Here is a 72,089-nt window from a genome sequence, read left to right as displayed (position 1 = left end):
GCAGATTAAACAGCATGATCATTATACAGGTGCACCTTGTGCTTGGGAATATATGTCTCAAGTTGGGGGAATATATGTCTCAAGTTGGGGGAGCATGCAATTGGCATGTTGAATGCAGTGTCCACCAGAGCTGTTTCCAGAGAATTTCATGTTAATTTCTCTACTGCATCTTTTTAGAGAAATTGGCAGTACGTCCAACCAGCCTCACAACCATGTGTAACCACGCTAGCCTAGGACCTCCACATCCGGTTTCTTCACCTGCAGGATCATCTGAGATCAGCCACCCGGCCAGCTGATGAAACTGAGGAGTATTTGTGTCTGTTATAAAGCCCGTTTGTTGGGGAAAACTCATTCTGATTCTGCTGGACCTGGCTCCCCAGTGGGTGGGCCTATGCCCTCCCAGGCCCACCCATGGCTTTGCCTCTTCCCAGTCATGTGGAATCCATTGATTAGGACCTAATGAATTGATTTCAATTGACTGATTTCCTTAAATGAACTGTAACTCAGTAAAATCGTCTAAATGGTTGCATGTTGCGTTTATATTTTTGTAGAGTATATATATTTTAGACTACAGAGCCAAATGGCGGGACATGATGAGAGTTGATATTATTACTGTTACTATTTATTAATACTATTTATTTAAGCTGCTATACAAAGTCACTTTCCTAGTCTTAATTCATTTTGATTAATCGTTCATACTGCTATTACTACTACTACTTATTTTTGGACTTTGAGAAGGCAGTCTATGGGGGTACCACAGGGTTCAATTCTCAGGCCGACTCTCTTCTCTGTATATATCAATGATGTCGCTCTTGCTGCGGGTGATTCCCGGATCCACCTCTACGCAGACGACGCCATTCTGTATACTCTGGCCCTTCCTTGCACACTGTGCTAACTAACCCCCAACGAGCTAGAATGCCATACAACACTCCTTCCGTGGCCTCCAACTGCTCTTAAACGCTAGTAAAAAACCAAATGCACGCTTTGCAACCGTTCCCTGCCCGCACCCGCCCAACATCACCACCCTGGACGGTTCCAACCTAGAATATGTGGACAACTATAAATACCTAGGTGTCTAGTTAGACTGTAAACTCTCCTTCCAGACTCATATTAAACATCTCCAATCCAAAATCAAATCTAGAATCGGCTTTCTATTTCGCAACAAAGCCTCCTTCACTCACGCCGCCAAACTTACCCTAGTAAAACTGACTATCCTACCGATCCTTGACTTCGGGTGATGTCATCAACAAAATAGTTTCCAATACTCTACTCAGCAAACTGGATGCAGTTTATCACAGTGCCATCCGTTTTGTTACCAAATCACCTTATACTACCCACCACTGCGACCTGTATGCTCTAGTCGGCTGGCCCTCGCTACATATTCATCGCCAGACCCACTGGCTCCAGGTCATCTATAAGTCTATGCTAGGTAAAGCTCCGCCTCATCTCAGTTCACTGGTCACGATAACACCCACCCGTAGCACACGTTCCTGCAGGTATATGTCATTGATCATCCCCAAAGCCAACACCTCATTTGGCCGCCTTTCCTTCCAGTTCTCTGCCGCCAATGACTGGAACGAACTGCAAAAATCACTAAAGTTGGAGACTTATTTCCCTCACCAACTTTAAACATAAGCTATCTGAGCAGCTAAACGATTGCTGCAGCTGTACATAGTCCATCTGTAAATAATCCATCTGTAAATAGCCCACCCAATCTACCTACCTCATGCCCATATTGTTTTGATTTACTTTTCCGTTCTTTTGCACACCAGTATTTCTACTTGCACATCATCATCTGCTCATTTATCACTCCAGTGTTAGCCTGCTAAATTGTAATTATTCGCTCCTATGGCCTATTTATTGCCAACCTCATGCCTTTTGCACACACTGTATATAGACTATTTTTTTCCTACTGTCATTGACTTGTTTATTGTGTTTTTGGCTTGTTTATCCCATGTGTAACTGTGTTGTTGTCGGTCACACTGCTTTGCTTTATCTTGGCCAGGTCGCAGTTGTAAATGCGAACTTGTTCTCAACTAGCCTACCTGGTTAAATAAAAGGTGAAATAAAAATACAAATTTGATTCTTGATATTACTGCATTGAGAAGAATTAGCAAGCAAGCATTTCACTGTACCGTGTGCACTTGACCAATAAACTTTGATTTTAGTAAGTCTGTCATCTTAAGTTACTTATTTTGTGAAATCATGGACCAAGTAGAACCTCCTGATACAACTACCAAGCCGATAGACTATCTGAATGGGAGATGAGCTACTTAACTTTTATTTCGGCAAACATTACAAATGGGAACATTATTGCACAAACAATAGATGGCTTGATGAGCAACTCAGGTCATGCTTCACAGCCTCAAAATAGTTATTTAGGTAGGATTGTCTCCCCATTCATTACATCTCAATTGACCAATATTGCAACCGGACACCGACACAATGCCGGTTATGGGAGCAGGGGGAAGCCAATCTGGGGAGCATATCAATCTGCGGCACACTAATACTGGATAAGCATCTCTGGTAAAGGTTTAAATGGAATACACTAATGGATATTGCACAACTTTAGGATGATCTTGATAATACCTAGAAACAGTGCAGCTTTTTAAAGAGCATTTCAATGCTCAGAGGGATAATTCTCAAGTACACTAAAATCTACAGTCCGGGGCCATAAAACATTAAAAAGATTACTGTGTAAAAACAGCTGGTCTTCATTTTGCTATAAAAAATATATTTAAAAAAAGTCCACTAGACAGGTTATACCAGCACAAGATGGGCTGAAAAGCCATTGCTTGTGGTCAAAATTACACTAAATGGTGGAATAAGGAGAGTGAGTATTAGTTATTATTACTCTACAATCCATCACATAGGAGAAGCATGAGGATTAACACACCTACATGGATAGGACAACATTTAAAATGTTTCTAACAGAAGAACTATAAAAAGCAAATGGATGACCATGATAGCACTGAAAGAGAGAACTTTGGGGAAATGATCAGACCAACAAAAAAAAAACAAGACGACTGACTCCAAAACATGACAAGACTGACTCCAAAACATTACACTGTTGATATTGTGCATTTGACATTTACTGTACTTCTCACAGCATTTGTCAATAACAAAAATCTGAAAAGAGCATTCCTGAAAATGTTGGTGTAGGTGCCACATTCGAAAAAACTGATTACAGGGGTTTGGTATCAGAGCTCTAACTGGTGTCTCCAAGTGTGGCACACACCTCTCCAAACTGAGCACAGATCCTAAGTAATTTCAAAGTACTTTGACTGAAGGAAACATAAAATATGTTGTTTTTTTAGCTCTCCCATCTTTGCCGTTGAGGAACTGAAGCAACCACACAGTTTTTGTTTAGAACACAGCCCTGCATCCACACAATTACTGTTGTTGTTTAAGCAACGCAAAAATGTTCCATTATAAATCTCAATCTGGGTCAGGTGGGCATCATTTGAAAGCCTGTTATATTGCCAACATGTCTAAATAAGTTATAACATACGACCTTACAGTGTTAGGCTTTCATAGGGCAATTCAGACAAACAGATAGGAATTTGGGTGTGCATAGAATGGAGTCATGAGTGCATTCAAGTGTGTGTTGCACGGCTAATTTTCTTCACAATACGACAAACATAGGCTCATTCCTATCAGGACAACCCAGGGTATAGCGCATATCATCCTTTTAACTGTACATCAAACGGAGCGATCATAAATGTTCATTCTGTAAATTACATGAATTTTCATATGGAAATGTGCAGAATTGTACTCACGGGTGTGTGGCTTGCTTGCATGACATCAAAACTATTTATTATAATCCTCAACTCATCTTTCAGAGCACATCAACTCCGCTCGATATACAGCATTCCCCTCACCCTCGTAAAAAAAAAAAATGCAAAAGAATTCCAATTAGCGGGAGGGATGGGGACATTTTTGTGCGTGTTGTACACACGATTAGAAGGGCCGTCAGTTGAAACCCATACAGTGCTGTAAAGCGGACAGCCGTAGCGTTGACGTCATATATACCATGAACAAAATTAAATGAATCATGCAACAATTAAGATTTTACTGAGTTACAGTTCATAAGGAAATCAGTCAATTGAAATAATTCATTAGGCCCTAATCTATGGATTTCACATGACTGGGAATACAGACATGCATCTGTTGGTCACATGTCTTTTTTTCTTCTTTTTTTTAAGTAGAGGCATAGATCAGAAAAACAGTTAGTATCTGGTGTAATCACCATTTGCCTCATGCAGCGCGACATCTCCTTCGTATAGAGTTGATCAGGCTGTTGATTGTGGTCTGTGGAATGTTGTCCCACTCCTCTTCAATGGCTGTGCGAAGTTGTTGGATAGTGGCAAGAACTGGAACACGCTGTCGTACACGTCAATCCAAAGCATGCCAATCATGCTCAAATGGCATATGTCTGGTGAGTATGCAGGCCATGGAAGAAGTGGGATATTTTCAGCTTCCAGGAATTGTGTACAGATCTTTGCTTTATCATGCTGAAACATAAATTGGTTTACGATAGAGAAATTAGCATTAAATTCTCTGGCAACAGCTCTGGTGAACATTCCTGCAGTCAGCATACCAACTGCATGTTCCCGCAAAACTTGAGACATCTGTGGCATTGTGTGATAAATCTGCACATTTTAGAATGGGGCTTTTGTTGTCCTTTGCACAAGGTGCACCTGTGCAATCATCATGCTGTTAAATCAGCTTCTTGATATGCTACACCTGTCAGGTGGATGGATTATATGGCAAAGGAGAAATGCTCACTAACAGGGATGTAAACAAATTTGTGCACAAAAATTGAGAAAAAGATTTGAGCATATGAAAAACTTCTGGAATGTTTTATTTCAGCCCAAGAAACCAACATTTACATGTTGCGTTTATATTTTTGTTTAGTGTGTGTGTTCATATTAGTTGGCGGGGGTCTTCAAAATTGTGTTTTGATGTATTTCTAATACTTAAAAAAGAAATTCTGGTAGATGTTTTCAAAGACCCCTTTTTCCATCTTTCTGAACAGAAATCAAAACATTCCCCTACTCATAATTTTTAGGATGGAAAATTAATATATGCCTTAATTTCTCAAAAATATATACTCTTAGCTTTCATTTGACATCCAATTTGATATGCTCCCATCACGTTGGTGCTCATGAGTCTTTTTACATGAAATGAGAATTGGATATTGGTGTGCATGGATTATGCTATGGCTGTAAGGAGCCGTTACTTTACACACAAAAAAGCCAGCCAACACTTTGAACATACAGTGCCTTCAGAAAGTATTCACACCCCTCGACTTTATCCACATTTTGTTGTGTTACAACCTGAATTTTAAAAAGGATTCAATTGAGATTGTGGGTCACGGTCCAACACACAATATCCCATCATGGCAAAGTGGAAGTGTTAAATATTTTTCCAAATTACTTCAATTAAAAGCTGAAATGTCTTGAGTCAATAAGTATTCAACCCCTTTGCTATGGAAAGTATAAATCAGTTCAGGAGTAAAAATGCACTTAGTAGATACAGTTGAAGTCATCAGAAGTTTACATACACCTTAGCAAAATACATTTAAACTTTCACAATTTCTGACATTTAATCCGAGTAAAAATTCCCTGTCTTAGGTGAGTTAGGATCACCACTTTATTTTAATGTGAATTGTCAGAATAATAGGAGAATGATTTATTTCAGCTTTTATTTCTTTCATTACATATCTAATTGGTCAGAAGTTTACATACACTCAATTAGTATTTGGTAGCATTGCCTTTAAATTGTTTAACTTAGGTCAAACATTTTGGGTAGCCGTCCACAAGCTTCCCACAATCAGTTGAGTGAATTTTGGCCCATTCCTCCAGGCAGAGCTGATGTAACCGAGTCAGGTTTGTAGGCCTCCTTGCTCGCACAAGCTTTTTCAGTTCTGCCCACAAATGTTCTACAGGATTGAGGTCATGGCTTTGTGATGGCCACTCCAATACCATGACTTAGTTGTCCTTAAGCCATGTAGACAACTTTGGAAGTATGCTTGGGGTCATTGTCCATTGGGAAGACCCATTTGGGACCAAGCATTAACTTCCTGGCTGATGTCTTGAGATGTTGCTTCAATATTGGTTGGGATGGTGTTCTTCAGTTTGCAAGCCTCCCCTTTTCCTCCAAACATAACGATTGTCATTATGGCCAAACAGTTCCATTTTTGTTTCATCAGACCAGAGGACATTTCTCCAAAAAGTACAATCTTTGTCCCCATGTGCAGTTGCAAACCGCAGTCTGGCTTTTTTATGGCGGTTTTGAAGCAGTGGCTTCTTCCTTGCTGAGCGACCTCTCAGGTTATGTTGATATAGGACTCATTTTACTGTGGGTATAGATACTTTTGTACCCGTTTCCTCCAGCATCTTCACAAGGTGAAGGGGCGGCAGTGTAGCCTAATGGTTAGAGTGTTGGACTAGTAACCGGAAGGTTGCGAGTTCAAATCCCCGAGCTGACAAGGTACAAATCTGTCGTTCTGCCCCTGAACAGGCAGTTAACCCACTGTTCCTAGGCAGTCATTGAAAATACAAATTTGTTCTCAACTGACTTGCCTAGTTAAATAAAGGTTATAAAAATATATTTTTTTAAAAAGAAGAAAAAAAAAGGTCCTTTGCTGCTGTTCTAGAATTGATTCGCACTTTTCGCACCAAAGTACGTTCATCTCTAGGAGACAGAAAGCGTCTCCTTCCTGAGGGGTATGGCGGCTGCGTGGTCCCATGGTGTTTATACTTGCGTTTATACTTGCGTTTATACTTGCTATTGTTTGTACAGATGAACATGGTATCTTCAAGCATATGGAAATTGCGCCCAAGGAGTAACCAGACTTGTGGAGGTCTACAATTTTTTTTCTGAGGTCTTGGCTGATTTCTTTTGATTTTCCCATGATGTCAAGCAAAGAGGCACTGAGTTTGAAGGTAGGCCTTGAAATAGATCCACAGGTACACCTCCAATTGACTCAAATTATGTCAATTAGCCTATCAGAAGCTTCTAAAGCCATGACATTTTGTGGAATTTTTCAAGCTGTTTAAAGGCACTGTCAACTTAGTGTGTGTAAACGTCTGACCCACTGGAATTGTGATACAGTGAATTATAAGTGAAATAATCTGTCTGTAAACAATTGTTGGAAAAATTACGTCTGTCATGCAGAGTGGATGTCCTATCCGACTTGCCAAAACTAAAGTTCATTATCAAGAAATTTGTGGTGTGGTTAAAAAACGAGTTTTAATAACTCCAACCTAAGTGTTTGTAAACTTCCGACTTCAGCTGTACATGGACTGTGTGCAATAAGTGGTTAACAATTTAACAGAGAATTTTTGTCTCCGTACCCCACACATACAGATAATTGTAAGGTCCCTCCAATTTCAAACACAAAGACCAGGGAGACTTTCCAATGCCTCGCAAAGATGGGCACCTATTGGCAGATGGGGGGGGAAGCAGACGTTGAATGTCCCTTTAAGCATGAAGTTATTAATTACACTTTGGATCATGTATCAATATATCCAGTCACCACAAAGATACAGGCATCATTCCGAACTCAGTTGCAGGAATGGAAGGAAACCACTCAGGGATTTCACCATGAGCCCAATGGTGACTTTAAAACAGATAGAGTTGAACGGCTGTTTGGGGCAAATCTAACACTGCAACAACTTAATATGTTCAAGCATGATGGTGGCTGCATCATGTTATGGGTATGCGTGTCATAGGCAAGGACTATTTTTTAAACAAAAATAAATGGAATATCGCTAAGCACACTCAAAATCCTAGAGAAAAACCTGGTTCAGTCTGCTTTCCAACAGACACTGGGAGATGAATTCACATTTCAACAGAGTTCCTGTCTAGCAATGGTTAACAATCAACTTGACAGAGCTGGAAGATTTTTTTTTTTTTTTAAGTATAATGTGCAAATACTGTACCAATCCAGAAAGACTCAGCTGTAATCGCTGCCAAATGTAATTCTAACAGGTATTGGCTCTGGGGTGTGAATACTTGTGTACATGAGATATCTGTAAACATTTTCACTTTGTCAAGATAAGGTATTGTATAGATGGTAACATTTTGTTTTAGCCATTTTAAATTCAGGCTGTAATAGAACGTGGAATAAGTAAAGGGGCATGAGTACTTTCTGAAAGCACTATATATCCATGGCAAACTGAGTCGATTTGAAATGGCATTGTACAACAGACCAGTCAACTCAACAAAGGTAGCCTACTTCAACACACAAGTGACAACCAAAAATTGCCATTATTGCATTTTTAGTGAGCTACACTTCAGTTATTACACTCAAACTGGGAGCATCATTTACCAATTTAGTAGCCATGGCCAAGTACACACAAAACGAATGTTAAGGTTTACGTGCGAATTACATTGCGGCAGGCTCCATCACTGGAGTTCTCACGTTATAGTATAAAGTGTGCATTGGAAACCGGTATGGTTACACTTAAACATAGGCATAATAAGATGCAGTCAACATATCCTTGTTACTATGTTGTTTCATATTCATCAGCCCAAAGCAAAGTGTGAGTCTTCTGAAATCTAAGTAACGTTAAACGAGCACGCATTATAGTAGATCTAGTCATCAATCATTACTCAGCAACTGTGCATGAAAACAAATGTTCTAGCTACAATGAAGGTAAACGCTATCCTACCCAATGTTAACTAGCTAGTCAGTTTAATAGATAACACAGCCAGCCAGCTAGTTTCGGGGGTTTTCCAAATCATGATTAGCTGGCTAACAGAACTAGCTGGCTAATTGAATCAGTGTAAAAACTAACATCACCACCTGATAAGGCTAGCAAACTAGCTATCATGCAACAGCATGGCAGTTTTCCAGAATTATACATCACTGTAAACTTCTTGTTTTGTTATCAAGACAGCTCACAAGCAACAGTGGTTAAGATTTTAGACACGAACATTTACACATCTAGCTAACTGACGTTAGCCATGTCCTCGTTGCTTTGTAGCTTACCTAGCTAGCTGCCACTCACTCTTGAGTCGAATTCGGAGAAAGGGGGACTTTCAGAGGCCAGCGTTCCCATAACCCATAAATCCAGCTGCACGCTTACTAGACAAACACATTTAACAAAATAGCAACTTACCCACTTGATTGTTTCGCCGACACGACCAGCTTGGTGTATACAATCTGGATCTAGAGTTTGACATTAGCAGTAGCTAGCTTTACCAGTATTGGGGCGTCCCGGTTTAGATGTGGTTTGTTACTGGTGGAGAGAAACATGAGGACTCGCCACCCTCCTTCACCTCGTCGCCTTCTCGGATAAGCGATTGTTCGCTAGAGGGCGCAATAACACCTCCCTCCCTCCCTCCCTCCTGCCTGCCCTCCCCCCCTCCTGCCCTCCGTCCCTCCCACTAAAACAAAACAAACGTGTCTATACTTTGTTTTATAAAGCAATGCATGTTGAAAACAAGCTGATAGGGCTCATGGTAATTTTCTATTGTTTAAAAAAATATATACTTTGGAAAAAGGACTATGGTCAATGATGCTTGTTTGGCATTCCACTGAATATTCTTGATGTGATAAGAATAATCTCTCTCTAGCTCCCTCAATCTCCCACTTTTAAGGAAAATGGGTTTCATACTAGATGCCTTCTGACGCTTATGGGGCAGGGACCTGAAAGTCCTCTGAGTTGGTCCATTGCTTTTCAACCGATACATGGGTCTTTAGATCTGTGGATGCCATAATGCACTTATTAAAATCAGTCAAACATAGGCCGACAGTGCATTCGGGAAAGTATTCAGACCCCTTGACTTTTCCCACATTTTGTTACGTTACAGCCTTATTCTAAAGTTGATCAAATTGCCCCCCCTCCCTCCAATCTACACACAATATCCTATAATGACAACGCAAAAACAATTTTGACATTTTTGAAAATTAACTAAAAATATCATTAAATTATTACTCAGTACATTGTTAAAGCACCTTCGGCAGCGATTACAGCCTCGAGTCTTCTCAAACTCTGTCAGGTTGGATGGGGAGCGTCACTGCACATCTATTTTCAGGTCTATCCAGAGATGTTCGATCAGGTTCAAGTCTGGGCTCTGGACATTGAGACTTGTCCCGAATCCACTCCTGCAGTGTCTTGCCTGTGTGCTTAGGGTCATTGTCCTGTTGGAAGGTGAACCTTCTCCCCAGTCTGAGGTCCTGAGCGCTCTGGAGCAGGTTTTCATCAAGGATCTCTGTAATTTACGCAGTTGATCTTTCACTAGATCCTGACTAGTCTCCTTGCCGCTGAAAAACATCCCCACCACCATGCTACACCATGGATGGTGCCAGGTTGCCTCCAGATGTGACGTTTGGCATTCAGGCCAAATAATTCAATCTTGGTTTCATCAGACCATAGAATCTTGTTTCTCATGGTCTGAGAGTCCTTTAGGTGCCTTTTGGCAAACTCAAAGTGGGCTGTCATGTGCCTTTTACTCAGGAGTGGCTTCAGTCTGGCCACTCTACCATAAAGACCTGATTCTCCCCCGATTGCTCAGTTTGGCCGGGTGGCCAGCTCTAGGAAGAGTCTTGGTGGTTACAAATTTCTTGCATTTAAGAATGATTGAGGCCACTGTGTTCTTGGGGACCTTCAATGCTGCGGAAATGTTTTGGTACCCTTCCACAGATCTGTGCCTCAACACAATCCTGTCTTGGAGCTCTACGGACAGTTCCTTCGACCTCATGGCTTGATTTTTTTGCTCTGACATGCATTATCAACTATGGGATCTTATATAGACAGGTGTGTGCCTTTCCAAATCATGTCCAATCAATTGAATTTACCACAGGTGGACTCTCCAATCACGTTGAAGAAACATCTCAAGGATGATCAATGGAAACAGGGTGTACCTGAGGTCAATTTGAAGTCTCATAGAAAAGGATCTGAATACTTATGTAAATAAGGTATTTCTATGACCAAACCCATGTTCAGATGTAAGTGGTATATTTTCTTAAAACACTAAAATGATAACAATTGCAATGCCCCCTATCTTATGTTCAGAACCTTTGATTGTGTATTCATTGGGGTTTCATGCAACTTTCACCCCTACATCTGCACAACAACAAAAAATCGGAATGGTGACATTTGCGTGATCGGTTTTCTATCGCTCATTTGCACGTCACGGCAATAATATCATGTCACCGTGTGGGACTGTGGGTCAGTTAACCTTGTCGGAATGGGCGCCCTGATTCTAATTTGTGAGCTAGGCAGGCTACTGCCTGGGAAGGTCTCCCTAACAGAAGTACGAGATGGGGAGGGGGCGGGGGTAGGTTGACCTCCGGTCTCCCCACTGGAAGCCCGAGGTAGGGGGAGCGGGGGAATCTATCAAATAGCGCACCTCTAACTTTGTACAGTACTAATGCAATTAGTCAAATCAGTCACATTACGAAATGCTACCAAATAAATCACAATTCATTCATAATCCTGTGAAAATATAGTTTCACAGACATATTTTAGATTTTTTTTTCTGGTTTGTGTGAAATCATTAAGAATGAGGTGAATTGGTTTAGTCTTGACTCTTGGTTAACAGTGTTGGGGGATGGGTAATTGATTGATGCTCAGTGCCAAATCAACACAAATTTGTTTCTATTCGTCTTTGTTACTTCTTTTTGATATGAGTCTTACTTTTGTCTATATTTTTATATTTATATAGTTTTAAATGTTATGATTATTTATTTGTGTTGTTCCAAATGTCTGAATAAAAATTACAGTTAGTGCAGAATGGTACAGTTAGTGCAGAATGGTACAGTTAGTGCAGAATGGTACAGTTAGTGCAGAATGGTACAGTTAGTGCAGGGGGGTTCACCCAGGGAGCCATGAAAGTACCGCCACTGTCCCTGAGTAAAGTTCAGTGAAATGAAAGGTGGTATTTAATTTTTTTTTTTAAACCTTTAATAACAAATCTAATAATTTCAAAATGTTGATATAAATTTAGTAAAAACCAATCCTGATTTGTTTTAAACAAATCTAAAATCTTTCAAAAGTTGGCTCTGTCTCATCAGCGTAAAAATCAAAACAAACGTATTATTTTACTACTCAATCCAGCAATCACCTTTAATGACCTGACATTGTTCCACATAATGGAAACATACTATAATGTTAGACTACATGAACTTTCCTACTCAAATTAACTGGTGTTACTTCAACAATCAAACCAAGAATCAATAACCATCAGAATCTATTCTTACAATGTCTTACTCACTCACAACTTTCAATTTAACTCTCCTATTTCTTTTTCCCCCAGTGGGCAAAAATATAACCCCTCTCATTTCAACGTTTTTCCTTACCTCTATCGTAAGATTAAAACCCAACTTTATAACTTCCTCTTCTCTTTGCTCTCCACACTTATGAAATGTATCCTATTTCTTTAAAAATAACACGCGCAGCGCCAAAATTATGACATGCGTCAGTCAATCTATGAGAATGAAAAACATTTTGGTAATCACTTTCTATCGCCATTCTCTCCCCGCTATCATTCAGAATTTCTTTAACTTAGGTAACTGTCTTCTCTATTGATACAGTCATTTAAATATGACTCAATTCTCAATACATTATTCCAGCAGATAATTTAGTGAACAGACATCGTCTTGCATCAGAATTCACTTCGTTATTATTTTAAGTTGAATTAGTCTATCAATTTAACCTAAACAATCTATTGAAAACGTTCAATTTATCCCTTCTATGTACAATAAGTGCTTGTAATTTATAAATGGTTTACCCAATAAAATACCCTCAAATTAAAGCTGACTTTGTATATAATTTCAAATGAACAAAAGTTGATTCTCATCTTCAAACAGATCAGTCTTCTCTTTTCAGAAGTAGGCATTTGCTTTCCAAACCGTAGACCTACGTTTTTTTCTCGCAATTGTATTTGCATATGCCAGCAGCATACCACCCTTCAGTAGATCTAGCTGGTCTGTCATAATATAATAGAGACAGTAAATCTAGCTGGTCTGTCATAATATAATAGAGACATTAGATGTAGCTGGTCTGTCATAATATAATAGAGACAGTAGATTTAGCTGGTCTGTCATAATATAATAGAGACACAGAGACAGTAGATCTAGCTGTTCTGTCATAATATAATGGAGACAGTAGATCTTGCTGGTCTGTCATAATATAATAGAGCCAGTAGATCTAGCTGGTCTGTCAAAATACAATAGAGACAGTAGATCTAGCTGGTCTGTCATAATACAATATAGACAGTAGATCTAGCTGGTATGTCATAATATAATAGAGACAGTATATCCATCTGGTCTGTCATAATATAATAGAGACAGTAGATCTAGCTGGTCTGTCATAATATAATGGAGACAGTAGATCTAGCTTGTCTGTCATAATATAATAGAGACAGTAAATCTAGCTGGTCTGTCATAATATAAAAGAGACAGTAGATCTAGTACTCCGAGCATACGCTGACCAGCTGGCAAATGCTTCACTGACATGTTCAACCTGTTCCTGACTGAGTCTATAATAACAACATGTTCCAAGCAGACCACCATATTCCCTGTGCCCAAGATCACTAAGGTAACCTGCCTAAATGACAACCGAGCCGTAGCACTCACGTCTGTAGCCATGAAGTGCTTTGAAAGGCAGGTCATGGCTCACATCATCCCAGAAACCCTAGACCCACTTCAATTTGCATACCGCCCCAACAGATCCATAGATGATGCAATCTCTATTGCACTCCACACTACTCTTTCACACCTGGATAAAAGGAACATCTTCGTGAGAATGCTATTCATTGACTACAGCTCAGCATTCATCACCATAGTGACCTCAAAGCTCACCACTAAGATAAGGACCCTGTGACTAAACATTTCCCTCTGAAACTGGATCCTAGACTTCCTGATGGGCCATCCCCCAGGTGGTAAGGGTAGGTAACAACACATCTGCCACGCTGATCCTCAACATGGGTGCCCCTCAGGGGTGCGTGCTCAGTCTACTCCTCATGACTGCATGGCCAGGTTGAGAGCTTAAAGTTCCTTGGTGTCCACATCACCAACAAACTAACATGGTCCAATCACACCAAGACAGTTGTGAAGAGGGCACTACTATGCCTATTCCTATTCCCCCTCAGGAGACTAAAGATTTGGCATGGGTCCTCAGATCCTCAAAAGGTTCTACAGCTGCACCATCGAGAGCATCCTGACTGGTTGCATCACTGCTTGGTATGGCAACTGCTCAGCCTCCGACTTCAAGGCACTACAGAGGGTAATGCGTAAATTCCAGTATGTCACTGGGGCAAAGCTACCTGCCATCCAGGACCTCTACACCAGGCGGTGTCAGAGGAAGGCCCTAAAAATTGGCAAAGACTCCAGCCACTCTAGTCATAGACTCTTCTCTCTGCTACCGCATGGCAAGCAGTACCGGAGTGCCAAATCTAGGTCCAAAAAAAGTCTTAACAGCTTCTACCCCCAATCCATAAGACTTCTGAACAGCTAGTCAAATGGCTACACAGATACATATTACCTCAATTACCTTGACTAACCTGTACCCCCACACATTGACTCTGTGCCAGTACATTTAGCATATATTTTAGTTGTTAATCAAATGTATTTGGCGTCGATCAAATGGGTGGGCAGGCAAGATCTCATTCAGATTACAAAACATGGGTTGGAGCAAGCAGGCATTGGCAGGCAAGCCGAAGAAGGACGAGCAGGATACTATTCCCCATTGTTTCAGTTGATGACCAACTAGCTTTACAAGTTTGATCTAATATCTAATTATCTAATATTCCCTCATTAGATTTTCTCTCGCTCTGGCTAATATTCATTTTTGATCTTGTTGATGTGCATACGCAACTGAGGTAGAGATAGCCTACCTTTTCATGGTTGTTTGAGCAATAGGACTGTGAAGTTCAAAAATGTAAGAGGACTTCTGTGGTATTTACATATTTGCAGAAATCCATTCATGTGTATCTTGTGGCTTTTGGCAAATGTGTTCTAACGATCTAAAGCTCCTGCTACTTTCAATTTCTCTTTTCTCGTCCTCCTGGTTTTGACCCCTGCCTATCCTGACTCCAAGCCGCCTGCCTGACCACACTGCCTGTCCTGGACCCTGAGCCTGCCTGCCGTCCTATACCTTTGCTCCACCTCTGGATTACCGACCTCTACCTGCCTTGACCTGTCGTTTCCCTGCCCCTGTTACAATAAACATTGTTACTTCACACAGTCGGCACTTGGGTCTTACTTTGGTACCTGATATGTTCTCTGTAAGCATTCAAAAAGGGTGCACATGTAAGACTTTTTTGATCTATATAGCATGTTTTTTAAATAAAAATGTAATTTCTCTATAATAAAACAAACTATAAATAAGAGAATAGATGATAGTAATTGGTAAAAAAGGGTGTAGTTATTTTACAGAACACGTTTTTTCAGGGCTACAGGCGGAATGTGAATGAGGAAACAACTCTAGGCCATAATTGCCACACTGTACTTTCCTGGCAGTAATTTGTGAGTTTAAGGTCTAGATTCAATCTGTTCTGCCCTAACCTGCGATAACCAACAACTGCATAGCAGTGTCATAGATTTTATTTTGCAGATGTCAGAGGTGTATCTGCATTGGAGCTGTTAAATCAGCAAGTAGCCTTGCTACAAGTTCGAACTGGAATGTGTGTTGTAATCTACTCCTCATTGAGGCTGATATGAGTCCAGATTATTATTTCATTTTGTGACACCAATTTGACAGCTTCCACACGGTCACCTCCAACATCGCCTAAAAAAAACCCAATGAAACTGCTATTCAGTTGTCAGTTATTGCTGGTTAGCGGTACAACTGTTTGAATCTAGGCCTGTACTCAAAGGGGGCAACATGCAAAAATATTTAGGATCTCAATGTGGTTTCAGAGCATTTCGTATTATTATGTACATAAAACTGACACAACATTTTGTATGATATGTTCCATTTCGTATAGTATGTATTAATGTTCAGGGATAATGTAATTAGCATGCTGACTGCAGGAATGTCTACCAGAGTTGTTGCCTTGGAATTTAAGGTCATTTAGAGAATTTAGCACTATGTCCAACTGACCACAGAACCTCAGACCATATGTAACCACGCCAGTCCAGGACCTCCACATCTCCACAGCCCAGGAACTCCACATCTGTCTTTTTCACCTGCAAGATTGTCTGAGACCAGCCAACCTAACAGCTGATGAAACTGTGGGTTTGGACAACTGAAGAACTTCTGCACAAGCTGTGAATAATGCACGGCCCAATTCGCAAGTATCTAGACGCAGTTCCTGGAGACTGAAAATGTAAAAGTTCTTCCATGGTCTGCAGACTCACCAGACATGTCACCCATTGACCATGTTTTAGATACTATGGATTGACGGGTACAATAGCGTGTTCCACTTCCCGCGAATATCCATCAACTTCACACAGCCACTGAAGAGGAGTGGAACAACATTCCACAGGCCACAATCAACAGCATGATCAAATCTATGTGAAGGAGACGTGTTATGCTGCATGAGGCAAATGGTGGGCACACCAGATACATACTGGTTTTCTGATCCAGGGCAATACACTTGTGACCAAGAAATAGTAGTCCCAGTCATGTGAAACACAAAGATTAGGGCCTAATTAAAGTATTTCAATTGACTGATTTCCTTATATGAACTATAACTGTAAAATCCTTGAAATAGTTGGATTTACATTTTTGTTCAGTGTATGTAACAATACCAAATTGAACATATCATACTAATTTGAGTGACCCAGATTTATATTAACTATTTACATCTGGTCTATGAGACAAGTCTGAGTAACTAGTTCCAGAGCCTTTTTGATTTTTGCGAACTTATTCAACATTAAGGTTTGCCTTTACAAAACAAATGGTTTAGTTGATCATTCAAGTTCAGTTTCCTGAGACCTGCAACTTAAAATACTGTGTTGGCTTAAGATACATATTTCCCAGTATGCCTGTAAAGAAGTACCTCATTTTATTACATGTACTTGTCAAGGACTTGTTTACAATTCAAACGTACATTTGATGCATTTAACCAGATACAGCAAAACATCTGGCTATATTTTCATAATTAGTGAGATTTGTCTGACTTGTCTGACTCAGAAGAAGGTTTTGGTCAACTCAAAATGTGAATTGCATGCAACACTTTGCCCAAAAAGTTGGGTGAAGTAAAAAAAGTTGTGGAATAATTTTTTGTTAGGCCACCTTGAATGTTTTTACAGTGTAAACAACAATTAGCTTGCTGTCCAGCTAGATCTTAGAATCATACTGCTGAGGCATTCCCCCCCACAAATACACTACGATTGTGAGTGCTACATCTTCCTTCTCATTATGTCTGGAGACAGGTCTGATCACCATGGCAGCAAACATCATAGTCCATCAACAGGTGGCAGCACCTTCTATGTAAGCATGTCACTATAAGGTCTACACCGGTTGTATTCGTTGCATGTGACAAATAACATTTGATTTGAACACTGGCCACTGACTCCTTTCAGGATTTGAATTCCTGTGAGTATCCATGGGACGTCATATCCCATCTGCTCCTAAGCTCAAGGTATTCTGTCTTAAAATATCGGCACCACTTATAAGAGTTGTCTTGTTGTTGCTCTCTCTGTTGATGAGGTGTTTCTGTGTGCAGGTTGCTATGGTTTCTGGTGCTGTCCTTGCTTTGCCTGCTCCACCACGGGAGTGTTTGGAGAGAGTACCTGTCTGCCATTAGTGGACATCATTGGCCCTGCTTGCATGCTTGCCTTTGGGGTGCCCATCATTGTGCCACCCGCAAGTCTGTCCATGCGGGTTGCTGTACGCCACAAATATGGCATTCAGGTGTAATGTTTCCCATTACAAATAGACATTACATGAAAGTTGTTCTTGCAGATACACATTTTGTGATAGGAGTATTATGTGTGTTCTGTTTACGTGTGTGTGATAGTGTTAAACAAGTGTGTCTGTGTAGGTCCACAGGGAAGCCTCTTTGAGGACATCTTGGTGTCCTGCTTCTATGCCTGTTGCTTGTGGTGTCAGATGGCCAGGGAGATCAACAAGCACAAGAAGGGCTGCACTTTCACAACCACCCAGCCTGTGGCCATCCATCTGCAGCCTCCAACCATGACCAACTCAAACGTGTCCTACACAACCAATCAACAGAGCTATGTCATAACTGATCCACAGTTCCCCAACCAACAGACCTATGTCATAACCGATCCACCAGTCCCCCAACCAACAGAGCTACATCATGACCGGCCTACAGTCCCCCAAATCAAATCAAATCAAATGTTATTTGTCACATACACATGGTTAGCAGATGTTAATGCGAGTGTAGCGAAATGCTTGTGTTTCTAGTTCCGACAATGCAGTAATAACGAACAAGTAATCTAACTAACAATTCCAAAAAACTACTGTCTTATACACAGTGTAAGGGGATAAAGAATATGTACATAAGGATATATGAATGAGTGATGGTACAGAGCAGCATAGGCAAGATACAGTAGATGATATCGAGTACAGTATATACATATGAGATGAGTATGTAAACAAAGTGGCATAGTTAAAGTGGCTAGTGATACATGTATTACATAAGGATGCAGTCGATGATATAGAGTACAGTATATACAGTGCCTTGCGAAAGTATTCGGCCCCCTTGAACTTTGCGACCTTTTGCCACATTTCAGGCTTTAAACATAAAGATATAAAACTGTATTTTTTTGTGAAGAATCAACAACAAGTGGGACACAATCATGAAGTGGAACGACATTTATTGGATATTTCAAACTTTTTTAACAAATCAAAAACTGAAAAATTGGGCGTGCAAAATTATTCAGCCCCTTTACTTTCAGTGCAGCAAACTCTCTCCAGAAGTTCAGTGAGGATCTCTGAATGATCCAATGTTGACCTAAATGACTAATGATGATAAATACAATCCACCTGTGTGTAATCAAGTCTCCGTATAAATGCACCTGCACTGTGATAGTCTCAGAGGTCCGTTAAAAGCGCAGAGAGCATCATGAAGAACAAGGAACACACCAGGCAGGTCCGAGATACTGTTGTGAAGAAGTTTAAAGCCAGATTTGGATACAAAAAGATTTCCCAAGCTTTAAACATCCCAAGGAGCACTGTGCAAGCGATAATATTGAAATGGAAGGAGTATCAGACCACTGCAAATCTACCAAGACCTGGCCGTCCCTCTAAACTTTCAGCTCATACAAGGAGAAGACTGATCAGAGATGCAGCCAAGAGGCCCATGATCACTCTGGATGAACTGCAGAGATCTACAGCTGAGGTGGGAGACTCTGTACATAGGACAACAATCAGTCGTATATTGCACAAATCTGGCCTTTATGGAAGAGTGGCAAGAAGAAAGCCATTTCTTAAAGATATCCATAAAAAGTGTCGTTTAAAGTTTGCCACAAGCCACCTGGGAGACATACCAAACATGTGGAAGAAGGTGCTCTGGTCAGATGAAACCAAAATTGAACTTTTTGGCAACAATGCAAAACGTTATGTTTGGCGTAAAAGCAACACAGCTCATCACCCTGAACACACCATCCCCACTGTCAAACATGGTGGTGGCAGCATCATGGTTTGGGCCTGCTTTTCTTCAGCAGGGACAGGGAAGATGGTTCAAATTGATGGGAAGATGGATGGAGCCAAATACAGGACCATTCTGGAAGAAAACCTGATGGAGTCTGCAAAAGACCTGAGACTGGGACGGAGATTTGTCTTCCAACAAGACAATGATCCAAAACATAAAGCAAAATCTACAATGGAATGGTTCAAAAATAAACATATCCAGGTGTTAGAATGGCCAAGTCAAAGTCCAGACCTGAATCCAATCGAGAATCTGTGGAAAGAACTGAAAACTGCTGTTCACAAATGCTCTCCATCCAACCTTACTGAGCTCGAGCTGTTTTGCAAGGAGGAATGGGAAAAAATGTCAGTCTCTCGATATGCAAAACTGATAAAGACATACCCCATGCGACTTACAGCTGTAATCGCAGCAAAAGGTGGCGCTACAAAGTATTAACTTAAGGGGGCTGAATAATTTTGCATGCCCAATTTTTCAGTGTTTGATTTGTTAAAAAAGTTTGAAATATCCAATAAATGTCGTTCCACTTCATGACTGTGTCCCACTTGTTGTTGATTCTTCACAAAAAAATACAGTTTTATATCTTTATGTTTGAAGCCTGAAATGTGGCAAAAGGTCGCAAAGTTCAAGGGGGCCGAATACTTTCGCAAGGCACTGTACGTATGCATATGAGATGAATAATGTAGGGTAAGTAACATTATATAAGGTAGCATTGTTTAAAGTGGCAAGTGATATATTTACATTTCCCATCAATTCCCATTATTAAAGTGGCTGGAGTTGAGTCAGTGTGTTGGCAGCAGCCACTCAATGTTAGTGGTGGCTGTTTAACCGTCTGATGGCCTTGAGATAGAAGCTGTTTTTCAGTCTCTCGGTCCCAGCTTTGATGCACCTGTACTGACCTCGCCTTCTGGATGATAGCGGGGTGAACAGGCAGTGGCTCGGGTGGTTGATGTCCTTGATGATCTTTATGGCCTTCCTGTAACATCGAGTGGTGTAGGTGTCCTGGAGGGCAGGTAGTTTGCCCCCGGCGATGCGTTGTGCAGACCTCACTACCCTCTGGAAAGCCTTACGGTTGTGGGCGGAGCAGTTGCCGTACCAGGCGGTGATACAGCCCGCCAGGATGCTCTCGATTGTGCATCTGTAGAAGTTTGTGAGTGCTTTTGGTGACAAGCTGAATTACTTCAGCCTCCTGAGGTTGAAGAGGCGCTGCTGCGCCTTCTTCACGATGCTGTCTGTGTGGGTGGACCAATTCAGTTTGTCTGTGATGTGTATGCCGAGGAACTTAAAACTTGCTACCCTCTCCACTACTGTTCCATCGATGTGGATAGGGGGGTGTTCCCTCTGCTGTTTCCTGAAGTCCACAATCATCTCCTTAGTTTTGTTGACGTTGAGTGTGAGGTTATTTTCCTGAAACCACACTCCGAGGGCCCTCACCTCCTCCCTGTAGGCCGTCTCGTCGTTGTTGGTAATCAAGCCTACCACTGTTGTGTCGTCCGCAAACTTGATGATTGAGTTGGAGGCGTGCGTGGCCACGCAGTCGTGGGTGAACAGGGAGTACAGGAGAGGGCTCAGAACGCACCCTTGTGGGTCCCCAGTGTTGAGGATCAGCGGGGTGGAGATGTTGCCTACCCTCACCACCTGGGGGCGGCCCGTCAGGAAGTCCAGTACCCAGTTGCACAGGGCGGGGTCGAGACCCAGGGTCTCGAGCTGAATGACGAGCTTGGAGGGTACTATGGTGTTGAATGCCGAGCTGTAGTCGATGAACAGCATTCTCACATAGGTATTCCTCTTGTCCAGATGGGTTAGGGCAGTGTGCAGTGTGGTTGAGATTGCATCGTCTGTGGACCTATTTGGGCGGTAAGCAAATTGGAGTGGGTCTAGGGTGTCAGGTAGGGTGGAGGTGATATGGTCCTTGACTAGTCTCTCAAAGCACTTCATGATGACGGAAGTGAGTGCTACGGGCGGTAGTCGTTTAGCTCAGTTACCTTAGCTTTCTTGGGAACAGGAACAATGGTGGCCCTCTTGAAGCATGTGGGAACAGCAGACTGGTATAGGGATTGATTGAATATGTCCGTAAACACACCGGCCAGCTGGTCTGCGCATGCTCTGAGGGCGCGGCTGGGGATGCCGTCTGGGCCTGCAGCCTTGCGAGGGTTAACACGTTTAAATGTCTTACTCAACTCGGCTGCAGTGAAGGAGAGTCCGCATGTTTTCGTTGCAGGCCGTGTCAGTGGCACTGTATTGCCCTCAAAGCGGGCAAAAAAGTTATTTAGTCTGCCTGGGAGCAAGACATCCTGGTCCGTGACTGGGCTGGATTTCTTCTTGTAGTCCGTGATTGACTGTAGACCCTGCCACATGCCTCTTGTGTCTGAGCTGTTGAATTGAGATTCTACTTTGTCTCTGTGCTGACGCTTAGCTTGTTTGATAGCCTTGCGGAGGGAATAGCTGCACTGTTTGTATTCGGTCATGTTACCAGTCACCTTGCCCTGATTAAAAGCAGTGGTTCGCGCTTTCAGTTTCACGCGAATGCTGCCATCAATCCACGGTTTCTGGTTAGGGAATGTTTTAATCGTTGCTATGGGAACGACATCTTCAACACACGTTCTAATGAACTCGCACACCGAATCAGCGTATTCGTCAATATTGTTATCTGACGCAATACGAAACATATCCCAGTCCACGTGATGGAAGCAGTCTTGGAGTGTGGAGTCAGCTTGGTCGGACCAGCGTTGGACAGACCTCAGCGTGGGAGCCTCTTGTTTTAGTTTCTGTCTGTAGGCAGGGATCAACAAAATGGAGTCGTGGTCAGCTTTTCCGAAAGGAGGGCGGGGCAAGGCCTTATATGCGTCGCGGAAGTTAGAGTAACAATGATCCAAGGTTTTTCCACCCCTGGTTGCGCAATCGATATCCTGATAAAATTTAGGGAGTCTTGTTTTCAGATTAGCCTTGTTAAAATCCCCAGCTACAATGAATGCAGCCTCCGGATAAATGGATTTGCAAAGAGTCAAATAAAGTTCGTTCAGAGCCATCGATGTGTCTGCTTGGGGGGGGATATATACGGCTGTGATTATAATCGAAGAGAATTCTCTTGGTAGATAATGCGGCCTACATTTGATTGTGAGGAATTCTAAATCAGGTGAACAGAAGGATTTGAGTTCCTGTATGTTTCTTTCGTCACACCATGTCTCGTTAGCCATAAGGCATACGCCCCCGCCCCTCTTCTTACCAGAAAGATGTTTGTTTCTGTCGGCGCGATGCGTGGAGAAACCCGCTGGCTGCACCGCCTCGGATAGCGTCTCTCCAGTGAGCCATGTTTCCGTGAAGCAAAGAACGTTACAGTCTCTGATGTCCCTCTGGAATGCTACCCTTGCTCGGATTTCATCAACCTTGCTGTCAAGAGACTGGACATTGGCGAGAAGAATGCTAGGAAGTGGTGCACGATGTGCCCGTCTCTGGAGTCTGACCAGAAGACCGCCTCATTTCCCTCTTTTTCGGAGTCGTTTTTTTGGGTCGCCGCATAGGATCCATTCTGTTGTCCCGGTTGAAAGGCAGAACACAGGATCCGCGTCGCGAAAAACATATTCTTGGTCGTACTGATGGTGAGTTGACGCTGATCTTATATTCAGTAGTTCTTCTCGACTGTATGTAATGAAACCTAAGATGACCTGGGGTACTAATGTAAGAAATAACACGTAAAAAAACAAAACACTGCATAGTTGTCTAGGAACGCGAAGCGAGGCGGCCATCTCTGTCGGCGCCGGAAGTAGAAGAGCTACGTCATCTACGTCAACCAACAGAGCTACGTCATCATCTCTTCAGTAGGTCTTATGATTGAGTGTAGTCTGGCCCGGGGGTGTGAAGGTGAACGGAAAGGCACTGGAGCAGCGAACCGCCCATGCTGTCTCTGCTTGGCTGGTTCCCATCTCTCCACTGGGATTCTCTGCCTCTAACCCTATTACAGAGGCTGAGTCACTGGCTTACTGGTGCTCTTCCATGCCATCCCTAGGAGTGGTGCATCACTTGAGTGGGTTGAGTCACTGATGTGATCTTCCTGTCTGGGTTGGCGCCCCCCTCGGGTTCGTGCCGTGGGGGAGATCTTTGTGGGCTATACTCGGCCTTGTTTCAGGGTAGTTGAAAATATCCCTCTCGTGGTGTGGGGGCTGTGCTTTGGTAAAGTGGGTCGGGTTATATCTTGCCTGGTTGGTCATGTCTCCCAACCCCCGTCTCAGCCTCCAGTATTTTGCTGCCCTAGTTTATGTGTCAGGGGGCTAGGGTCAGTCTGTTATATCTGGAGTGTTTCTTCTGTCTTATCCAGTGTCCTGTGTGATTTTAAGTATGATCCCTCTAATTCTCTCTGTCTCTCTCGGAGGACCTGAGCCCTAGGACCATGCCTCAGGACTACCTGGTCTGATGACTCATTACTGTCCCCAGTCCACCTGGTCGTGCTGCTGCTCCAGTTTCAACTGTTCTGCCTGCGGCTATCGAACCCTGACCTGTTCACCAGACATGCTACCTTGACCCGGACCTGCCGTTTTTGACTCTCTCTCTGAATGATCGACTATAAAAAGCCAACTGACATTTACTCCTGAGTTGCTGACCTGGGCTTTCTAAATAAATCTAATTGATTGATTAATGACCGGCCCACCAGTCCTCCAACCAACAGAGCTAAGTCATGAACAGCCCACAGTCCTCCAACATGGCTGAGATGCCCCCTGGGATGATGGCAGGGCCCCCTGAGATGGCCAGAGGGGGTCATATGAAGATGGCATTTGACAAAAAATGAATTAGATTGATGAAAATGTGTTTTTATATGGTTTATAGTCTGAGGTTTATTTGATGGTAATGTCCACTGCTCATTGTCTTGACATGTAATAAAGTAATTTATATTGAGTTTCTCTTCTATTGGACTGTTACTTATTTTATAAGGTTAACCAAACATCTTGGTCTGTTAGAATTTACATGAATATTTGTCATTGAGTAAGAATGACAAATACGTTTACATAAACATTGAAGCAGGAATTGTTAAGTACTTTGCAAAACCTTGCATGAGTGAAAGTGTCCTTTTAAATCAAATTAGCTGGGGAGAAAGGGCTCACATTCAGAGAGGGATCTAGGGTTTTGCCAGTTTATAGGGGCTATTTCCCAATGAGAGATTAGACTGTAGTTCTATTGGGAGAACATTTTAGTAATTTAGCAGACGCTCTGATCCAGAGCGACTTACAGTTAGAACATTCATCTTAACATAGCTAGGTGGGACAACCACATATCACAGGTATAGTAAGTACAATTTTCCTAAATAAAATACTTATCGGCAAAGTCAGAGGTAGAAAGGGGGGATTTGGTCAGGGTGAGGGGGATTTATGAGGGGGATTTATTTAAAGATACTCTTTGAAGATGTAAGGTTTCAAGTGCTTTCGGAAGATGGGCAGGGAATATGTACTAGCTTCAGGGGGAAGCTGGTTCCACCATTGGGGTGTCAAGACAGAGAAGTGCTTGGACTGGGCTGAGCGCAAGCTGCCAAGAGGGCCAAGAGACCAGAGGTAGTAGAATGGAGTGGCAAATAGTCTTGCTCTTCTGTAGGCAAGCACCATGGTCTTGTAGTGGATGTATGCTTCAACTGGAAGTCAGTGGAGTGGGCAGAGAAGTGGGGTGACATGGGAGAACATGGGAAGGTTGAAAACTAGGCAGGCTGCAGCATAAGTTGCAGGGGTTTGATGGAACAAGCGAGGAAGCCAGTCAATGCCAAGTAGCAGTAGTCCAGACGGGAGAAGATAAGAGCCTGGATTAGGAACTGCGCCACTTGTTAGCGTCTTACTCTACAGATGTTGTAGAGCATGAACCTGCAGGACAGTGTCACTGCTTTGATGTTTGCAGAGAATGACAGGGTGTTGTCCAGGGTCACGCCAAGGTTCTTTGGAAGGCAACATTGTGGAATTGTCAACCATGATGGAGATGTTTTTGAGTGGCCAGGCATTCCCTGGGAGGAAGAGCAGTTCCGTCTTGTCGAGGTTGAGCTTGAGATGGTGGGCAGACATCCAAGCAGAGATATCTGCCAGGCACACAGAGATGCCTGTTGCCACCTGGGTGTCAGAAGGAGGGGGGGGAGTAGTGAATGGCGTCCACATAGCAATGATAGGAGACCATATGAGGATATGACGGAGCTGAGTGACCTGGTGTATAGAGAGAAGAGAGCAAAGAACCGAGCTCTAGGGGACACCAGTAGTGAGAGTTCGTGGTGCAGACACAGATCCTCTCCACATCACCTGGTAGGAGTTACCTGCAGAGTCTGAGACACACAGCCCTGAAAGAGTGGAGAGGAAGATTTCATGATTCCCGGTGTTGAAGGCATTGGATAGATCTAGGAGGATTAGAAGAAAGGAGAGACAGTCAGCTTTGGCAGTGTGGAGAGCCTCCGTGACACAGACAAGAGCAGTCTCAGTTGAGTGACCCGCCTTTAAGCCTGACTGGTTAGGGTCAAGAATATCGAGAGAGATAGCTAGAAAGTTTAATAGAGACAGCACGCTCAATTGTTTTGGAATGAAAGCTAAGAGATACAGGTCTATAGTTTTTGGATGTTGAGTTGAGTGTTGGTTTGTTGAGGAGGGGAGCAACTCTGGCCATTTTGAAGTCAGAGGGGATGAGTTGATGAGGGAAGTGTAGATTGGGAGAAGGTCTCCAGAGATGGTCTGGAGAAGGGAGGAGGTGATGGGGGTCGAGTGGGCAGTTTGTCGGGCGGCCAGACCTCACTAGTCGCAGGATATCATCTGAAGAGTGAGGGGAGAAAGAGGTCAAGGTATAGGCTATATCTGTGTAAGTGGGACCAGTGGACTCAATAGTATGAGTGAATGAGGAATGGATGTCAACCTTTTTTCCAAAGTGCTTGACAAAGTGATCCACAGAGTGGGAGGAAGGAGCGGTTGGAGGATTAAGGAGAAGGTGGGTGTCACACCCTGACCATAGTTTGCTTTGTATGTTTCTATATTTTCTTTGGTCAGGGTGTGATCTGAGTGGGCATTCTATGTTACATGTCTAGTTTGTCTATTTATATGTTTGGCCTGATATGGTTCTCAATCAGAGGCAGGTGTTAGTCATTGTCTCTGATTGGGAACCATATTTAGGTAGCCTGTTTGGTGTTGGGTTTTGTGGGTGATTATTCCTGTCTCTGTGTTTGTTTGCACCAGATAGGCTGTTTAGGTTTTGTTCACATTTATTGTTTTTGTATACTGTTCGTGTTTTCAGCTTTATTAAAGATGTATACCAGTAACCACGCTACATTTTGGTCCGCCTCTCCTTCAACTCAAGAAAACTGTTACAGTGGGAATATTTCCTAGGTTTAGAGGCAGAAGCTTGAAATGTAGAGTGATAGAAAGTGTCTTTCGCAGCAGATTTAGAGGAAGAGAAGTTATAGAGCAGGCGGTGAACGGATGATAGGTCCTTCGGGAAGCTTAGTTTTCCTCCATTATAGCTTCTGTAAACTCGCAAGGAATCACTAATCCAAGGAGCAGGTGGTTCGGGCCAAGCCGGCCGGGAGGAAAGGGGACAGTGCGAGTACCAGGATTCAGAAAGGCAGGAGATTACGGTCGAAGAGGCAGAATCAGGAGACAGGAGGGAGAAGGATTTCTCAGAAGCGAGAGACTATAGGATAGAAGAGGAGAGAGTGGTGAGAGCGAAGACCATCTAGGTAGGGCCTGAGTAGCTAGTGTTGGAGGAAAGGGAGACAGAAAAGGAAACAAAGTAGTGATCAGAGACCTGGAGGGGGTTTGCGGTGAGATTAGTAGGAAAACAGGTTCTAGTAAATATGAGAAGAAGCGCATTGCCTCCCTTGTGAGTTGGAGGGGATTGGGAAAGGCTGAAGTCAAAAGAGGCAAGGAGGGAAAGAGAAAGTTATTAAATGAATCGAAGGCAGATTACACAGGTTGAATTTGCCAAGTACGAAGGGCCGTGAGCCATCGTCGGGATCCATGTCTCCGTCAGGGCCAAAAAGTCAAGGGACTGAAGGGCATAAGCGGAGATGAACTCTATGTTCTTAACCGCAGATCCGAACGCTGCCAGAGTCCCAGAATTCCACATGGGGTGTGCACGCAGGGTACACTAAATTAGAAGGGTTGGTGGGTCTGTAAAGCCTACAGGGATAGTAGCGCACATTTATAGAAAATACACACATAGTTGCCAAAGCTACAAAAAATCGAATGAGATCTTCAGAAAATAACCAGGTAAGATACTCAAGTGAGAGATGTGTGGAGCCTTCATCGAAGAACTCGGCAGAACAACTCAGCAGAACCGTCTATGTTTCGGCGAAGGTCTTAGTTTTGCTGACAAAACCACCACTGACACAGCAACCGCTGAGAAACCAGGGAGATTGAAATACTAAAATGAGTTGCTAATTGTCTATCAGAAGTGAAGAGCACACCTCCCTGTACCAATTGCTGATTGCCTAGGAGAGGAGAAACCACTCCCCACCACTCCCCACAGCCCTTCGTGCAGCCACTGATTACCAAAACAAGTCACAAATTGCCCTTACCCTTAATGCTGGTTGAGGTGTCAACAATCATCTACAAGTTAGGCTACTGGAGAGAAAATGGCTGTGGTAACTCAAACTCCCTCTCCTCCATGTCCTCTTCCACCAGAGCTATGAAACACACCATGATTATTTTTGCCATTTTAGGGTATTTCCTCCTGATCTCCAAAATGTGAGTTTGTCTTTATGTGGACATGACTTCTTTCTCACTCTAGCTGCAGTTTGGAATAAGGAGCATTTTGACCAGAGGACCTTGGCTATAAGAGGAGGTTTCGGAAGAGAGAGAGAGAGAGAGAGACTAATACTGACTTGCACATTGCTATTTATCTTTATGGAGTCAGATAATATGCATTTTAATAGATTATACAAATTGCATAGTTTGATTGAGGCCCATGAGGAATACATATTAGCTACTACAAGCTCAGAGGAGACAAATTAACATGTTTTTCATTCAACATATTCTCTATGATGTTAATGTCAATCTGACTTTCATTTTACTCTGTGTATCATGTCCTTTTTAAAGTAAGAAAGAGTACAAATCAGACAGAGAGCAAAGTAGAAGCTAGATAGTATAAGACAATATCACACAGCAGAGCAAGAAAGATCATCACAAAATTCAAATTCAAAACACAGAATTTACATTCTCATTTTTGGAAATGATTTAAAAAGTTAAATGTGTGTTTACAACTAATTCCAAGCTTCCAAATGTATATTATGAATCTTAAAATAGTGTACTTGTGTTGTAAATTAATCTGAACTGTATGCATTACATGCATTTCTTATATTCATTTGTTTTTGTTGTTGTTGCTATTGTAAAAATGGATACGATTTTGTGTAGATATTTGCCATTTCCGTTTCCCATGATATTGCTTTTGTTTCTGTGCAGGTGAGAGAAATATCTGAGTGTGTGTAGAGAGATCCTGCACACCTTTGTCTGGCTCCTTCTCTCATTGTTCCTCCTCCTTCTCATACTGCCCCCTTGTTTCTATGGCAACAGGATCCTGGTGTTCCCTGTAGATGGCAGCCACTGGGTCAACATGGAGGTGCTGGTGTAGGAGCTCCATGGGCGTGGCAACCAGATAACTGTGACACCGCTGGTTCGTAAGGGAGCGCTCACCACACTAGACATCATTCACTGTGAAGCTGGGAGAAGCAAAGTTTGACCTGAACTTTTTTGAGCAGACAGGGTGTTATGTCCTGGAGAGCCGCAGGTAAGGCTTGGTGGTGGGCAGCCTGGTCCAGATCAGAGAGCTGGTGTCCATTCTGAGATCTACGCACAGCACCACCTGCAACCTACAAGCTTGAATTTCATGCTCATGGACCCCGTCGTGCCTGCTGGTATCATCTTAGCGCATTACCTCAACCTGACCATGGTTTACAATTTTTCTCCATAGCCATGGAGTTAGCATTCACTTTGAATGGCTATGTCATTATGTTAGTAACTGTTACTCAACCCTCTCATTTGCATACTATGTTCATGCCATAAAAAGATTAAATAGAAATTGAAGATGTCGTCTTGGCCTTGGTTTCTTGTTTTGGCCTTGAGAAAACTGATCCTTCCTGTGTTTCCTGTTGGATCACTTGAATGATGATAAAACATCATGCATCGTCAAATATTTATTGGAGAGGTGACATACATCGACACAAAACCCTTATGTTTATGACAACTTTATGCTGGCGTTATGACAAAACATTCAATAATGTCTTCCCAAATGTAATATTACAGTGATGATTTTCTTCATGGGGAATTACTTTAATCTGGCATCCAGGCATGCAGGATAGTGTCACGCCCTGGTCTTAGTATTTTGTATTTTCTTTCTTTATTTTGGTCAGGCCAGGGTGTGACATGGGTTTATTTTGTGTTGTGTTTATGTATGTTTTTTTTTCGTAGGTTTTGGGATTGTGGCTTAGTGGGGTGTTCTAGCAAAGTCTATGGTTGCCTGAGGCGGTTCTCAATCAGAGGCAGGTGATTCTCGTTGTCTCTGATTGGGAACCATATTTAGGCAGCCATATTCTTTGAGTGTTTCGTGGGTGATTGTTCCTGTCTCTGTGTTTGTTTGCACCAGATAGGCTGTATAGGTTTTCACGTTACGTTTGTTGTTTTGTATTGTTCGTTTTTTCGTCGTCATTAAACATGTATCAAAAATACCACGCTGCATTTTGGTCCGACTCTCCTTCGACGGAAGAAAACCGTAACAGATAGCTGATAACCTACAGGTGGCCTACTACAGCTGACATCCCTATGAAAACAACTGTAGCAGCCCAGTGATGAGAGCAGCACTATGGCACCTCAGATGAATGGCACATGGACATAGTGTGAATGCTGCTAGAGTCAGGGTGTACTGTATAATTCTGCCATTGGCTAAATCTGCTGTCAATCTCCACCACAATGTCCTCTCAATCAAACTACATTTGAGTTTATTCCAGTGCAACCTGATCTGAAAGATGAATTCATAATAACTTGATTTGTAAAGATCTTTCATACATTATGCTGAAAGCACCAACCTAATGCCACTTGTAGCACATTCTCTTTCCTGGAAAACAATCCCTCAACGAATGTGCATTCAGGTTTTGCAGGTTTTGTGTGTCTATGAAAGTGGAACTGACAGCACTTCAACTACTTTGCAGATATGAAACAGACATTTATAATCCGTGAAAAATATAAAATTCTAAATTTATGCTTCAAACCAACTTTATAAGAGGTTTTACTAATAGGTTAAAGTTTATTTTAAAGATGTATGATATTCGGTAAGACATTGTTGGCAGAATAGACGGATGCAGTTCAATGCATAATTCATATAATTCACCAATACATTTCTTGGTAGTCAAAACAATATAGCTATTAGGTTGTTAATTAACAGCTGACCCGGTACCTTGTTTGCTGGCTCCATCCATTCAATGACTCAACATTTTGAACAAAAATTAACTACTGTAACTAAGGCTGGGAATGTCAATACAATCACACTAGTAAGGGCAATAATCACAGGTCAGCTATAACGTGACTAATAGAAGAGCACACGAGTCCACAGTTGAGTCATCTACTATATGAAATTACAGCCTGATGTTCTTGCATCTGCGCTGCTTTCAAGTGTAAAGTTTACAGTGCGCAGTGGAGGGAAAGTGTACAGACACATGCCACAGTCATAGCTAGGCTACTAAGATGTTGCAGTCTGACACAGTTAAAAGGAGATACAGTTGAAGTCGGAAGTTTACATACACCTTAGCCAAATACGTTTAAACTCAGTTTTTCACAATTCCTGACATTTAATACTCATAAAAATTCCCTGTCTTAGGTCAGTTAGGATTACCACTTCATTTTAAGAATGTGAAATGCCAGAATAATTGTTGAGAGAATGATTTATTTCAGCTTTTATTTCTTTCATCACATTCCTAGTGGGTCAGAAGTTTACATACACTCAATTAGTATTTGGTAGCATTGCCTTTAAATTGTTTCACTTGGGTCAAACGTTTCGGGTAGCCTTCCACAAGCTTCCCACAATAAGTTGGGTGAATTCTGGCCCATTCCTCCTGACAGAGCTGGTGTAACTGAGTCAGGTTTGTAAGGCCTCCTTGCTCGCACATGCTTTTTCAGTTCTGCCCACAAATTTTCTATATGATTGAGGTCAGGGCTGTGATGGCCACTCCAATACCTTGACTTTGTTGTCCTTAAGCCATTTTACCACAGCTTTGGAAGTATGCTTGGGGTCATTGTCCATTTGGAAGACCCATTTGCGACCAAGCTTTAACTTCATGACTGATGTCTTGAGATGTTGCTTCAATATATCCACATAATTTTCCTCCCTCATGATGGCATCTATTGAATGAAGTGCACCAGTCCCTCCTGCAGCAAAGCACCCTCACAACATGCTGCTGCCACCCCCGTGCTTCACGGTTGGGATGGTGTTCTTCGCCTTGCAAGCGTCCCCCTTTTTCCTCCAAACATAACGATCGTCATTATGGCCAAACAGTTCTATTTTCTCCAAAAAGTACGATCTTTGTCCCCGTGTGCAGTTGCAAACCGTAATATGGCTTTTTTATGGCGGTTTTTGGAGCAGTGGCTTATTCCTTGCTGAGCAGCCTTTCAGGTTATCTCAATATAGGACTTGTTTTTACTGTGGATATAGATAGATTTGTGCCTGTTTCCTCCAGCATCTTCACAAGGTCCTTTGCTGTTGTTCTAGGACTTTTCACACCAAAGTATATTAATCTCTAGGAAACAGAAAGTGTCTCCTTCCTGAGCGGTATGACGGCTGCATTGCCCCATGGTGTTTATACTTGCGTACGATTGTTTGTTCAGATGTATGTGGTACCTTCAGGTGTTTGGAAATTGCTCCCAAGGATCAACCAGACTTGTGGAGGTTTTTGTCTGAGGTCTTGGCTGATTTCTTTTGATTTTCCCATGATGTCAAGCAAAGAGGCAATGAGTTTGAAGGTAAGCCTTGAAATACATCCACAGGTACACCTCCAATTGACTCAAATGATGTCTATTGGCCTAGCAGATGCTTCTAAAGCCATGACATAATTTTCTGGAATTGTCCAAGCTGTTTAAAGGCACAGTCAACTTAGTGTATGTAAACTTCTGACTTACTGGAATTGTATTACAGTGAGTTATAAGTTAAATAATCTGTCTGTAAAGAATTGTTGGAAAAATTACTTAAGTAGATGTAGATGGCCTAACCACAAAAAAGTAGAAAAAAAGTAGAAAGTAGATGGCCTAACCACAAAACTAAAGTTTGTTAACAAAACATTTGTGGAGTGGTTGAAAAACGAGTTTTGATTACTCCAACGTAAGTGTATGTAAACTTCCTACTTCAACTGTAGATTCTCTTATACCTCATAAAACCACATTCATATCTTAACAAAAATACTTCTATCATTTTTTATATTTAATATACAACGTTAAGGATGGAGACTTCATACCTGTAGTGTAAATACTTTTCAAGTTCCAGTATTTCCTCTACAACCTTTTAAATGTCATCACATAATTCAAACCTGTTTGACATTCATTTTCTACAGATCATCTCTGACCATTCCTCACGTTCTTATGTTAGAAATATTGTTCCAGTTTTCGCTTTTTGAATGTGTTAGAGTTTCAGCGGCAAAAAGTCTGTTAACAAAGCACATTCCTTTGTGGATTTTATTGGAGGGGGAGAAAGAGCCCCCTTCTGTAATTTACAACAGGGTGTGAACTGTTTAACCGTCCCAGGTCCCTCCTCCCCTCTTCTGTGGGTGAGAGAAGGTCTGGGTATTGTCAACCATTGCCAAGCTGATCTGACCCATTGTGATCCTCACAGGACAGTCATGACATATTTGTCATTTCAAACATTCTATGAATTTATGAAAACCTGAAAAGGACTGTTCCCAAGTGTCCAAAAAAAAGTGTCATATTCTTCCTGGTTGTCACGTTCTGACCTTTATTTCCTTTGTTTTGTCTTTATTTAGTATGGTCAGGGCGTGAGTTGGGGTGGGCAGTCTATGTTTGTTTTTCTATGTTTGGTTTCTGTTTCGGCCTAGTATGGTTCTCAATCAGAGGCAGGTGTCGTTAGTTGTCTCTGATTGAGAATCATACTTAGGTAGCCTGGGTTTCACTGTTGGTTTGTGGGTGTTTGTTTCCGTGTCAGTGTTTGTCGCCACACGGTACTGTTTTGTTTCTTCTGTTATTTTTGTATTCAGTGCTTTCTTTGATTAAAGTTATGGACACTTACCACGCTGCATCTTGGTCCGATCCTTACTCCTCTTCTGACAAAGAGGAAATCTGCCGTTACACTGGGGGTGTATATGACCATATTTTAAGAAGAGTTACTGTTGCTAAAATGCTGTCCGTTTCACTTTAAGTAACTTGCATACCTGCAGACATTCCAGACATTTTTATTGTGCTTCATGATTATGTCCACGTCACCTCCTGTCATTCTCTCTCTAAGCATTTGAGAAGAGTGGAAAGGTAAGAAAGGCTATATACATCTGTTTTTTTTAAATGTCTTTTCTCTGAGAACTTTAAGTAATAGATGTTGATGATAATAGATGATAGTGTGAAATTATATATATTTTTTTAAAGGGTGTAGTTATTTTACAGAACAGTCAATAATATCTTTACAGGGTTAGTCAGAATGTGAATGAGGAACCATCAGTAAATCACTACTGTGTCATGCTGTACATTCGTGGCATGATTTTGATGAATTTAATGGCTAGATTAAATCTTTCTGTCTCAACCAATGATAATCAATAACTACAGAACAATTTCATTGTTTTATTTAGCCAATGTTGGAGGTGTAACTACGTTGGAGCTGCCAAATCAGCAAGAAGCCTTGAGTGTTGTAATCTACACCTCGATTAGCCTGATATGAATCCTTATTATTTCAAATAATGATTTTCAGTATTAGTGTCATTGTGTCAATATAGCCTACAATTTCTCGTTCTGAACTTCAAACATGGGTGGGATTTAAGGACGGGTGTGGCAGCTCACCTCCAACATCGCCTAAACAATGTAACTGCGTTGCAGTTGTCGGTTATCATTGGTTAGCGCTGGAACTGATTTTAATCTAGGCCTAGGTCTGTAAAAAAATGTTTAAATAAATCAGGTGGCCCAACAAATGTTTTAGTTACTAGAACCACAGCCTTTTTGATTTGTGTGAACTTATTACATATTAAAGTTTGCCTTTGCAAACACAAATGGTTGCTTTGATCACTTAACACTTTTAGTTTCCTGAGACCCACAACATAAAATACCATGTTGGCTTAAGATACATTTGTTCTCATTAACATATTTCCCAGTGTGCCTTTCAGCAAGTACTTCATTTTATTAAATGTACTTGTCAACTACATGTTTACACTTAACATATTTTCAGAGGTTAAAATATCATGCATATAGCAAAACATGGATTTGTTTTCATCATTAGTAAGCTTGTTTATCTGGTCTTTGGTTAGTCAAGATAGATTTGAAAGAAACCACTCTCTAGTCCAATAATTGGATCATACTTGAAACAGTTAACGCACAACCCTAATTTAACAAAAGCCGTCTGTCTATCACTTGATGTTTCCCAACTTGTCTCATTGACTCTGTTTTTTGGTAAACTCAAAATGCATATTGGATGCAACATTTTGCCCCAAGTTGGGTGAAGTCAAATCTTCCTTCTCATTATGTCTGGAGACAGGTCTGATCACCATGGCAGCAAACATCATAGTCCACCAACAGGTGGCAGCACCTGCTATGAAGGGCTGGAACACTGGCCTTTTTGACTGCTGTCAAGACATGAATTCCTGTGAGTATCCATGGGACAACTTATCCCATCCGCCCCTAAACTCAGGGTATTCTGTCTTAAAATATTGCCACCACCTTTAAAAGTTGTATTGTTGCTCTTTCTGTTGATAAGATATTATGTCTGTGTGCAGGTTGTTATGGTTTCTGGTGCTGTCCTTGCTTAGCCTGCTCCACCACGGGAGAGTTTGGAGAGAGTACCTGTCTGCCATTAGTGGACATCATTGGCCCTGCTTGCATGGTTGCTTTTGGGGTGCCCATCATAGTGCCACCCGCAAGTCTGTCCATGCGGGTTGCTGTACGCCACAAATATGGCATTCAGGTGATGGTTCCCATTACATACAAACATTGCATAAATGTTTTTGCAGATGCATACACTACCGTTCAAATGTTTGGGGTCACTTAAAAATATCCTTGTTTTTGAAAGAAAAGCAGATTTCTGTCCATTAAAATAATATAAAATTGATCAGAAATACTGTGTAGACATTGTTAATGTTGTAAGTGACTATTGTAGCTGGAAACAGCAGATTTTTAATGTAATATCTACGTAGGTGTACAGAGGCCCATTATCAGCAACCATCGCTCCTGTGTTCCAACGGCACGTTGTGTTAGCTAATCCAAGTTTATAATTTGAAAAGGCTAATTGATCATTAGAAAACCCTTTTGCAATTGTTAGCACAGCTGAAAACTGTTCTGATTAAAGAAGCAATAAAACTGTCCTTCTTTACACTAGTTGAGTATCTGGAGCGTCAGCATTTGGTTACGATTACAGGCTCAAAATGTCCAGAAACTACTCTATTCTTGTTCTGAGAAATGAAGGCTCTTCCATGAGCGAAATTTCCAAGAAACTGAAGATCTCGTACAACAGTGGGTGCTACTCCCTTCACAGAACAGTGCAAACTGTCTCTAACCAGAATAGAAAGAGGCGTGGGAGGCCCCGGTGAACAACTGAGCAAGAGGACAAGTACATCAGTGTCTAGTATGAGAAACAGACTCCTTACAAGTCCTCAACTGGCAGCTTCATTAAATAGTACCCACAAAATACCCGTCTCAACGTCAACAGTGAGGAGGCGACTCCGAGATGCTGGCCTTCTAGGCAGAGTTGCAAAGAAAAAGACATATCTCAGACTGGCCAATAAAAAGAAAAGATGAAAATGGGCAAAAGAGCACAGACAACGAACAGAGGAACTCTGCCTAGACGGCCAGCATCCCGGAATCGCCTCTTCACTGTTGAGACTGGTGTTTTACAAGTGCTATTTAATGAAGCAGCCAATTGAGGACTTGTGAGGCGTCTGTTTCTGAAACTATACATCCTAATGTAGTTGTCCTCTTGCTCAGTTGTGCACTGGGGCCTCCCACTCTTTCTATTCTGGTTAGAGACAGTTTGCACTGTTCTGTGAAGGGAGTAGTACACAGTGTAGTACGAGATCTTCAGTTTCTTGGCAATTTCTCGCATGGAATAGCCTTCATTTCTCAAAACAAGAATAGACTGACGAGTTTCAGAAGAAAGTACTTTGTTTCTGGCCATTTTGAGCCTGTAATCGAACACACAAATGCTAATTCTACAGTTACTCAACTAGTCTAAAGAAGGCCTGTTTTATTGCTTCTTTAATCAGAACAGGTTTCAGCTGTGCTAACATGATTGCAAAATAGTTTTCTGATCAATTCACCGTGTAAATTGAAAAACTTGGATTAGCTAAGACCATGTGCCATTGGAACACAGGAGTGATGGTTGCTGATAATGGGCCTCTGTACGCCTATGTCGATATTCCATTGTAAATCTGTTTCCAGCTACAATTGTCATAATACTATGTTGTATTTCTGATCAATTTGTTATTTTAATGGACAAAAAAAAATGCCCTTCATTCAAAAACAAAGACATTTATAAGTGAAGCCAAACGGTAGTGTATGTTGCGATAGGGGTATTATATATGTTCTGTTAACTTGCGTGTGTAATAGTGTGAAACAAGTGTCTGTGTGGGTCCATAGCAAAGCCTCTGTGAGGATATCATGGCATCCTGCTTCTGTGTCTGGTGCTCATGGTGTCAGATGGCCAGGGAGATCAAAGACCACAAGAAGAGCTGCACTTTCACAACCATCCAGCCTGTGGCCATCCAAGTGCAGCCTCAAACCATGACCAACTCAAACGTGTCCTACATAACCAATCAACAGAGCTACACCATGACCAGCCCACAGTCCCCCAACCCACAGGGCTACATCATGACCAACCCACAGGGCTACATCATGACCAGCCCACAGTTCCCAAACCAACAGGGCTACATCATGACCAGCCCACAGTCCTCCACCATGGTTGAGAAGCATCCTGATATGATGGCAGGCCCCCCTGGCATTGCCGGAGGGGCTCAAATTAAGATGGCATCTGACCAACATGCCATGGCAGGCACTTCTCAAATGATGGCTTCTGCTCCTAATGCCTATAACCCTGCTTTCATGATGCCCCCTGATATGTCTAACCATATGGTGAACACCACTGTCTCCACCCAACCATCCAAATGCTGAGCTCTGCTGCTTCATCGAATCACTTTCTGATAGCTGACATTGCTGTAATGTTCAGTCAGTGAATTCATTTGATTTATGAAAATGTTTTTATACGGTTAATAGTCTGAGGTCTATTTGATGGTAATGGCCTCTGCTCATTGTCTTGACATGTAATAAAGTCATTTATATTGTGTTTCTCTTCTATTGGAATGTTACTTCATATATTAGAAAAGACTGACAACTTTTTCATGCAAATTGATCCTGTAGACAATGAGAAACAGTGAGAGATGTTTACATGAACATTTAGAGGCAGGAATTGTACTTTGCAAAATCTCACATTGGTGAAACTATTTTCATCTAATTAGCTGGCGAGGAATTGCTCACACACTCGGAGAAGGATCTAGGGTTTTGCCAGTTTATAGGGGCTATTTCCCATTGAGGGATTATTAGACCGTAGTTCTAATTGGAGAACAATAGCTGTGCAAACTCAAACTCCCTCTCCATGTCCTCTCCCACCAGAGCTGTGGAACACACTAGGATTACTTTCTGACATGTTAGTGTATTTCCTCCCGATCTCCATTATGTGATGTATTTATGTGGATACCACTTCTTTCTCACTCAGTTTGAAATGAAGCGGCTCTTTGACCAGAAGACCTTGTCTATAAGAGGAGGTATCAGACGAGAGAGGGAGTTAGTGAGAGAACGACCATAATACCTTGTATCACCCTTCAAGATATGAAATCTCTGATTTTTATACTCTGTTTATCAAATATAATATTCAGTCTATTCTGGATGGCGCAACTCTTCAGTTTGTAGGCCTTCCCAGCCCCCAAAATGTATGTTAACGATGCTCTTCTTGCTAGTCAACTCATAGAAATATGCAAGTCAGTATTAGGCTATTTATATATGTAGTCTGATAATGTACATTTTGATAGACTATACAAAATACATACTTTGAGGCCGGAGAGGACTGAATATTAGCCATTACAAACTCAGACAAGTTCTCATATTTTTAATCCAATATAATTTATATGATATCTGTCTGACATTCATTTTACTCTGCATCTCATGCCCTCTTTAAAATAAGAAAGAGTACAAATCAGACAGAGCAAAGTAGAAGCTAGATAGTATAAGACTATTAAACAGCTCAGCAAGAAAAATCAAATCATAAAATTGCAAATACAGAAAGTATATTCTCATTTGTGGGAATTATATAAAAAGTTTAAAGTTTGGTTACAACTCATTCCAACCTTTCAAATGTATATTTTGAATCTACCATACTGTCATGGTACTGTATTTGAATCTAAACTCTATGCATTACATGCATTTATTATATTCATCATTTTTTGTTTGTTGCTATTATAAAAATGGATTCTATTTGTGTAGATGATTTCCATTTCCCATGACAATGCTCTTGTGTGGAGGGGAGAAATGTCTGAGCTTGTGCAGAGAGATCCTGCCCATCTTTGTCTGGCTCCTCCTCCCATTGTTGCTCCTTTTCACACCGCCCCCTTTTTGCCACCAGTTTGCTTTCTCTATCCCGGAAAAAATCCCTCAGCATTCAGGTTTTGCAGGTTTTGTGTGCCTCTATGAAAGTGGGATTGACAGCACTTTAACTACGTTGCAAATATTAAACAAACAGACAATCATAGTATCAGTGGAAAATATACAATTTCCAGTTTTTGCATCAAAACCAATTTTATAAGGTTTTAAATATGTGTACATTGCACATTGTGTACATTGAGGGGTAGAGACAAGCACAAGACAGGTGAAACAGATCAGGGTGTGCCATTTTAGGATTGTTAATTAACAGCTGGCCTGGTACCTTGTTTGCTGCATCCAGCCATTCGGGATGTACTGTTTCAGTTTCAAAGACAAAATATTTTTAACTAAAACGGACGACTGTAACTAAGGATGGGTATGCCAATACATAGCAAGGGCAATGATCACAAGTTAGTCATAACGTGGATAACAGTATAGCACACGTGTCAAACACAAGGCCCGCGGGCCGAATAGGACCCACAAGCGAATATAAATGAGTCAATAGTTTAGTCATCTACCTTATGAAATTACAGCCTGATGCGCTTGCATCGGTGAATTGAACTTCAATTGCACTGCTTTCATGTGTCCTGTTTACAGCGCAGTGTTTGACTGCAAATGCGGAGGGAGTCGAAAAGAGATCACAGAATTACATCTTCAAACTAAGGGAAAACATGGTATCCATGACAGAGAGGAAGAAGCATTCATACATATACATGGGTAAGAGAGTCTAGCTAGCTATATTTTCAGATATTATATGTTTCTAATTTGGTCAGAAAGTTGTTTTTATTGCAAGTTAAAGCGTTCTGTTAGCTAGCTAGCTAACGTTAGCTGACTGACTGGCTCGTTAGCTAACGTGTATGATCTGTGTAGTAATATTATTCGTATCTCAGAGCTTTTTGCATTGCTAGTTATAGCCTAATGTTAGCTAGCTAGCTAACAATGTACCTAGTTGGTGGTTAGCTTTAGTTACCTGTAGACTCATGCAGGGTAGTAACGTTACAAGTTGGGATTATGGTTCATTGTCTAGCTAGCTAGATATCTAAACAAAAGACTCCACTATGCAAGTAACCATTTCACTGTACCGTTTACACCTTCTGTATCCTGTGCATGTGACAAATAAGTGTTGATTTTATTTGATATAGTCAAATCAAATCAAATCAAATTTTATTTGTCACATACACATGGTTAGCAGATGTTAATGCGAGTGTAGCGAAATGCTTGTGCTTCTAGTTCCGACAATGCAGTAATAACGAGCAAGTAATCTAACTAACAATTCCAAAAAAAACTACTGTCTTATACACAGTGTAAGGGGATAAAGAATATGTACATAAGGATATATGAATGAGTGATGGTACAGAGCAGCATAGGCAAGATACAGTAGATGATATCGAGTACAGTATATACATATGAGATAAGTATGTAAACCAAGTGGCATAGTTAAAGTGGCTAGTGATACATATATTACATAAGGATGCAGTCGATGATATAGAGTACAGTATCAACGTATGCATATGAGATGAACAATGTAGGGTAAGTAACATTATATAAGGTAGCATTGTTTAAAGTGGCTAGTGATATATTTACATCATTTCCCATCAATTCCCATGATTAAAGTGGCTGGAGTAGAGTCAGTGTCATTGACAGTGTGTTGGCAGTAGCCACTCAATGTTAGTGGTGGCTGTTTAACAGTCTGATGGCCTTGAGATAGAAGCTGTTTTTCAGTCTCTCGGTCCCAGCTTTGATGCACCTGTACTGACCTCGCCTTCTGGATGACAGCGGGGTGAACAGGCAGTGGCTCGGGTGGTTGATGTCCTTGATGATCTTTATGGCCTTCCTGTAGCATCGGGTGGTGTAGGTGTCCTGGAGGGCAGGTAGTTTGCCCCCGGTGATGCGTTGTGCAGACCTCACTACCCTCTGGAGAGCCTTACGGTTGAGGGCGGTGCAGTTGCCATACCAGGCGGTGATACAGCCCGCCAGGATGCTCTCGATTGTGCATCTGTAGAAGTTTGTGAGTGCTTTTGGTGACAAGCCGAATTTCTTCAGCCTCCTGAGGTTGAAGAGGCGCTGCTGCGCCTTCCTCACGATGCTGTCTGTGTGAGTGGATCAATTCAGTTTGTCTGTGATGTGTATGCCGAGGAACTTAAAACTTGCTACCCTCTCCACTACTGTTCCATCGATGTGGATGGGGGGGTGTTCCCTCTGCTGTTTCCTGAAGTCCACAATCATCTCCTTAGTTTTGTTGACGTTGAGTGTGAGGTTATTTTCCTGACACCACACTCCGTGACCACACACCTGACACCACACACCACACACCACACTCCGACACCCTCACCTCCTCCCTGTAGGCCGTCTCGTCGTTGTTGGTAATCAAGCCTACCACTGTTGTGTCGTCCGCAAACTTGATGATTGAGTTGGAGGCGTGCGTGGCCACGCAGTCGTGGGTGAACAGGGAGTACAGGAGAGGGCTCAGAACGCACCCTTGTGGGGCCCCAGTGTTGAGGATCAGCGGGGAGGAGATGTTGTTGCCTACCCTCACCACCTGGGGGCGGCCCGTCAGGAAGTCCAGTACCCAGTTGCACAGGGCGGGGTCGAGACCCAGGGTCTCGAGCTTGATGACGAGCTTGGAGGGTACTATGGTGTTGAATGCCGAGCTGTAGTCGATGAACAGCATTCTCACATAGGTATTCCTCTTGTCCAGATGGGTTAGGGCAGTGTGCAGTGTGGTTGAGATTGCATCGTCTGTGGACCTATTTGGGCGGTAAGCAAATTGGAGTGGGTCAAGGGTGTCAGGTAGGGTGGAGGTGATATGGTCCTTGACTAGTCTCTCAAAGCACTTCATGATGACGGATGTGAGTGCTACGGGGCGGTAGTCGTTTAGCTCAGTTAGCTTAGCTTTCTTGGGAACAGGAACAATGGTGGCCCTCTTGAAGCATGTGGGAACAGCAGACTGGTATAGGGATTGGTTGAATATGTCCGTAAACACACCGGCCAGCTGGTCTGCGCATGCTCTGAGGGCGCGGCTGGGGATGCCGTCTGGGCCTGCAGCCTTGCGAGGGTTAACACGTTTAAATGTCTTACTCACTTCGGCTGCAGTGAAGGAGAGACCGCATGATTCCGTTGCAGGCCGTGTCAGTGGCACTGTATTGTCCTCAAAGCGGGCAAAAAGTTATTTAGTCTGCCTGGGAGCAAGACATCCTGGTCCGTGACTGGGCTGGGTTTCTTCCTGTAGTCCGTGATTGACTGTAGACCCTGCCACATACCTCTTGTGTCTGAGCCGTTGAATTGAGATTCTACTTTGTCTCTGTACTGGCGCTTAGCTTGTTTGATAGCCTTGCGGAGGGAATAGCTGCACTGTTTGTATTCAGTCATGTTACCAGACACCTTGCCCTGATTAAAAGCAGTGGTTCGTGCCTTCAGTTTCACACGAATGCTGCCATCAATCCACGGTTTCTGGTTAGGGAATGTTTTAATCGTTGCTATGGGAACGACATCTTCAACGCACGTTCTAATGAACTCGCACACCGTATCAGCGTATATAGTGTGTGTTTACCAGAGACAGTAATGTGAAGAATCACATGACCTGCACCAAAGTCTAATTAGGATATAACTTTAGACTAACGAGACAGTGTCCAAGTTCTAAAGTTCTCCAGTAGAATGCCCTGCTTTTATTTTGTCAAACTCACAACCATAAGCTATTTTCTGTAATTAGCTTACCATTAACTTGTAAATAATGATCTTGTTGTGAGTTTATTTTGCTGTAATAATGAATACCAATTAGCTAAAGTTAAGATGTTGTCTGCTATATGGTATGGTCATTATTTGAACGGGTTAGTAAGCTAAGGTAAAGTTGCTAGCTAACAAGCTAGAAACGAACCAAAACATTGTTTAGAATTTGCTTTTAGTTGCCTGGTTTGCTGCAATGACATTCTAAACAGTTGGGTTTACTGGTGTTGTAATACACCAGTTATTTTGGACCACCAGGTTGCTGGTGTAATGCATGTTTTTGTGTATATCACTTTTCATAGCAAGTTCAATGTCGGACGTGTCACTGGTGTAGAGAGGAGTAGGCAGGAGGCAGTTGCAGGTTTAGAGCTACTGAATTTATTTAAGAACCATGGAAAATCAAACGCTGTTGTGCTCAAAATATATCTTCATAAACAAAAAGGCACAGGGCGAACCCAAAGTGCAAAATATAAAGTTCTCAGGAAATAGAAAAGATAGATTCCTCTCAGGAAAACAAGTAACATTTTACAATGGCCGACAAAGACAAATGGCAGAGGGAGTATACAGTATATACAGTGATAGAGTGGGGATTGGAACCAGGTGTGTGTAATGATGACGAGACAAGTCCGGGGGTTGATGAGTGAAGGGCATTTGCCAGCTGTAGGTTCGGCAGCAGCTAGAAGGCCAGCGACGCCGAATGCCTGAGCTGGACAGAAGGGAGAGCCAAAGCAAAGGCTGGTGTGACGGGACGACAATAGAATGTTCATGATGTCACTTAGACAACTGTATACAGACATGTTGATAGACGTAGTATAAATGACCCTTTACTCTTAAAATCTTTGGATGTTTAGTACACGACGGTACTCACTGTTTAGCACATGGTGTCACATGTGAATCCCTGTAGAGATGGGTGAGGCTGGTTTAAGAGGGTGTGAACAATGCTGAATGGGTGAAGACAAACAAGAGCTCTCCCATAGGTGTACCAAAACATTCAAGGGCCGTTTTCTCAAAAGTGGGGTTAGAAGTTGATCAACTTTCAAAGTAGAATTAATTTCCCATTGGTCCTCAAGTGTAGTGTATAATATACAATTTTCTAGCTGAGTCTATTTTTATCCAATGTAAAAAACACAATTTCAAATTTTGCTGCACAAGACCTAATTGAGCCAGTCTGTCACATATTTGCAGAAATCCATTCATGTATTTTGTGGCTTTTGGCAAATGCGTTCTGATGATCTAAATTCATGCTGTTGATACTGCCTGTAAACACACAGTCCAGTTCAAACTGAACGATGGCAGGCAGTTGTGGAAAATGGTTTATTTGCATATAGGCCTATTTTTAGCTCTGATTGGCTATGGCGCAGTGGTCTGCGCAGATTCCAATCCTGGACAAGACAGAGATTTTATTTACTGCAGTGTCTATTAATTGCCTAAATGCACGGCTTCTTTCCCACTCTATATTGCTATAGAATTTTCACTAATGCCTTACTATACGTCATTCCCAAACATTCTATGAAAATGACCATATGTAAGTGCTGCTTGTCAGAAAATGTTTTTAAAAAACATGTCATATTCTTCCTGGGGGTGTATATGAACTGATTTTAATGAGAGTTAATGTTGCTAAAATGCTGTCAGTTTGACTTTAAGTAGCCTGCATACCTGCAGACATTCCAGACATATTTATTGTGCTTCATGATTAAGTCCAAGTCCCCTTCTGTCAATCACTCTCAGAATTCGAAAAGGGTGGACAGGTAAAATGTGGTCTCCCGAGTGACGCAGTGGTTTAAAGCACTGTGGTCTAAGGCACTGCATATCAGTTCTAGAGGTGTCACTACAGACCCTGGTTCGATCCCAGGCTGTATCACAACTGGCCGTGATAGGGAGTCCTATAGGGCGGCGCACAATTGGCCCAGCCTCGTTCGGGTTAGGGGAGGGTTTGGTCGGGGTAGGCCGTCATTGTAAAATAAGAATTTGTTCTTACCTGGTTAAATAAAATACAAAAATAATACAAAGAGATCAGGTTTGGATCTACAGTGGCATGCGAAAGTATTCACCCCCTTGGCATTTTTCCTATTTTGTCGCCTTACAACCTGGAATTAAAATAGATTCTTTTGTATAATTGTATTTACACAACATGCCTACCACTTTGAAGATGCAAAATATTTTTTGTTGTGAAACATACAAGACAAAAAACAGAGAACTTGAGCGTGCATAACTATTCACCCCCCCCAAAGTCAATACTTTGTAGAACCACTTTTTGCAGCAATTACAGCTACAAGTCTCTTGGGGTATATCTCTATAAACTTGGCACATCTACCCACTGGGATTTTTGCCCATTCTTCAAGGCTAAACTGCTCCAGCTCCTTCAAGTTGGATGGGATCCGCTGGTGTACAGCAATCTTTAAGTCATACCTCAGATTCTCAATTGGATTGAGGTCTGGGTTTTGAATAGGCCATTCCAAGACATTTAAATGTTTCCCCTTAAACCACTCGAGTGTTGCTTTAGCAGTATGCTTAGGGTCATTGACCTGCTGGAAGGTGAACCTCCAGGCAAGTCTCAATTCTCTGGAAGACTAAAACAGGTTTCCCTCAAGAGTTTCCCTGTATTTAGCACCATCCATCATTCCTTAAATCCTGACCAGTTTCCCAGTCCCTGCTGATGAAAAACATCCCCACAACATGATGCTGCCACCACCATGCTTCACTGTGGGGATGGTGTTCTCAGGGTGATGGGAGGTGTTGGGTTTGTGCCCGACATAGAGTTTTCCTTGACGGCCAAAAAGCTCAATTTTACTCTCATCTGACCAGAGTTCATTCTTCCATATGTTTGGGGAGTCTCCCACATGCCTTTTGGCAAACACCAACTGTGTTTGCTTATTGTTTTCTTTAAGCAATGTTTTTTTTTCTGTCCACTCTTCTGTAAAGCCCAGCTCTGTGGAGTGTACGGCTCAAAGTTGTCCTATGGATAGATACTCCAATCTCCGCTGTGGAGCTTTGTAGCTCCTTCTGGGTTATCTTTGGTCTCTTTGTTGCCTCTCTGATTAATGCCCTCCTTGCCTGGTCCGTGAGTTTTGGTGAGCGGCCCTCTCTTGGCAGGTTTGTTGTGGTGCCATATTCTTTCCACTTTTTAGTAATGGATTTAACTGTGCTCAGTGGGATGTTCAAAGTTTTGGATATTTTTATAACCCAACCCTGATCTATACCTCTCCACAACTTTGTCCTTGACCTGTTTGGAGTGCTCCTTGGTCTTCATGGTGCCGTTTCCTTGGTGGTGCCCCTTGCTTAGCGGTGCCCCTTGCTTAGTGGTGTTGCAGACTCTGAGGCCTTTCAGAAGAGGTGTATATATACACTGAGATCATGTGACAGATCATGTGACACTTATATTGCACACAGGTGGACTTTATTTAACTAATTATGTAACTTCTGAAGTTAATTGGTTGCACCAGATCTTATTTAGGGGCTTCATAGCAAAGGAGGTGAATACATATGCACGCACCACTTTTCTGTTTTTAATTTGTTTTAATTTTTTGAAACAAGGTCTTTTTTTTCATTTCACTTCACCAATTTGGACTATTTTGTGTACGTCCATTACATGAAATCCAAATAAAAATAGGAAAAATAGGAAAATCCCCAAGGGGGTGAATACTTTTGCACGGCACTGTATATAGCCAATATTTCTTAATGAAAATATTATTTCTCAATAATACAAGTACTATAAATAGAGAATAGATAATTGTGTGTGACATGGGTAAAATGGTTGTAGTTATTTTACAGAACATTTGGTAATATCTTTACAGGGTTAAAGGTGGAATGTTAATGAGGAAACAACAGTAGGCCACAATTGTGTTACACTGTACTTTCCTGGCAGCATTTTGTGAGTTTAATGTCTAGATTCAATCAGTTCTGCCCAAATCTGCGACCACCAACAACTGCATAGCAGTGTCATAGTTTTATTTGGAGTTGTCAAATCAGGAAGCTGCCATAATACAAATACAGAAATACAGTTCAAACACTGGAATGTGTGTTATAATCTACTCCTTAATTAGGCTGATATGAGTCCTTATTTCTTTTCGTGACAATGACAACAAGAGAAGCCGCTCACCGATTTGACAGCTCCAACACAGCCACACCTCCAACATCGCCTAAACAAAAACAATGAAACTTCTATTCAGTTGTCAGTTATCACGAAGTTAGCGCTGGAACTGAATGCAGGCATAGGTCTGTAATAAATCAGAGGGGGCCCAACTAAAAAAAGATTTAGTAACTCAACGTGGTCGCAGAGCATTTCGTATTATTCTGTATGTAAACCTGAGACACTAAATGTTGTATGATATGTTACGTTTCATATCGCTTGTGCTAATTTGTCATTTGTGGATGTCCATCATACATTTTGTGTGATATGTTAATAATTACAATGAATATGATATATTAAGAAATGCAATTCGTAAAATATGACACAAATTGCAATTCGTACAATATGTTAAGAATCTTCAAAATTTACAATATGTTACGAATTTCCAAAACCTATATGTTACGAATACCAATGTATTGCGGCTAACATTAGCTATGTGGCAAACACTACCATTAGCTAGCTCTAGGTTTTAGGGTTAGTTATGGTTAGGGTTAAGATTAAGGTTAGCTTAAATGGTTCAGGTTAGGGTTAGTGTTAAGGGAAGGATTGGCTAACATGCTAAGTAGTTGCAAAGTAGCTAAAAAGTTGCTAATAAGGTGCTGAAGTTGTCTGAAATGAGGGTTGCTAGACATTAATGTTATATCCAATCAAATGTATTTATATAGCCCTTCATTCATCAGCTGATATCTCAAAGTGCTGTATAGAAACCCAGCCTAAAACCCCAAACAGCAAGCAATGCAGGTGTAGAAGGACGGTGGCTAGGAAAAACTCCCTAGAAAGGCCGAAACCTAGGAAGAAACCTAGAGAGGAACCAGGCTATGAGGGGTGGCCAGTCCTCTTCTGGCTGTGCCGGGTGGAGATTATAACAGAACATGGCCAAGATGTTCAAATGTTCATAAATGACCAGCATGGTCAAATAATAATAATCACAGTAGTTGTCGAGGGTGCAGCAAGTCAGCACCTCAGTAGTAAATGTAAGTTGGCTTTTCATAGCCGGTCATTAAGAGTATCTCTACCACTCCTGCTGTCACTAGAGAGTTGAAAAAAAGCAGGTCTGGAACAGGTAGCACATCCGGTGAACAGGTCAGGATTCCATGGCCGCAGGCGGAACAGTTGAAATTGGAGCAGCAGCACGGCCAGGGGGACTGGGGACAGCAAGGAGTCATCATGCCAGGTAGTCCTGAGGCATGGTCCCAGGGCTCAGGTCCTCCGAGAAAGAGAGAATTAGAGAGAGCATACTGAAATTTACACAGAACACCGGATAAGACAGGAGAAATACTCCAGATATAACAAACTGACCCTAGCCCCCTGACACAAACTACTGCAGCATAAATACTGGAGGCTGAGACAGGAGGGGTCAGGAGACACTGTGGCCCCATCCAATGATACCCCCGGACAGGGCCAAACAGGAAGGATATAACCCCACCCACTTTGCCAAAGCACAACCCCCACACCACTAGAGGGATATCTTCAACCACCAACTTACCATCCTGAGACAAGGCCGAGTATAGCCCACAAAGATCTCCGCCACGGCACAACCCAAGGAGGGGCGCCAACCCAGACAGGAAGATCACATCAATGACTCAACCCACTCAAGTGACGCACCCCTCCTAGGGACGGCATGAAAGAGCACCAGTAAGCCAGTGACTCAGCCCCTGTAATAGGGGTAGAGGCAGAGAATCCCAGTGGAAAGAGGGGAACCGGCCAGGCAGAGACAGCAAGGGCGGTTCGTTGCTCCAGAGCCTTTCCGTTCACCTTCACACTCCTGGGCCAGACTACACTCAATCATATGACCCACTGAAGAGATGAGTCTTCAGTGAAGACTTAAAGGTTGAGACCAAGTCTGCGTCTCTCACATGGGTAGGCAGACCATTCCATAAAATGGAGCTCTATAGGAGAAAGCCCTGTCTCCAGCTGTTTGCTTAGAAATTCTAGGGACAATTAGGAGGCCTGCGTCTTGTGACCGTAGCGTACATGTAGGTATGTACGGCAGGCCCAAATCAGAGAGATAGGTAGGAGCAAGCCTATGTAATGCTTTGTAGATTAGCAGTAAAACCTTGAAATCATCCCTTGCCTTGGCAAGAAGCCAGTGTAGGGGGGCTAGCACTGGAGTAATATGATCAAATTTTTGGGTTCTAGTCAGGATTCTAGCAGCCGTATTTATCACTAACTGAAGTTTATTTAGTGCTTTATCCGGGTAGCCGGAAAGTAGAGCATTGCAGTAGTCTAACCTAGCAGTAACAAAAGCATGGATACATTTTTCTACATCATTTTTGCACAGAAAGTTTCTGATTTTTGCAATGTTACGTAGATGGAAAAAAGCTGTCCTTGAAACAGTCTTGATATGTTCACCCATCCACTGTAAACATCAACACTCCTTTCGTTTTTGCCTTAATCAGCTTCTTGATTTGCCACACCTGTCAGGTGGATGGATTATCTTGGGATAGGAGAAATGCTCAGTAACAGGGATGTAAATACATTTGTGTAAAACATTTGAGAGAAATAAGCTTTTTGTGCGTATGGACAACTTCTGGGATATTTTATCTCAGCTCATGAAACATGGAACTTTACATCCTGCCTTAAAATTTTTGTTCAGTATAAGATAGAATGTTACTTAAAGTGACTATGCATAGATAATAACAGAGAGTAGCAGCAGCACAGAAGAGGGGGGGGCAGTACAAATAGTCTGGATAGACATTTCTTTAGCTGTTCAGGAGTCTTATAGCTTGGGGGTAGAAGCTGTTTAGAAGCCTCTCGGACCTAGACTTGGCGCTCCGGTATCGCTTGCCGTGCGGTAGCAGAGAGAATAGTCTATGACTAGGGCGGCTGGAGTCTTTGACAATTTTTAGGGCCTTCCTCTGATATTTTTAGGGCCTTCCGCCTGGTGTAGAGGTCCTGGATGGCAGGAAGCTTGGCCCTGGTGATTTAGTGAGCCATATGCACTACCCTCTGTAGTGCCTTGAGGTCGGAGGCCGAGCAGTTGCCATGCCAGGCAGTGATGCAAACCGTCAGGATGCTCTCGATGGTGCAGCTGTAAAACATTTTGAGGATCTGAGGACCCATGCCAAATATATTCAGTCTCCTGAGGGGGAATAGGTTTTGTCGTGCCCTCTTCATGACTGTCTTGGTGTGCTTGGACCAACTGGAAGCTCTCAACCTGCTCCACTACAGCCCCGTCGATGAGAATGAGGGCGTGCTCGGTCCTCTTTTTCCTGTAATCCACAATCATCTCCTTTGTCTTGATTACGTTGAGGGAAAGGTTGTTGTCCTTGCATCACACGGTGAGGTCTCTGACCTCCTCCCCATAGGCTGCCTCAACGTTGTCGGTGATCAGGCCTACCACTGTTGTGTCATCTGCAAACTTAATGATGGTGTTGGAGTCGTGCCTGGCCGTGCAGTCATGAGTAAACAGGGAGTACAGGAGGGGCCTGAGCCCGCACCCCTGAGGGGCCCCCGTGCTGAGGATCAGCATGGCAGATGTGTTACTACCTACCCTCATTACCTGGGGGCGGCCCATCAGGAAGTCCAGGATTCAGTTGCAGAGGGAGGTGTTTAGTCCCAGGATCCTTAGCTTAGTGATGAGCTTTGAGGGTACTATGGTGTTGAATGCTGAGCTGTAGTCAATGAATAGCATTCTCATATAAGTGTTCCTTTTGTCCAGGTGGGAAAGGGCAGTGTGGAGTGCAAAAGAGATTGCATCATCTGTGGATATGTTTGGGCGGTATGCAAATTGGAGTGGGTCTAGGATTTATGGGATAATGGTGTTGATGTGAGCCATTACCAGCCTTTCAAAGCACTTCATGGCTACGGGTGTGAGTGCTATGGGTCTGTAGTCATTTAGGCAGTCCCCCAACCAACAGGGCTACGTCATAACCGGCCCACAGTCCCCCAACCAACAGGGCTACGTCAAAACCGGCCCACAGTCCCCCAACCAACAGAGCTACGTCAAAACCGACCCACGGTCCCCCAACAGGGCTACGTCATGAACAGCCCACAGTCCTCCAGCATGGTTGAGATGCCCCCTGGTATGATGGGAGGGCCCCCTGAGATGACCGGAGGGGTCATATGAAGATGGCATCTGACCAACATGCCATTGCAGGCCATTCACAAATGACAACTTCTGACCCACCTGCCTATAACCCTGCTTTCATGATGCCCCCTGACATGTCTAACCATATGGTGAACACCCCTGTCTCCACCCAACCATCCAAATGCTGAGCTCTGCTGCTTCATCTAATCACATACTGATAGCTGATCTTGCTATAATGTTCACAATCAATGAAATAATTAGATTGTTGAAAATATGTTTTTATATGGTTAATAGTCTGAGGTCTATTTGATGGTAATGGCCTCTGCTCATTGTCTTGACATGTAATAAAGTCATTTATATTGTGTTTCTCTTCTGTTGGAATGTTACTTCATATATAAAAAAGCAGGAATTGTTATTAAGCACTATGCAAAACCTTACGTTTGTGAAAGCATTCCTATTTTCATGTAATATGCTGGGGAGAAAGGGCTCACATTCATAGAGGGATCTAGGGTTTCGCCAGTTTATAGGGCCTATTTCCCAATGAGGGATTAGACTGTAGTTCTAAATGGAGAACAATAGCTGTGCAAACTCAAACTCCCTCTCCTCATGTCCTCTTCCACCAGAGCTGTGGAACACACTAGGATTACTTTCTGACATGTTAGTGTATTTCCTCCTGATCTCCATTATGTGAGTTTCTGCTTATGTGGACACTACATCTTTATCGTTCTAGCTTCAGTTTGGACTGAAGGAGCATTTTGACCAGAGGACCTCGGCTACAAGAGGAGGTATCAGGAGAGAGAGGGAGGTTGCACGACCATAATACCTTGCATCACCTTTCCTCAAGGTACGAAAGCACATATTTTATACTCTGTTAATCAAATCTATTAGTCAGTGTATTCTCGATGGCTCAGCTCTTTAGCTTGTGGGCCTGCTCAGCCCCCAAAATCACTCTTAATGACACTCTTCTTGCTAATCAACTCAACCTAATACTGACGGGCACATTGCTATTTATCTTTATGGAGTCCAATAATATACATCTTATATTATCAAGCCTCTACTTTAATCCCTGTCGGATTAATACTCTTTCTCATTTTAAAGATGTCTTGATACGCAGAGTAAAATTAATGTCAGACAATAACATCATTGAGATTCAAAATAAATTGATTTCGTCTCCTCTGAGCTCGTAGTGGTGAATACTTATTAATCACCGGCCTCAATCAGACAGTATCACACAGAACAGGAATAAAAATTGAATCAATCAAAATTCAAATTCAAAATATAGTAAATTCTAATTTGTGGAAAATATATAATTCCAAGCTTACTGTAATTGTACTGTACATTAATATAGACTCTATGCATTACATTCTTTTATATAAATTTTTGTTTTTGTGTTGCTATTATAAAAATGGATACCATTTTGTATAGATTTTTGACATTTCCGTTTCCCATGACAATGATCTTGTTTCTGTGAAGGTGAGAGAAATGTCTGAGCGTGTGCAGAGACCTCTGGTTCTGGCCACCTTTGCCTGGCTCCTCCTCCCATTGATGCTCCTCCTCACACTGCCCCTTGGTTGCCATGGCAGCAGGATCCTGGTGTTCCCTATAGACGGCAGCCACTGGGTCAACATGGAGGTGCTGGTGAAGGAGCTCCATGGGCGTAGTCACCAGGTGACTGTGATACGACAGGCTGACAGCTGGTTCGTCAGGGAGCGTTCACCACACTACACTTCAGTCACGGTAAAGCTGGGGGTTACAACGTTCGACCTGGGCTTTTTTGAGCAGGCAGTGCGTAATGTCCTGGAGGGACGCAGGAAAGGCCTGGTGATGGGCAGCCTGGTCCAGATCAGAGAGCTGGTGTCCATTCTGAGAGCTGCCCACAGCTCCACCTGCACCATGCTCTCCATTATGCTGGAGGACTGGGCCCTGATGACACAGCTTAAGGACTCAAGCTTTGATGTCATGGTCACGGACCCCGGCATGCCTGCTGGTATCATCTTAGCACATTACCTCAACCTGACCATGGTCTACAATGTGCGCTGGATGAGCTTTGGAGAGGGCCATTTCTCCATAGCCCCCTCTCCTATCTCGTATGTGCCTGTCCCAGGCTCTGGGCTCACTGACAACATGGGTCTCCTCCAGAGGACACAAAACCTCATACATTACATCATCAACCTCCTCCAAGAGCGCCTGTTGGTGCTACCCATTTACAGTGACATACTGGATCAGCATTTCCCCCCAGGGACTAACCTGCTATCCTTGCAGCAGTCAGCTGACATGTGGCTGATGAGGGTGGACTTTGTATTTGAGTTCCCACGGCCCACTATGCCTAATGTGGTCTACATAGGGGGGTTCCAGTGCCGACCGGCCAAGCCACTGCCTGGGGAGCTGGAGGCCTTCATGCAGAGCTCTGGGGAGCAGGGGGTGGTGGTGATGTCCCTGGGCACCCTAATCTCTGCTCTGCCTAAGGAGGTGACTGAGGCTGTTGCTGCCGCCTTTGCCCAACTGCCACAGAAGGTTGTATGGAGGTTAATGGGAAAAAGACCGTCATCTCTAGGAAACAACACCCTGCTGCTGGACTGGCTTCCCCAGAACGATCTCCTGGGCCACCCAAAGACCCGCGCCTTCGTGGCCCATGGAGGCACCAATGGTGTCTATGAGGCCATCTACCATGGTGTCCCTGTGCTGGGCCTGCCTCTGCTGTTTGACCAGCAGGACAACCTAGTGCGTCTGCAAGCCAAGGGAGCGGCCCAGGTGCTGGATGCAGCCACACTCACGGAATGGGAGTTCCTGGAGGCGTTGCAGGACATCCTGAAGAACCCTTCTTACCAGCGCAACATGAAGAGACTTTCCAGCCTACACAGAGACCAGCCTCTGCATCCACTGGATCGGGCAGTCTTCTGGGTTGAGTATGTGATCAGGAACAAAGGAGCATCCCACCTCCGTACTGAGGCCTACAGCATGCCCTGGTACTCATACTACAGCCTGGATGTGGTGGCCTTACTACTGACCATCCCACTGGGCTCTGTAGGGGCTCTGTTCTCCTTTGTCAGAGTGCTACTCAAACGAAGGTCCAAGAAGACAATGCCCCATTTAGGGAACACGAAGATAGAGAACAGTGCTAAACCAGAATCAAAAAGAGTGGAAAACATACCTCAACTAGATAAAAATAAAACAGAGAAAATGTCCCATGCAGAAAACAGAGAAACCCAGACAGTGAAGAGCAAAGGTAAGTAAACCGGGAGACCTGCTGGTCCAAACAGAATAAATTGTACTGTATTTCTTACTCACAATTCGGTGTGGATCATATGCAAATGGTAAACAATACTGGTACATAATACAGGTTGTTTAGGAAATTGTTCTATACATTTGTTTTCTGTCACATACATTTGTTTGCTGCCACATATACGTTTGCTGAAAGAAAGCTTACTTCGCTAGTGATGAAATACCTGTCTAAAAGTATGGAGCAGCATGAAACATGCTGAAAATGAAATTGTCTAGTATTATTTTGTCAATATTCTAAAACAAATCTAAAAACTAAATTCAAAAGGTTGATACATTTGATTTTTGAGTGCATGAAATATGAAAAAACACTTAAATCCAGTTATGATTTAAGTCAATTGGTGATGGATTAACAATTCATCTAATAATTCAAAATAAAGAAAAACACGTCTGAAGTAATTATTTACTACATAAATTCTGTTCAAATGTACTTAATGTCTTTCCCTCTCATTTAGGTGTAACATTTTATGGCAAAACAAACAGTCATCATCTCAGCATGTCTAGACTGGTATTGTACATTTAAGCCACCACAGCATTCACTTTGGTCTTTTCAGTCTCTCCCCCAGAGACTTAGTCATGAATTTAGAACAGCCATGGAGCTGATGCTTGTTGTCCTGGCAAAACAAACACGAAGTCTTGCACTTCCTTTGACTGACTTTTGATTCTCACTATCTGTGATTGTTTGAGTGCTGAGAACGCTAGCCTTTTTACTCTTGGTCTCCCTGACCTATCTTTTCTCAGTGGTACATTTGGATGAATGGAGAGCATAGAAAGAAAGTTATCGGATTGCAGGCAATCTCTGCTTCCATTGTCACAAAAGTAGCAAAGTCCTGGAAACTAGGGAATCCTTGACTATTGTTCAAGGTTTGTGTAACTTGTATGTTCCAGCGAGAAGCTGCCCAGTAAGGCAGTTTTTGAACTAGCTTCTGATTCTCTTCACAGCCATTTAATATCTGAAGACCTATAACACGAGGTATTGCATCTTGACAGGCTTTAAACGATTCTGAAAAATGTTCTGAGTCCTACAGCATCCTTAGGTTGAATTTAGCCTTTCGCTAAATGCCCTCTGTATGACAAATGGCTGGCCATATCTATGGTTGAGTTTGTGCCATGCGTCTTTGTAGGATCAATCATAATTTCTGTAGAAAGTACCATCCAGGGTCTTACGAGCAGGTCCACCCACGTACTTCTTAAGATAATAAAGCTTGTCAGCTGACGAGATGCTTCTTCGATAGATAAGTGACGCAAATTAGGCTTTCCACTCAAGGAATTGAATTGGATCCCCATTGAAAACAAATGTTTTGGCATTGGAAGTCGATTAAGGGCTATGCTATCTTGGAAGGCTTGAGCCAGAGAAGTCACAGCCACATGAGATGATGATGCTGGGGCATTGGAGGGTTGTTGGTTGGTAGTTGGAGTAATGTTGTCGGCGGGTTTGAAGCTAGTTTCCCATTCTACCTCCTGGTTGTAGGCCTCCAACCTGACCCAAACTGCCCTTACGTCTCTCTCTCTGCCTGTAGTCGTTCAATTCACATTTCTGAACTTCAAGATCTTCCTTTGCTGCTCTTTGAAGTGTTGTATCCTTTCCATTTGTTTATTTTCCTCCAAGAACACTTCACACTCATCTTCCTTTGTTGCTGCGTCTCCAAGTTTGGCTGCCATAAAGTTGAAGTCAGAAGTTTACATACACCTAAGCCAAATATATTTAAACTCAGTTTTTCACAATTCCTGACATTTTAATGCTAGTACAAATCCCCTGTCTTAGGTCAGTTATGATCACCACTTTATTTTAAGAATGTGAAATATCAGAATAATAGTAAAGACAATGATTTATTTCAGCTAATAGTTCTTTCATCGCATTCCCATTTGCTACATTTTAAATGGTTTAACTTGGGTCAAACATTTCAGGTATCCTTCCATAAGCTTCCCACAATAAATTGGGTGAATTTTGGCCCATTCCTCCTGACAGAGCTGGTGTAACTGACTCAGGTTTGAAGGCCTCCTTGCTCGCACACGCTTTTTCAGTTCTGCTCACACATTGTCTATGGGATTGAGATCAGGACTTTGTGATAGCCACTTCAATACCTTGACTTTGTTGTCCTTAAGCCATTTTGCCACAACCTTGGAAGTATGCTTGGGGTCATTGGCCATTTGGAAGACCCATTTGCGACCAAGCTTTAACTTCCTAACTGATGTCTAGAGATGTTGCTTCAATATATCCACATAATTTTCCTACCTCATGATGCCATCTATTTTGTGAAGTGCACCAGTCCCTCCTGCAGCAAAGCACCCCCACAACATGATGCTCCCACCCCCGTGCTTCATGGTTGGGATGGTGTTCTTCGGCTTGCAAGCCTTCCCCTTTTTCCTCCAAACATGATGATGGACATTATGGCAAAACAGTTCTATTTTTGTTTCAGACCAGAGGACAATTCTCCAAATAGTACGATCTTTGTCCCCATGTGCAGTTGCAAACTGTAGACTGGCATTTTTATGGTGGTTATGGAACAGTGGCTTCTTCCTTGCTGAGCAACCTTTCAGGTTATGTCGATTTAGGACTAGTTGACTGCGAATATAGATACTTTGTACCTGTTTCCTCCAGCATCTTCACAAGGTCCTTTGCTGTTGTTCTGGGATTGATTTGCACTTTTCGCACAAAAGTACATTCATCTCTTGGAGACAGAACACGTCTCCTTCCTGAGCGGTATGACGTCTGCGTGGTCCCATGGTGTTTATACTTGCATACTATTGTTTGTACAGATGAACATGGTACCTTTTGGTGTTTGGAAATTGCTCCCAACGATGAACCAGACTTGTGGATGTCTACAATTTTTTGGCTGATTTCTTTTTATTTTCACATGATGTCAAGCAAAGAGTCACTGAGTTTGAAGGTAGGCCTTGAAATACATCCACAGGTACACCTCCAATTGACTCAAATTACGTCAATTAGCGTATCAGAAGCTTCTAAAGCCATGACATAATTTTCTGGAATTTTCCAAGCTGTTTAAAGGCACAGTCAACTTAGTGTATGTAAACCTCTGACCCACTGGAATTGTGATACAGTAAGTTATAAGTGAAATAATCTGTCTGTAAACAATTGTTGGAAAAATGACTTGTGTCATGCATGACGTAGATGTCCTAACTGACTTACCAAAACTATAGTTTGTTAAAACATCTCTGGGATATGTGGGACGCGTCCCACCTCGACAACAGCCAGTGAAATTGCAGGGCGCCAAATTCAAACAACAGAAATCTCAATTAAAATTCCTCAAACATACAAGTATTATACACCATTTTAAAGAAAAACGTCTTGTTAATCCAACCACAGTGTCCGATTTCAAAAGGCTTTACGGCGAAAGCATACATTGCGATTATCTGAGGACAGCACCTAGTCTCAAAAAAACATACAGCAATTTTCCAGCTAAAGAGAGGAGTCACAAAAGGCAGAAATAGAGATAAAATGAATCACTAACCTTTGATAATCTTCATGAGATGGCACTCATAGGACTTCTTGTTACACAATACATGTATGTTTGTTCGATAAAGTTCATATTTATATCCAAAAATCTCAGTTTACTTTGGCGAGTTATGTTCAGTAATGTTTTGCCTCGAAAACATCCTGCGAATTTGCAGAGAGCCACATCAATTTACAGAAATACTCATCATAAACTTGAAAGATACAAGTGTTATGCATAGAATTAAAGATAAACTTCTTAATGCAACCGCTGTGTCAGATTTCAAAAAAGCTTTACAGCAAAAGCACACCATGCAATAATCTGAGTACAGTGCTCAGCCACAAAAACAAGCCATACAGATACCCACCATGTTGCAGAGTCAGTAAAAGTCAGAAATAGCATTATAAATATTCACTTACCTTTGATGATCTTCATCGGAATGCACTCCCAGGAATCCCAGTTCCACAATAAATGTTTGTTTTGTTCGATAGAGTTCATCTTTATGTCCATGTACCTCCTTTTTGTTAGCGCTTTAGGTTCACCAATCCAAACTCACGATGCGCTGGCAAGTCTAGGTGAAAGTTCAGATGAAAAGTCATATTACAGTTCGTATAAACATGGCAAACGAAGTATAGAATCAATCTTTAGGATGTTTTTAACATAAATCTTCAATAATGTTTCAACCGGAGAATTCCTTTGTCTGTAGAAATGCAATGGAACGCAGGTCGCTCTCACGTGAGCACGCGTGATCAGCTCATGCCACTCTGGCTCACTCTGGCTCATTCAGAAACGAGGTTCTAAAGACTGTTGATATCTAGTGGAAGCTGTAGGAAGTGCAATATGACCCCATAGACACTGTATATTCGATAGGCAATGACTTGAAAAACAACAAACCTCAGATTTCCCACTTCCTGGTTGGATTTTTTCTCAGTTTTCTGCCTGCCATATGAGTTATGTTATACTCACAGACATCATTCAAACAGTTTTAGAAACTTCAGAGTGTTTACTATCCAAATCTACTATTAATACGCATATGTTAGCAACTGGGCCTGAGTAGCAGGCAGTTTACTCTGGGCACCTTTTTCATCCAAGCTACTCAATACTGCCCCCCAGTCCCAAAGACGTTAAGGACAACAAAGTCAAGGTATTGGAGTGGCCATCACAAAGCCCTGACCTTAATCCTATAGACAATGTGTGGGCAAAACAGAAAAAGCATGTGTGAGCAAGGAGGCCTACAAACCTGACACAGTTACACCACCTCTGTCAGGAGGAATGGGCCAAAATTCACCTAACTTATTGTGGGAAGCTTGTGGAAGGCTACCCGAAACATTTAACCCAAGTTAAACAGTTTAAAGGCAATGCTACCAAATACTAATTAAGTGTATGTAAACTTCTGACCCACTGGGAATGTGACGAAGGAAATAAAATATGAAATAAATCTCTCTACTATTATTCTGACATTTCACATTCTTAAAATAAAGTTGTTATCCTAACTGACCTAAGACAGGGAATTTTACAAGGATTTAATGTCAGGAATTGTGAAAAACTGAGTTGAAAGGCATTTTGCTAAAGCTAACGCTTTAGAGAAAGTTTCCAGGGAAGAGAACTTATAAATCCATACACATAGATTGTAACTAGGTAATGGTAAACAGCGCATACATCGATCATAGAAAAATATACACATAGATTGTGAGAGCGGTAGAAAGTGGGAACACATACATAGAAGGTAAAAAGCACATAGAGGATTAGACAGAAAAAGGTTTGAGCGGCTGTAAAAGTAAGAGGGAATCTAGACGTAATTTATAATTCTGTACAAAGACTAAGGTTTTCCCCCAAACAAATTATCAGTGCGTGATTAATGTGATGGAGTAAAGTATTAGAAATACGTTGCATGAGTAAACATAATATACTTTTATTAAAAGGCACAATATCTGTTTCCTAGTCTATAAATGTCGATTTTATTGTTTGACTGCTAATCTATTCATTTGGCATGGGAGAATCATAGCTGGAATAAGGCTTGTATCTTTAAACTAGGGCTATTTTTCTGAGAATTGCCGATAGTTACGTGTCTTGTTTTTACGAATACAGACAATTGTAAAATAGGTTTATTTTGCGGAGAGTCCTGGTTATCCAAATAGCATTCGTGATTGTAATTAAACTATTTATATGTTTTGCCTAGAAAGTTCTAGTCGCTAGTGTTTGTATAAGATATAAACTGAATGTTTTAAATAGCTTGTTTGGTTCAAATTGAAAGAGTAATTCATTCAACTTAAAATAAGAACAAAGCAAATTTTGATGCAAGACACGATGTCTGTTCACTAAATTACCTGTTTGAATAATGTATTGGGAATGGAGTCGTAATTAAAATGCTGAAAGTAAGGAAGAGAGTTAGTTGGTTTCAGAGATGTATTGCTGTGGAATGTTATCTCTACGATGTCTCTAGCTCTCCCCATAAGCTTGAACATGATCTCCTGTGACTGTTCTGTGACCGGCATGCCCCCTTTTCTCAGGTAAGCATCCACGAACTCCTCCCATTCATGTACTGAGTACTTGTCAGACCAATCCCCTCTGAAACATGGGGGCTCATACCAGATGAATGAAGGGAGGGTGTGTCAGTGAATGTCTGGCCTGCACTGGTGATCTGAGCATGTGCCCCTCTATCCTCCTTCCTCTCACCTTCCTTCCTAATCTGAGCTGATATAGACTGTCCTATCTGATAAGCGAGTTGTGTGATAAGATTTCCCAAGTCAGGATTGGCCACCTCTTAACTATCTGAGGGGGTGTCACTAGGCATAATTATAGGAGCTGTTAGGAACCCGAGTAGAGCAAAAATGTGGTAAATCTACAACATCTATAGTTCTAACTCCCTGAAAAACCTCCCTCTCCCAAGACCCAGTTCAAGCTCATCACTGAAAACATGGTCTCCTTTTCCAACAATATAAGTCATATTCACTATCAATATACACAAATAAATCAACAATCAACAATTTCAAATGAATCAGTTAATCTAAGAGATATACCGAACCAAACATTGTTTTTTTTCCTTGCGTGTGTAAGAGATTTCTCTTCCAACCTATTTATGGCATAGCAACTCCCGGCGACCAAGCTGGTGTTGATCAACGTCAATTCACAATGATCCACGTTGATCCAGGTCACGGCACCAATGTAACCAGCTCTGTACCGGTACCTTTCTGCGTGGTGTTCTGGTAAGGTGTAGATGGAAGACAAGGCTCTGGACACAATTCTGCCGGTTGTCTCTCTTTTAATGACTGCATGAAATGGATACAAATACAAGGCAAAAGTTAATGCTGCCGTCTGGACTCCCATACAAGTATATTTGCCTCTCCTCAACACACTCTGAGCAAACTCAGGAGTAAAAGCATCAACAAAAATATACATTGTACAAAATGTACATGTTCACATTATCAAAAGACACACATTTTGTTTTATAAATGTTGTACACCAATACACTAAGTGCTCAATATTTCTTAGTGTACTATTGTACCATTATACCTGAGGCATACTAATGAAGCAACAACGGCATTTAACGACAGCTAACTAGGCACATTAAACATGAAATACAAAATCGTCACATTTCACAACATTACCTGCATGGAATGGGTACAAATAGAAGGCAAAGGTTAATGCTCTGTCTGGACTCCCATACAAGTATATTTACCTGATAAAAGACAAAATACCTGTAAGAAAATCATCAGAAAACTGATGCTGTCTGCAGCTGAAAGAGACCCTCTCCCGCAAAAAAAAGCTAATGGTAGCTGGGCTAGCCTTGCAAAGTTGAACTCGAACATGATTCCCATTCTCCTTTTACTTGTTAAGCCTATGGGTTCCCCTACAGGAACTACACCCCCCCCCGTTCAGCTGAAACGGTGGCGCAGGGAATGCAAAAATATTCTTAGAAATGTTTAACCTCCACACATTAACAAGTCCAATACCTCAAATGAAAGATAGACACCTTGTTCATCTACCCAGCGTGTCAGATTTTTAAAATGTTTTACGGTGAAAACACAGCATATATTTATGTTAGACCACCACCAAAACAAAGAGAAAACGTAGCCATTTTGTACCACAAAATATAAAATGACAAAAGCAGGGAACAAAATCATTCACTAACCTCTTGAAAATCTTCATCAGATGACAATCATATGACATGTTACACAGTACATTTATGTTTTGTTTGATAATATGCATTTTATATCCATAAATCTCGGTTTACATTGACGCCATGTTCAGAAAATTCTCCAAAATGTCCAGAGGAATTATAGAAAGCTACGACAGATAACAGAAATACTCATCATAAACTTTGACTAAAGATACATGTTCTACATATGATTAAAAAGATACACTGGTTCTTAATGCAACCGCTGTGTCACATTTTTTTTAAGGTTATGGAAAAAGCCTAACTTTGCAATAATCTGAGACAGCGCTCAGACGTAACAATATTTCTCCGCTATGTTGGAGTCAACATAAATACAAAATTACAACATAAATATTCCCTTACCTATGATGGTCTTCGATCAGAATGTACTGCAAGGAGTCCTAGTTCAACAATAAATCGTTTTGTTTCATAATGTTCAATTCTAATGTCAATGTAGCAGCATCTGCTACCACTTTCAGCTCAAATGCCCCAAAAAAATTACTTCTGGTCCAGGATAATTTTGCATCAAAACTTCCAAATTACAGGCATATTCACTCACACAGGACACCGGATAAGACAGGAGAAGTACTGCAGATATAACAAACTAACCCTAGCCCCTGACACATAAACTACTGCTGCATAAATACTGGAGGCTGAGACTGGAGGGGTCAGGAGACACTGTGGCCCCATCTGATGATGCCCCCGGACAGGGCCAAACAGGAAGCATTTAACCCCACCCACTTTGCCAAAGCACAGCCCCCACACCACTAGAGGGATATCTTCAACCACAACTTACCATCCTGAGACAAGGCCGAGTGTAGCCCACAAAGTTCCTTTCCGTTCACCTTCACACTCCTGGGCCAGACTTCACTCAATCATATGTCTTCAGTAAAGAGTCTTCAGTAAAGACTTAAAGGCTGAGACCGAGTCTGCGTCTCTCGAATGGGTAGGCAAACCATTTCCATATAAATTGAGCTCTATAGGAGAAAGCCCTGCCTCCAGCTGTTTGCTTAGAAATTATAGGGACAATTAGGAGGCCTGCTTCTTGTGACCTTAGCATACGTGTAGGTATGTACGGCAGGACCAAATCGGAAAGATGTAATGTAATGCTTTGTAGGTTAGCAGTAAAACCTTGAAATCAGCCCTTGTCTTAACAGGAAGCCATTGTAGGGAGGCTAGCACTGGAGTAATATGATCCAATCTTTTGGTTCTAGTCAGGATTCTAGCAGCCGTATTTAGCACTAACTGAAGTTTATTTAGTGCTTTATCCGGGTAGCCGGAAAGTAGAGCATTGCAGTAGTCTAACCTAGAAGTAACAAAAGCATGGATTAATCTTTCTGCATCATTTTGGGACAGAAAGTTTCTGATTTTTGCAATGTTATGTAGATGGGAAAAAGCTGTTCTTGAAACAGTCTTGATATGTTCATCAAAAGAGAGATCAGGGTCCAGAGTAATGCCGAGGTCCTTCACAGTTTTATTTGAGACCACTGTACAACCATCAAGATTAATTGTCAGATTCAAAAGAAGATCTCTTTCTTTTTTGGGACCTAGACAAGCATCTCTGTTTTGTCCGAGTTTAGTGTCTCTACACAAGACACTAAATAATACATTATTTTCACTTCCGTTGTACACAGTGAAAAACATTGCTGCTTCTTTATGGGACCAAGTCTTTCAAAACTTTTTTAATTTAAACGTTTTCAAAGTTTCAACATAAAGATTGGCCTGTAAATGGAGGCAGCTGAAGTCTGAATCCCATGAGGATGAAAGACAGTCATTTGACAGACTTAGGGAATGTTTGGCAAGTAATCTGGCTAGCCAAGCTATACATATATCTGGCTATCTACCTTGAACAGCAATAACAGAAACACTTAACTGCTAAAACATATGGACTCCGGCAGAAATCTACGCAGTGGTGAGAAAAGCATTGCGACGAATTTATCAAAGTGCCAGTAGCATGGCTAATCTCATGACGGCTATAAGGAGCTTCAAAAAAGCTGAATATTGAAAAAGGAATGAATGGTAAAGTTGACAGCTTACGTGCATCTTTGGAGAAAGCCATTCAGGATAATCATGCAGCTTTGCTGACTCAACTGGAGAATAATAACAAGCAGATATAAGACCACATAGCTCTCGAAGTTGGATGTCTGGAGTCCCATGTAGAATTCCTAGAATCTGGGAGAATAGGCACTGCCAAAACAACAAAGTTCGACCCAGACGTGTCTCATAGTGGCTGGACTGCCGGCTGATGAAAACAAGGACTTAACCTCACTAGGGGATGTGGGATGGTAGCGTCCCACCTGGCCAAAATCCAGTGAAATTGCAGAGCGACAAATTCAAAAACAGAAATACTCATTATAAAGATTCATGAAACATACAAGCGTTATACATGGGTTTAAAAATCATCTTGTTGTTAATCCAACCACGGTGTCAGATTTCAAAAAGGCTTTACGGCAAAAGCATACCATGCGATTATCTGAGAACAGCGATAAAATGTATCACTTACCTTTTATGATCTTCATATGGTTGCACTCACGAGACTCCCATTTACTCAATAAATGTTTTTTTGTTCGATAAAGTCCCTGTTTATATCCAAAAACCTTGTTTGCGTGTTTTGTTTTGGAATCCACAGGGTCAAACGCAGTCACAACAGGCAGACAAAAAATCCAAATAGTATCCATAAAGTTCGTAGAAACATGTCAAATGATGTTTATAATCAGTCCTCATGTTGTTTTTAGCCTAAATAATCAATCATATTTCAACTGGACAATAACGTCGTCAATATAAAAGGTAAACAAGAAAGGCGCGCTCTCAGTCTCGCACATGAAAAAGCTCTGGGACACTGTAGGGCCCACTCATTCAGAGAGGTCTTACTCCCTCATTTTTCAGAATACAAGCCTGAAGCAATTTCTAAAGACTGTTGACAACTTGTGGAAGCCAGGGGAAGTGCAATTAGAGTCCTAAGTCAATGGATACTGTAATGGCATTCAATAGAAAACTACAACAACAACAGAAATCCCACTTCCTGGATGGATTTTTCTCAGGTTTTTGTCTGCCATATCAGTTCTGTTATACTCACAGACGTTATTTTAACAGTTTTGGAAACTGTAGAGTGTTTTCTATCCAAATCTAATTTTACGCATATCCTAGCTTCTGGGCTTCAGTAGCAGTTAGTTTACTTTGGGCACGCTTTTCATCCGGAAGTGAAAATAGTGCCCCCTACCCTAGTGAAGTTATTCTCCAAAGTGAACCAATTGATATCGGTACATAAACAGAGGTGATTGCAGTTGAGAGGATGAGGGAGAGAGGTAAAGGTCACAGGGTTGTGAAGGAGATCAGGAAATGAAACAAGATCAACCAGAGGGACAGTGTGGCTTCATTAAATAGTGGCTTGATTTTGAGCCTGTAATCGAACCCAAAAATGCTGATGCTCCAGATACTCAGCTAGTCTAATGAAGCCAGTTTTATTGCTTCTTTAATCAGAACAACAGTTTTCAGCTGTGCTAACAGAAACGCAAAAGGGTTTTCTAATGATCAATTAGCCTTTTAAAATGACAAACTTGGATTAGCTAACACAACGTGCCATTGGAACACAGGAGCGATGGTTGCTGATAATGGGCCTCAGTACGCCTATGTAGATATTCCATTAGAAATCAGCCCTTTCCAGCTACAATAGTCATTTACAACATTAACACTGTATTTCTGATCAATTTATGTTTTTTTAATGGACTAAAAAATAAGCTTTTCTTTCAAAAACAAGGACATATCTAAGTGACCCCAAACCTTTGAACGGTAGTGTATGTGGGGATCTGAGCAGTTGAATTGGGAGGTTAGATGACTATACAAATGATATTGATGATATTCCATCGCGTGTTGCTTTGGATGACTGATAATCATCATGGGGAAACCCTGTTAGGATTCCTTCAGGACTTTAATTAAAATGTGTATCATTAATGGAAGGAAATGCCCCTTAAGCGATAACTTTACATCCATATCTGGCAAATGAAAAGCTGTGGTGGACTATATAGTTACCCTCTACGACTGTCTAGAAACTTGTTTGGAATGTAAGGTGTTACCCCCTCCTACACAGATGATTGAAGAATGCGGACGTTTTGACTTAATTAGACTTCCTGATCATTCTCTTTTATTTTATGATCTTTTCTGTTGGCCACAAACTTTCTCAACCAGGTATTACTGTGCATCACTCAGGCAAAATATACATACCCCGTATCGGCCTAAATGTAAGAAAATAAATATTCTAAATTACTTTCTGTGTTCTGAAATGGCATGTTGAGCTCTGGTGGAACTCATCGAAACTCAGCAAAGATGCCAAGAAAGAACATTTGATTTAGATGTGTGGTATGAATTATATTGTGAGAGTCTATATTATTCATAGCTGTCTATTTACCACCATAGACCGATGATGGCACTAAGACCGCACTCAACCAACTCTATAAGGCCATAAGCAAACAAGAAAATGCTCTTCCAGAAGCGATGCTCCTAGTGGCCAGGGACTTAAATGCAAGCAAACTTAAATCAGTTTTACCAATTTTTTGTCAGCATGCCATATGTGCAATCAAAGGGGTAAAAAACTCTAGACCTCCTTTACTCCACACACAGAGATGCATACAAAGTTCTCCCACACCATCCATTTTGCAAATCTGACCATAATTCTGTTCTCCTGATTCCTGCTTACAAGTAAAAACTAAAGCAGGAAGTACCAGTCACTCGCTCAATACGGAAGTGGTCAGATGATGTGGATGCTACGCTACAGGATTGTTTTGCTAGCACAGCAGGATACAGGATCTTAAATAACAAATAGCTAGAAGCATGACTGACTGAATGGAGATTACAATCTGGCAGAGGGGAAGTGGAAGGACTGAGTATTTGTAGAGGTCTTGATTATTGAACGGGTTGCAGCTGGTGGGGATCTGCTCTGACTCCAGCACCTGTCCCCATCCAAATGGTTGCAGGTCAAGGAGACACCGGATGTCCACTAAGGGGTGTGGCAGGAGCAGATGTGACACTATGGGCTACATGTGAACCACCCACAGCTAATAGCTTACTACACAACATACACTTAGTATTACTTTCTTAGCTACATTATACATTTCTCCCTGGCATATTACATAATTTATGCAGCAGCATACAATATAATTTTTGACTCACCTTGTTGTGCTGTGCTCCCTTGAACAGGAAAGTAGCGCGGCACTCCTTCGTTGACAAATTTTGACATTGCTAGACTTTGATGACAAAGTTTATTCTCTGGATTTTGGTGCTTTGAAGATAACAAAAAACAGGGAACTCTGGGAAAAAAACAAGGTCGAATCATGACATCAGTGATCTTCAGGTCGGAGCTCTAGAAAGAGGCCAGAGTTTCTAACTTTGAATTCCGAGTTGGATAACCGCTCAAAACGAATTTTCCCAGTCGAAGCTTGTTTGTGAGATTTGTTTTGAACACTGCAGATGTCATGCTGGATTGACAGCATGCCAATGTTGAATGTTTATCAATTTAAGCGTGGAAAAGAGATCCTTAAACCCAGACTTGACCAAACTAATTCCACTGAATAGCAGACTAGTGATTGGTTTGAAAAGCTTGCAGTTTAGCCACTGATTCCTTCCAAACCACTCATTGTAGGTGTGCAGCAACGCTCCCTATCCAACCTGACAGAGCTTGAGAGGATCTGCAGAGAAGAATGGGAGAAACTCTCCAAATACAGGTGTGCCAAGCTTGTAGCATCATACCCAAGAAGACTCAAGCCTGTAATCTCAGCCAAAGGTGCTTCAACAAAGTACTGAGTAAAAGGTCTGAATACTTATGTAAATGTGATATTTCAGTATTTTTATACATTTGCAAACATAAAGAAAACAGTTTTTTCTTTGTTGTTATGGGGTATTGTGTGTAGATTGATGAGGGGGGAAAACGATTTAATACATTTTAGAATAAGGCTGTAATGTAACAAAATGTGGAAAAGGTCAAGGAGTCTGAATACTTTCGAATGCACTGTACATTCCACCTCAAGACAATAAAAATATGAAGCTTGCACTTAACCAACTGTACAAGGCTATAAACAAGCAGGAAAATCTACACTCAGAGGCTGCCTTTCCGGTTGCCAACAATTTTAGTTCAGCATCATTAAGACACGTGATGACCAACTTCCATCAACACATCTCTTATGCCATTAGGGGCGATAAAGTTCTAGACCACTGCTATTCTACCCACAAGCACGCATACAATGCCCTCCATCAGCGTTGAGATTGCCTGCAATGACAAGCTCAGTCCGATGATGCTGTGACACACCGCCCCAGACCATGACGGACCCTCCACCTCCAAATCGATCCTACTCCAGAGTACAGTCCTCGGTGTAATTCCTTCGACGATAAACCTGAATCTGATCATCACCCCAGGTGAGACAAAACCGCGACTCCTCAGTGAAGATCACTTTTTGCCAGTCCTGTCTGGTCCAGTGACGGTGGATTTGTGCCCATAGGCGATGTTGTTGCCGGTGATGTCTGGTGAGGACCTGCCTTACAACAGGCCTACAAGCCCTCAGTCCAGCCTTTCTCAGCCTATTGCGGACAGCCTGAGCACAGATGGAGGGATTGTGCATTCCTGGTGTAACACAGGCAGTTGTTATTACCATCCTGTACCTGTCCCGCAGGTGTGATGTTTGAATGTACCGATCCTGTGCAGGTGTTGCTACACGTGGTCTGCCACTACAAGGACAATCAGCTGTCCGTCCTGTCTCCCTGTAGCGCTGTCTTAGGCGTCTCACAGTATGGATATTGCAATGTATTGCCCTGGCCACATCTGCAGTCCTCATGCCTCCTTGCAGCATGCCTAAGGCACGTTCACGCAGATGAGCGGTGACCCTGGGCATTTTTCTTTCAGTGTTTTTCAGAGTCCGTAGAAAGGCCTCTTTAGTGTCCTCTAAGTTTTCATAACTGTGACCTTAATTGCCTACCGTCTGTAAGCTGTTAGTGTCTTAACATACACTTAGGTTGGTGTTATTAAAACTTGTTTTTTAACCACTCCACACATTTTTTGTTAACAAACTATAGTTTTGGCAAGTCGGTTAGGACATCTACTTTGTGCATGACACAAGTAATTTTTCCAACAATTGTTTACAGACAGATTATTTTACTTATCATTCACTCTATCACAATTCCAGTGGGTCAGAAGTTTGCATACACTCAGTTTGGAAACAGCTTGGAAAATTCCAGAAAATGATGTCATGGCTTTAGAAACTTCTGATAGGCGAATTGACATAATTTGAGTCAATTGGAGGTGTACATGTGGATATATTTCAAGGCCTATCTTCAAACTCAGTGCCTTTTTGCTTGACATGAAAAAAATCAGTCAAGACCTCCACAAATCTGGTTCATCCTTGGGAGCAATTTCCAAATACCTGAAGGTACCACGTTCATCTATACAAACAATAGTACGCAAGTATAAACACCATGGGATCACGTAGCCGTCATACCGCTCAGGAAGGAGATGCGTTCTGTCTCCTAGAGATAAACATACTTTTGTGCGAAAAGTGCAAATCAATCCCAGAACAACAGCAAATGCCCTTGTGAAGATGCTGGAGGAAACAGGTACAGAAATATCTATATCCACAGTAAAAACAAGTCCTATATCAACATAACCTGAAAGGCCGCTCAGCAAGGAAGATGCTACTGCTCCAAAACCGCCATACAAAAGCCAGACTACGGTTTGCAACTGCACATGGGGACAAAGATTGTACTTCTTGGAGAACTATCCTCTTGTCTGACGAAACAAAAATAGAATTGTTTGGCCATAATGACCATCATCATGATTGGAGGAAAAGGGGAGGCTTGCAAGCCGAAGAACACCTTCCCAACCATGAAGCATGGGGGTGGCAGCATCATGTTGTGGAGGTGCTTTGCTGCAGGAGCGATTGGTGCACTTTCCAAAATAGATGGAATCATGAGGCAGGGAAATTATGTGGATATATTGAAGCAACATGTCAAGGCATCAGTCAGGAAATGGGTCTTCCAAATGGACAATGACCCCAAGCATACTTCCAAAGTTGTGGCAAAATGGCTTAAGGACAACCAAGTCAAGGTATTGGAGTGGCCATCACAAATCCCTGACCTAAATCCTATAGAAAAATTGTTGTTATAACAAAAAAGTGAAGATGAGCAAGGAGGTCTACAAACCCGATTCAGTTACACCAGCTCTGTCAGGAAGGATGGGCCAAAATTCACCCAACTTATTGTGGGAAGCTTGTGGAAGGCTACCTGAAATGTTTGACCCAAGTTTAAATTGTTTAAGGCAATGATACCAAATACTAATTGAGTGTATGTACATTTCTGACCCACTGGGAATGTGATGAAAGAAATAAAAGCTGAAATAAAAATATATTTATACTATTATTCTGACATTTCACATTCTTAAAATAAATTGGTGATCATAACTGTCAGGAATTGTGAAAACCTGAGGTGAAATGTATTTGGCTAATCTGTATGTAAACTTCGGACTTCACCTGTATATAAACTCAGCAAAAAAATAAACGTCCCTTTTTTCGGACCGCCTTTCAAAGATAATTCTTTAAAATCTAAATAACTTCACAGATCTTTATTGTAAAGGGTTTAAACACTGTTTCCCATGATTTGTCAATGAACCATAAACAATTAATAAACATTTACCTGTGGAATGGTCTTTAAGACACTAACAGCTTACAGATGGTAGGCAATTAAGGTCACAGTTATGAAAAACGCTTTTCATCCGGACGTGAAAATACTGCCCCCTAGCCCGTAGAGGTTAACATACTTTACTATCCATTTGTTTTGGGAGCTTTGATGCAGCCATCCTCTTCTCATGGTGCAACCAGGAAGTAAACAGCTCTGGTCATGTGACAATTTACACTAAACATGTGACACTGCACATCTTTCATTGAGACCCTTCATTATTTCAATATTTGCTGGAAATACATTGATAGATCATTCCGTAACATTTATAGAGCCTTATAACTGAAAAAAGTTTTTACGGTCACGTTTGTGACCGATGGGATTAAATAGGTTAATAAACAAATTAGGCAGATTTGGGAAGCCTTGATGCAACATTTTGAACAGAAATGCAATGGTTAATTGGATCAGTCTAAAACTTTGCACATACACTGCTGGAATCTAGTGGCCAAACTCTAAATTGCTGCCCGGCTGGAATAATACATTATGGCCTTTCTCTTGCACTTCAAAGATGATGGTACAAAAAAAATATAAAAGAACGGTTGTTTTTTTATTTTAGCAGATCTATTGTGTCATATTCTCTTACATTCCTTTCACATTTCCACAAACTTCAAAGTGTTTCCTTTCAAATGGTACCAAGAATATCCATATCCTTGCTTCAGGGCCTGAGTTACAGGCAGTTAGATTTGGGAATGTCATTTTATGAGAAAATCGGGAAAGGGGCGGATACTTTTTTAAATTACTTTGACATTACAGAGTGTTTTGAGTTCATTGATGACAACAAATGACATTTAAATAAATGTTAAACCCACTTTGTAACACAATAAAATGTGAAGAAATACAAGGGGTATGAATGCTTTCATTGTGTACTTGGTCACTCACAAGCAGAGTTTCATTATGTAAGGGTGTTTAACTGGCGGCAGAGAAGTCAGACGCAGGAGAGAAATAACTGTGTTTCCAATGGAGCAGTTTTTTTTACAAAAACCCCCACCGGAAAACATAATAATAAAAGTCAATGAGTAACATAACCCGACGTACACCAGTACAGACGTACACATACAAAGATAAGGACATGAGGGGAAACAGAGGGTTAAATACACAACATGTAATTGATGGGATTGGAACCAGGTGTGATTGGAGACAAGACAAAACCAATGGAAAATGAAAAATGGATCAGCGATGGCTAGAAGGTGGGTGACGTCAACCACCAAACACC

The 72,089-nt window shown here is 41.9% G+C and overlaps 3 protein-coding genes and 1 pseudogene across 6 annotated transcripts in view; 3 read left to right on the top strand and 1 right to left on the bottom strand.

Annotated features, from left to right (window-relative positions):
- Positions 1-9,316, bottom strand: part of LOC112231114 (bifunctional heparan sulfate N-deacetylase/N-sulfotransferase 1) — a 126,543-nt gene extending 117,227 nt beyond the window's left edge. For 2 of the 4 annotated variants that reach the window (XM_024397680.2, XM_024397682.2), the window contains exon 1: positions 9,132-9,314. The gene's annotated coding sequence lies outside the window, so the exon portion shown is untranslated. Of the gene's footprint in view, positions 1-9,131 lie in introns of all 4 variants that reach the window. The other 2 variants (XR_002950416.2, XM_024397681.2) reach the window with 2 other exon arrangements.
- An 8,033-nt stretch (positions 9,317-17,349) lies between these two features.
- LOC112230581 lies at positions 17,350-24,400 on the top strand (annotated as a pseudogene).
- A 9,476-nt stretch (positions 24,401-33,876) lies between these two features.
- On the top strand, positions 33,877-38,043 carry LOC112231113. Its single transcript, XM_024397678.2, has 4 exons — positions 33,877-34,037; positions 35,248-35,355; positions 35,486-35,673; positions 37,341-38,043. The coding sequence occupies exons 2-4, from the start codon at positions 35,259-35,261 to the stop codon at positions 37,869-37,871; spliced, it is 816 nt and encodes a 271-aa protein (XP_024253446.1). The 5' UTR covers positions 33,877-34,037; positions 35,248-35,258; the 3' UTR covers positions 37,872-38,043.
- Positions 38,044-52,758: 14,715 nt separating this feature from the next.
- ugt5g2 (UDP glucuronosyltransferase 5 family, polypeptide G2) lies at positions 52,759-54,869 on the top strand. Its single transcript, XM_042311435.1, has one exon. It carries the CDS (start codon positions 52,820-52,822, stop codon positions 54,506-54,508), a length of 1,689 nt encoding a protein of 562 aa, XP_042167369.1. The 5' UTR covers positions 52,759-52,819; the 3' UTR covers positions 54,509-54,869.
- Positions 54,870-72,089: the final 17,220 nt, after the last annotated feature.

Source organism: Oncorhynchus tshawytscha, linkage group LG33, assembly GCF_018296145.1.
Source record: "Oncorhynchus tshawytscha isolate Ot180627B linkage group LG33, Otsh_v2.0, whole genome shotgun sequence".
NCBI classification, from domain to species: domain Eukaryota; kingdom Metazoa; phylum Chordata; class Actinopteri; order Salmoniformes; family Salmonidae; genus Oncorhynchus; species Oncorhynchus tshawytscha.
This window is presented reverse-complemented; position numbering and strand designations above follow the sequence as displayed.

Coding starts and splice junctions, on each gene's coding strand:
- ugt5g2 (XM_042311435.1), top strand. CDS start 52,820: ATGCTCCTCCTCACACTGCCCCTTGGTTGCCATGGCAGCAGGATCCTG.
- LOC112231113 (XM_024397678.2), top strand. CDS start 35,259: ATGGCAGCAAACATCATAGTCCACCAACAGGTGGCAGCACCTGCTATG. Junction 35,356..35,485: donor CTGTCAAGACATGAATTCCT/GTGAGTATCCAT, acceptor GTCTGTGTGCAG/GTTGTTATGGTTTCTGGTGC. Junction 35,674..37,340: donor GCCACAAATATGGCATTCAG/GTGATGGTTCCC, acceptor GTGGGTCCATAG/CAAAGCCTCTGTGAGGATAT.